We start from the raw sequence: 72,089 nt of genomic DNA on the forward strand, positions 1-72,089 counted from the left end.
TTTGATGGTAGGTAGTGTTATTACGAGCCACGTGTTACCAGCGTGGCATTTGTTCTTCGTAAACGTTTATCAACATTTTACACATAAAAAATGTTTGCATGCAAAGACGATAATATATACTTACTCAATATCAATATCATTTGACAGAGAATTAGTAAAGGGCTTTGATTTTTCTATAGATTGAAGTAATATTACATTAAAGCATCATTGAATATGATGATAGCACACCATTCATAATCTTTTTTCTCTCATTTTTTCAAAAGAGACATTTGTCAAACCATAAAAGATAAATACTGCGCTGTACAATGTATTATGCCATTTCCAATATTCGTAATTACCAGCTGCCGGTTTATCTATAGTTTCTTTACCAGGTAGTGTTATTTAGAATGTCATAACTCACCCTACAGGTGGGCGTAATTAAGATATTTAAAGGAAATGAAATCTAAAGCAAGATATAGAACGACATAATTATGACAACAAACAAGATGCCCATCAATGTAATATATACGAAATATGGTAATTAAAGAAAATCGACAGCAATCTATTTACAAAATGCACAAGTCCCATAATAGCTGGCAACATCAGCAGTATACATACATAAATATATATGGATACATAATGGAAAACGGCGATATTACATTCTTCAAATCGAATGTGTACACCTTTCATAATAACCTGAACAAAACAAAACGAAATCATATCAAGAAAAATTATTATCCAGGTCATATACAAGTTTTATCTCTACATCAGTGTTGTTTGTGCCGTATGGAGGCTGTTAAAAGTACATTCAAAAGATATTATATTTTCCGATCTATAAAGTTCGTTCAGCACGACATTATTGTTGTTTGTGGTATTTTTAGTTTTAACTAATTGGCATTTTCTAGTTGGGTGGTTCCAATATTCCTTCTTGAATAATGTTGAATCACCATTAGGATACCTGGATATGATGTCTGCTTTTTAATTTTGTCTTTTGAGGTCTTATCAGTGATATCAAAACTTCATAACCTCTGATTCCCTTTCTCGTTTAGGGCACACGTACGCTTTCTATTACCTGGGGATCATACGCCACTTTTCATGGAATGGCACGGAAGTGTCACATTGAAGGTTTCATTATAACCGCCGTATGAACACATCTGCGAATGTTTCTTACTTCAAAATACAATAGCTGGACACAAATAGCAAAATAAGTGAAAATATGTGATTAAATTGTGGTCAAACAATTCGAGACGTTTAAATACGTTTCTTTTGTCTACTTTTGTGTCTGTTGGGAATATCCAACATCTAGAGCAATATTTATTTAACTTACATATAACTTTAAGGAAGTAGGTCAAAAAATCTTTTTCATGCCACGAATTCGCTAAAGTTGGTATAGCACCATGGTACAATTTGTCTGACAATACAAATGTTCTTTCCGTTTTCTAAAATAAAATAACTAACTTCACAATAGTTTTACTAACATGAAGTTTTTTTATATAAGCTTATTCATAATGAAAGCCCTCAATCTCGCCGTTTTGGGCTTTCTTTAGGGATTCTATTTTTTTCCCTATTGAATGTCAAGAGTAATTAACACCAAAGTATTTTTCTATACATGTAGTTGATATAAAAATGATGAAAGATGAAAAAGGGAATAGAAAAGGTTCATATTTGAATTTTGGATTTGCATGTAAGTAAAAGAAAATGTGGGCAATGTACTTATAAGATAAAGATCTCATTTCATTAAATACTTAGTGTAATAGTGTGAAATTATATAATTTTTTATATTTTATAGATAGCCGAAAAGACATATTATTTCATATGTTGTAAATATCTTAAGATCTTAGACTACTTTTCATAGTTCAACAGAAGTGATTACATGTGGCATAATTTCAACATTTTCCTGAAAGAGAAAGAGCTTTTGTGTACATATAAAATAGACACAGAATGCCTGAAATAATTCAAAGGCCAAAAAGTATTGTAAATATGCTTCAATCAATATATAATGATTTCTTTAAATGTTTCATTATTTACCTCTTTCGTGAAAAACAGGAAAAGGAAAATAATGTAATATACATGCAGCATAGAGAGCATATTTTTTAGTAATCTCAAATAAGAAGAATAGTAAATATTCTAAAATATCTAGAAATGAAGTATCTTCATGTTTCACAATTTGACGTGCAAGTTTCACTGACTCTTTCTTAATTAAACATCCTATGTGAAATATGTTAATATAGATGTTAGAATATACTGTTTTTCAACAGGAATCATTAATATCCTAAGATTTGTGTTTAATATGTATACATGGTGAATTAGTGTGTTGACATGTTTCATCTTTCAGTACATTAATTTACAATTTACAAAGCATAGCTAATATATGTAACATAGAGAAAAATCAAGAAAAAACAAAATATTGCATTATTTTATTACAACATACACTTAAATTTTCTATTTTGTTTTCATATTTCTAAATGTAAATAATTCTATAAATTTAAACATACTTGCTGTGTGCAGGTAAAAATCATGTATATGTTTTCTTCTTTCGTTTTCAAATATTGGACATTTAAAAACATAATGGAATTCATCTCCTATATCTATACAAAGCCTGCATAATGATTTACGATCGTTTACGGGGTATGTTTTGCCAACGTCCCGTTTCAGTTCCTTGTTAAAACACAAAAATTTCTTTGCAAAGTACAGAGGTTACTTTTTCTATGTACACACTTCTAAAAAAGTTATCCTTTATATATTTATACAAATTCGAGTCTGATTTATTGTTGATTTCAGCTCTCCAGTTTTGATCATCTTTTAAATAACTTTTGAAAATTTTGCTTTAATAGGCCATTTACTTCTGCTAAAACATTGATCATACCATACTCCAGAAAAATCTGTCTCACATCAATATTGTTAATATTTTCTATCCAGAGTGGCTTAACTAAATTCTTATTTTGTAGTTCCCTTAAAACAATATACGACTTCGACGAGGGTCTTGTTGGTTCGTTACTATTTATATAATCGATAAGTCTTGTCCAATATGATACAACCCTACTTTTTATATGAATTTTAAAGGAAAAATTCATGTCTTCCGTACACCATATAAGACGACGAAGACTTTTTTTATATTAAAAAATTATTTGTAAAACTTCCATACAATAAAATTGGTTTAATTGTCTTCTCAAATAGTTCAATTTGTATATCAAATGGTAAAGCTATCAATTTAATTTTCCTTAAAAGTGCAAACATAGCTTTATTTGCTTGTTCTGCAAAAGCAATCTTTGATTTATAAAAGAGCCGCTTTTATTAAAGTATATTTGTATACGCGTATTTGTACTCACTTACAACTTCAAGAACGTTTTCTCGTATTGTAAACACTTTCTGACATTTAGGACGGTCTGTACTGAAAACCATAAATTTAGTTTTGTTTACATTAATGTTTATATTCCAATGATCGCAGTTATCTTTGAATATATTGAAGGCAATTTCAAGACATCTCCACTTTCATTGAATATGTCAGTGGCGTCAACGTAAAGTAAAATAAAATCAATATTGAAATATTGCATTGGACCAAGACATTAATTAACAAGTTGCTAGTGTTATCATATTATGTAACGTGTAGCCATTTATCATGACATACAACATATCTCTTTTTGTGTGTTGATTTGTTTTTGTTCTTTTTTCTTTTGTTGTTGTCCTTTTTCCCGAAGAGATAAAAAAAAATACGTTTAGAGGCACATATATATGTAAAAATGAACGTTTTATACTGAAAATTTATGCAACACTGTTATTTGTAAGAATATATATTCTTATATTATACAGCAAATACCGAATATTGTAAACTAGCCACAGCTGGTGGACTTTAAGGATAGTGATCAATCCAAGAAGAATACCTTCCAGACTGGCAGACGTGCTTAATGGAAGTATACACCAATCAAAGACAACAACGAGGTAACATTTTCTTAACTGGCTATTTTATTAAAATGACAGTTGAGGGAAAATGAATATTTGATTTGAAACTTGTGAACATACTTCGAGACTAGCTCGACTTGCATTATTCTGCAAAATAATCTAGCTTTGCAATATGGAAGCATTCTCATCTATTGTTCACAACTTACTGAAATGCATAAAGACACCATAGTAATTAAAATGGTGTTTTCATTTCCTTTTAATCAATATTATATACTCGCATCAATGTTCAAAATGACATTTTCTTTTTACTTTAAATCAAAACTTTTCAGTTATTTTCGGTACCCTTCAATTCATTATTTTTAATATATTTTTATTTCACGAGCAATAAGATTTCATTATCAGATGACTTACAAACTTGAGGGAAGAGACATAATGCTGGAATTATTACGCAATGACATATAACTTATCAGAAATATTTATTACGAAATTATAATACAGCAAGTATCTTTTTGAAGAGAAAAAATAGTGAGATTTCTTCATAGAATTATATAATTGCACGTTTGTAACGTCACTTTTGATTGGATAATGAATGTTATGAATGACGTTTATATACATGTTTAGTTTTATATATACGGCTGCTGTCAATTTTATAAGAATCAAAGAAAGGAAGCTTGCTGTATTAAAAAATTCGTTATAAATATTCCTGACAGGTTATATGACCGTATATAAACGGTTGTTTGCAATATATAGAAGTAGTTAGGCATTGAGCCACTTATGATGTTATAAACTGTAGATTTTTACCAATGCGTTTTTTCTTCTTCTGAATTTTACTAGGCAATGTGATACAAATATTTTACTCGTAAGTAATTCACTGTAAACATTGAATTATGTGCATTTATATATATTCTTAAAAAAAAATTTAAAAAAATGAATCGGGATTTCATAAAGTTCACTCAAACAACTTAATTTTGAGAAGAAATTGAAAAATGTTGAAACATGAACAATATAAAAAGCAAAATCTCAAAATCTCATACATGGTTATACTTTAGTTCCTTAGTTAAAATATAAAAAGCATTATAATACTGCACGTTTGTAACGTCGCTTTTCATTGGATAATTGTGACGTTTCTATAGTTTTATAAACTCGTACACGGCTGTTGTCGATTCATAAAGAAATCTTACTTTTTTCTCTAATAGATGATGCTTGCTGTATTATAAATTCGTTATAAAGATTGCTGACAGGTTATATATGGCCGTATATAAACGGCTGTTTGCAATATAACCCTCGCCTAGCGGCCCGGGTTATATTTACAAATAGCCGTTTATATAGGGCCATATAACCTGTCAACAATCTTTATAACTAATAATATATCAGGAATATGACATATCATTTTACATACATGATGCCAAAAACTAATAATTTGACAAGTCCATTAAAAAAATTCGTAATGTTACGGGTTAAAACTAATGTCTGAACTATAATTACATAATATATCAGGCAACATTTGTTATGATGATGTAATGGAGTTAATGATGATAATGATGATGATTTTGATGATCATGATGATGTTAATGAGATGATGGTTAGGTTTATAATAATGAGGGTGATTAAGTTGTTGATTGTGCTAATTATGATGAAGATGATGATATATAGTGGCCGATATGATGATGACGACGATGATGATGATAGTGACCGATATGATGATGATGATGATAACGATGATGATGATGATGATAGTGGCCGATATGATGATGATGATGATGACGACGATGACGATGGTGATGATGATAGTGGCCGATATGATGATGATGATGACGACGATGATGATGATGATGGTGGTGACGACAATGACAATGATGATAGTGGTCGGTATCAGGATGATAATGATGATGATAGTGGTCGATATGATGATTCTGAAGATGATTATAGAGGTTGACACGATGATAATGATGATGATATTGGTCGATATGATGATGATGATGATGATAATGTTTGTTATGATATTGTAAATGATGATTTTAATGATGATTTTGATGATGATGATTTTCAGTGCGGTATACTAATTTTTCCGGAAACACTATACAATTCTGCCAAGGGAGGTAATCACTGTGAGGAGTTTGCCATGTGATATGATAGTGTATCATGTGACACAACAATCAAAATGGCGACCGTACAGGATTTGATTTCGGCAATAAGTTTAGTTTATTTGATATATTTCGTTAAATCTGGAATGGCAGCTCATCCAAACTTTATAATAATGTTAATGGATGATGTAAGTACTTTTCTACAGTATGTATGTAGTTTGTTGTTTTTCTGTTCTGTATCTGTTACCCGTATCTATTTTTCGATAATTTACAGTGATGAGTCATTTTACAGCTGATACATCATTCGTTGTATGCTATATATATGAATAAACTAACTGCTTTGTTTTTTAATTAAATTGCAGTTAAATATGTCACAGAAAATTTCCCATGCACTTGATTGAACTAGCAAAATACGAGTGCACAATTTGTTAACGTTTGATGCACAATATCAGACGCCTATTCGGTTTGCAATTAGCTATTCATAATTAAAGATACTTCAGCGAACAGGTTTTATAGTACTGCTAGACCTGTGGCACAATGTTAAAATAAAACCGACATATTAAGTTATGAAAGCCAGAACTAGATTTGCATGAACACATTGCAGTGCACACTTTTTTTAATGTAAACAGTGCACAAATTTTTATGAGTGTATTTGTAACCTTCATATATAGTATCATATTTATCATGATATTGTGTAATAGAAAAACCTTCAACAGCTCCAGCACTAGCTGACTGGCAATTGAACCCAAGACCTGCTGATTACTAGGCAAACACTCAACCTAGTCTCTGTTATAAAATTATTGGTTAACATACACATGTAACAGCAAGGCAGAGTGTTGAAGTGGGCCTAAGGCTAAAACATGGAGCTTTTAGTTATCAAAAAAATTAATTTCTGTTAAAGTTAGTTAAAATACATTGCATGTAGTTTTTGGTTGTTTAATTTCCAGCTGTCCTCACTCTATGGGTGAATGCAGTTGTTTTAGCTAAGCTAGCCAGATCACAGTACATTTCATAAATTTTGTTGAATTACATTTCAGGCATTAAATGAACAACTGAGAAGACCTGAAAATCTATCTTTATATTTCAGATGGGATGGGGAGATCTTGGTGTTTATGGTGAACCAAATAAAGAGACACCAAATCTTGACAGAATGGCAGAAGAGGGAATGCTTTTTCCTGATTTTTATTCAGCAAATCCTCTATGTTCACCTTGTAAGTCAGTATTTTGTGGAGTCTTTTCTTGTCACATTAATTACAGTATAATGTATGATTGAATATAGAAATCAACTCAGAGTTTCAATTAAAAAGTATATTGTTTTATTTAAAAAAACAAAAAAACACAACAATTCCACTCAAAAGTATTCATCAGGTATACTTGTTTACAGGAAATACAGGAATTGTTTATTTTGACAACAGCAAAGGTTACATGTATTTAAATGAAATGTATAAAATGAGAATAATTCCGCTTTCAAATTATTGAATAAAATTAATTAATGCTATTATGAAGACTTGTTAAAAGACATCTCTTGATCTTATATGCCAGTTGATCAAAGGTTTAATATTGTAGGGGTAGTTGGAGTAAATGTTGTTTGAAAGAGATGTATTGTATATACATGTTACCTTAATTTTAGCTAGAGCAGCTTTAATGTCGGGGAGGTTACCTATCAGAAATGGATTCTACAGTGATAATGCTCATGCAAGAAATGGTAAGCTTATTTCATTAAATTTTGTTCTCTCTTTTCATGCAATGTAGTCCAGAACATGTCTTTTATAAAGAGCTGGGCTTTCATGGATAGGTACTTCACTTTTAATCATTTACAGCTTATAACTGCTGTTGTTTACTGTCCTTCCAAGGATTTTGGCTTTTTAGCCTGACTTTTTGACGAATAGAAAGGCTACCCTACTCACCTGGGCATCAGTGTCTTTTTTGGTGTAACACTGATTAAAGTTTTACATCTCCTCAACCTCCAATGATATTGACTTGTAACTTCACACACTTATTTGAAACCATAATAGAAGTCACTATTTAAGGCCCATAACTTTAGCTTGGATTTTGAGAGAATGATGGCCCGTTTTGAACTTAGAAATTTCTTGTTTAATGTTTTTTGTGCAGCATCAACCTTCATAACTATTGAGGCTATTCAGATGAAACTTAATAATATATGTCTTTAAAACCATAATCGGAGGCCCATAACACATAGACTTGATTGAATTTTGGCCCTTTGTGAAATTTAGAAAATGTTTGTTTAACTTTTCCTCGAAATATTAATCTTTCAAAAATCAGCTGATTGTATTCATCTAAAATTTATTTCATGCTTTTACAATTGAAGGTCAGTTTACAAGACCTTTAACTCTGGCATGGGTTTTGAATGAAATAAGACACTTTGTAAACATAACAAATGTCTTTTCTCAATATTCATCACTTTGTTAATTCTTATTACATTATCCAGGCTTTTGTTTTACTATCAAGCACTGAAGATAATCAAGTGTGCTGTCATTCTGACAGCTCTTGTTTTTTGTTTGCTTATTGAACTGTTGGTTTAACTCTGGGTATTTGCTTGCATATGTGTCCAGACTAACCAGACTTTATTTTTCACTGCTTAGTTTTATTGTGCTTATAGATTAATGGTGGACTGTTTCAAAGCAGGGTGTGTCCATTATAACAATTAAGTGTCATAAAGGCTTTAATATTTATATTTCAGCCTACACACCTCAAGATATTGTTGGAGGAATTCCTGATGATGAAATTCTTTTGCCAGAGATTCTGAAAAAAGCTGGTTATAGAAATAAAATCATAGGAAAATGGTATGTTATGATTTGGTTTATATAAACATGCATTTGTTCCGTATCTGCCATAAAAAAGGTCAATGAACTTAAAACTGTAATCAAAGCTCACAATTGTGTTTTACATGTGTTTGATTATATAATACCTGTGGGTTAGGAGAGAATGCAGAAATGTTTCTGTTAAGTCAGTAATGCTTTGCCTTACCCATGCCAAAAAACTTTTGAAACAAGTGTGTTTTTATCATTCTTAAAAGTTAAAACACACATTGCACTTATTCACCAAAACAATACTCAGCACTGAATATTTATGACTTGTGAAAACATTAAAAATGAATGTGTTGTTGAGTTTGTTTTTTTACAGTTATTTATGTAATGATATTTTTTACAGGCATTTAGGTCAACAGCCTCAGTATCATCCCCTCAAACATGGTTTTGATGAATGGTTTGGTGCACCAAATTGTCATTTTGGACCGTACGATAACAAGAAGACACCAAACATTCCAGTATATAAAGATAAACAAATGATTGGCAGGTAGGTATGCTATAAATGTCCATGAATGTATACAGTGTGAAATTTAAACCGTACGATGACATATTTTACTGCATTTATAAATTTCTGTGTACAAGTTTTTGACAAGAAAATATCTTGGAATAACAAACATGAATTTGATAATTAATAAAGGAAATATGTGCAGTTTTTACTGAACGAAAACTCCTTTTTATGGAAAAATCATACAATTTCAAAATTGAGGGAAACATGTATACTCATTTTCATTAAAATCAGATCATTTCGCTCCGTTACTTCTCTTGGCTACCTAGTGAAGGGTGGTGGAGTGATAATTAGTATATGATTTAATGAGATTGCATGTATACTGTGAATTCACTTAACTCCTTGACATTAAATTTAGTGATTTTGTCAAAAAGGACTATTTTGAGGGATTTTAAATTTATGGGTTTTCTGTTCTTGCAAAACCTCAAAAAACAGATAATGTAATATGAACATAATCTTACAGCCAACAAAATAAGATTTCATTGGATCTTGAATATGTGGATTGGCATATCCACAAAAACCATGGAAATTAGTGACCCATGAATATTTATGATTTTGAAGTAGCTTTTATTGTAGGCAACAAAAGACGTAGTTATCTCATTCATAATTCAGGAGAAATTTTAGTGATCTGGTCCCGTGAAAGCGGGAAACTTTGTGTAGTTGTTGAACATAGGGCATGGAAAATAAAACTTTATTTTGATGGAATTTCAGGTATTATCAAGATTTTCTGATAGACAGAGAGACAGGGGAATCCAATCTTACACAGATCTATATTCAGGTAGGGTTAGATTCTTCCATTATCTTCTATAGATATACTTTGCTCAAATTTGGTATTTGAATATACAAATGTATTGATAATTGGTACACAGTCTCTTTGTGAATATTTCATTAACATGTTTTGACTTCACACAAAGTAGATATGTTTTGTTTAAAATTCTACACACCATACATGGTCACACAATGAATGTATAGTGCCTTTAAAAAACTGGCAGTTATTTAAAGAAAAGGCAAATTTTACTTGACCTGTAATAAGGAACGCAGCTTCCCATACATAGTCCATTCATTCTTTTAGTCAAATTAGACATATTCAGTAAGAATTTCATAGATTTCAATAAATTTCTTTGATAAAAATATTTTACCCAAGGATGAGCATAGTATATCTTAAAGTTTTAGTGTCATTCTTAAAACTGCATGCTTCAGATTAGCCCACTGCTTAGCTCAATAGTAAGAATATCAGATTTGTGTTCCATGGGCCACATGTCCGATCCTTCTGCAAGCAATAATTTCTCTGAGATTAGTTCTGAGACTAGTTTTATGATCATTTGTTTCTCACTGCTGATTTAAAAACTGTGGGATTAGCAGTTTGTCACTTGCAGAGATATTGGTAATTACTAGTTAGTTAACCCATTACACACCTTTTAACACCTTTTTCACCCCCTCACTTATTGTTGTCTCAAATTGTGAAAAAATGCCTAATTTAGGCCCCCAACACTTGTTTTTGTTTGAGAAATATTGTTTAAAAAAGTGACCACTTTTTTGGCGCAGCCCCCAACCAAAAGATACATAATGGGGGTTGCCAGAAGGGGGATGTGCCCCCTTCTGTTTGGGGGGTTTGCAGGGGGCAGCAGTTCCCCTCATCACCAAGAAAATTTTGGACTTGTGAGAGGCTAAAATGACCCCAGATCGATCATAAGGTAACGTGTAACTAACGCTGAAAAGCATTTGACTCTATCTCAATCCTTTGAGAAGTTGTAGCACTTTGATGGAAAAAATCAACGCAAAATAGTGATTTTAGGCAAATTTGAGATGTCCCCTCGTTGCCATGGAAACAGGAAATTTAAGCCTGGGCATGTTGTTACAAAGGCAATGGTCAAGTCAACATTTGTGCCATGTTTGATTAGTATTGAAGCCTTTTTTTTAGTTTTAAAGCAATTTGAACTTGTTACAGATGACTTTTCAATGAAAACAGCCATTTTTCACAAAATGCTCATGAAGTAATGGGTTAACTAGAAATGCTGGCTTGGTGATTTGACCACCAAAATATGAGTAAAAAATGTGTTCAAAGTGGCATAAAAAAGAAAATTAAACAAGAGTGAGGGTTTCAAAACATTTAGTGTTGGAAAAATATATTAACTGTTTACAAAATGTATACAATATGTATTCTAATTGTATTTATAACATTTGCTAAATTGTCAAAGAATTAACCATTAAAGCACAATACATGTACAGTTTTTCTGGACTTTGTACCAGTACATGACTTTAATGGTATGAAGTTGTCAAAGTTTATGTATAGATCATTGAAACTATGCATGAAAAGTAAGAATAAGGCACATTGGCATTTAAAGGAAAAATCAAAGAAAATAAGGGTTTTTAATGTTTCTACATGTTATTACATATTGAAGGTTTATAGAGTAACCATCTTATAAAGGCTTGAATATTTATTTTCATTTTTTGCACATCTCAATTGCAATATAAAGAAGTCAATTTGTTTTGTGAATTAACATTGCTGACAGTTCACTTGGCTTAATACATGTAATGGTATCTGAAATATATCAAAGTATTATCAAATTTATCAATATTATTGTAACATCATTTTACATGCTGTTAGTTCAGTACAATAAAAACCAGTAAACAGTACAATGGAAAAACTTTTTTTTCTAGATACGTTGAAAAAAATGATTTATTTAAGAAAGTTTGTAGTTTATTTTAGCTCCTCTCAAGTCCACTTTCTGAAACTAACCATTGCTGTTGTTGTATAAGGAAGCATGGGGTTGTGACCCCAATAGGACTTGAAACCACAATCCTTGACTACTAGGTCATTGCTCTTGTTAAAAGTCCCCTACTGGTTTACCGGAGGGGACTTTAGGTTTACCCTCCGCCCGTCTGTCCGTCCGCACTCACAGGAGAGTAATTATGTGGCTAGAGGGACAATAGGTAACTGTTCTTTCTCTTTGATGTCATTCATTCCGTAATGCTTTTTATGTGGCTATTTTCTTTTGTGTGGCTAAAAAGAACAATAGAGAGAACAATAGAGTAGCCACATAATTACTGTCATGTGAGAACGGACGTCCGTCCGTCTGTCAGTCCGTCCGTCCACAAAACTGGATCCCGCGATAACTTGAAAAGTACTGAAAATATTTTAATGAAACTTAGTATATGGATAGATGGCAGTATGGAGATTATGCACGTCATTTTCTTTTCTTCCTATGTTGAAAATTCTGGTTGCTATGGCAACCAATAGGCTGAAAATATGGCAAATTTTACACATAAACTGGATCCAGTGATAACGCAAAAAGTACTGGAAATATTTTTATGAAACTTGACATATGGGTAGATGGCAGTCTTGAGATTATGCACGTCTTTTTCTTTCCTTCCTATGTTGAAAATTCTGGTTGCTATGGCAACACATAGACTGAAAATTTGGCAAATTTTACACATAAACTGAATCCAGTGATAACTCAAAAAGTACTGGAAATATTTTTATGAAACTTGACATATTGGTAGATAGCAGTTTTGAGATTATGCATGTCTTATCTGTTCTTCCGATTTTGATAAAATATCAGTTGCCTTGGCAAAAAATAGGCTTAAAACATGGCAAATATAACAATATTTGTGATTAGTCAAAAAGAGCTGAAATTTTTTATGAAATTGCATCTTTAATTCAAGAGTTATCTCCTCTTTAAGAATTTTGCTTTTAAAATGTTATATTTTGGTAACAGGGATGTTTCAATATTAATTTTAGAGTGTCCTCAGTCCGTCTGTCTGTCTGTCTGTTCATAAAAACTGTTTCCTGTGATCACTTTTAAAGAACTTTTCCAACAAATTTACTTAAAATAGAGAAAAATTGAAACATTACTGAATGGCCAATGGCCCTTCAGAATGTTGATGGGGTTCTAACCGGTAGAGGACTTATGGATTGCTTGCAATACTATGATAATTGCTTGTTTCTTATGTCATTAATATGGCCTTTATAAACAAGTTTTTCTGCACTGTTTGACCTTATGAAAACATTTTGATACACACATCATTTAAAATGAAATATATTTTCATATTTTCTTTTTTCTTAAGGAAGCACTGACGTTCATAGAATCACAGGTGTCAAGCCAGGAACCATTCTTCCTATATTGGGCTGTTGATGCCACACATGAACCATTGTATGCTTCTAAACCATTCCTGGGTACCAGCAGAAGAGGGTTGTATGTATAATTTACATTATTATGTGATGTTTTCATGGAATGTACCACAGCTTGTTCTGTAAATGGTTATATGATACATTTTTAAACAAAAACACTTTATGGTTTTTCAACAGGCAAGTGAAATATCTAAAATATTGTCATTATGTTGGATTGCTCATTTGGATATATTATTTCGCTTCTAACACGACATCAACAAATAAATGCTGCCGTACCTGATATTTAGCTAAATCGCGCCTATTTGTTCCGTACTAATTGTCAGCGTGTCATATTTTTAGTGGTTACGTCACGTGTAAAATGATTAAGTCACATGTCTAAATATAGAACGTCAAACAGTGATTTTATAGCATAATAACACACACTTTCGGTTCTTCTATGTTCAATAGGGAAAAATGCGAGTCGTGTTAGAATTCAAGTTATTATTCATCTATATTAATAATCACAGGTATGGTGATGTAGTCAGGGAGTTGGATTATGGTGTAGGTAAAATTCTCAACAAGCTGAGACAACTGGGAGTCCAAGAAAACACCTTCGTTTTCTTCTCGTCGGATAATGGTGCTGCCACCTATGCCAAAATTCACGGTAATTATACATTGAAGTTTAAAGTTTGAGTGCATATACATGCATTTATTTTAGGAACACATATCGTCACCTTAGTGCAAGAACTCAATATCTGCTTCTTTATCTATATGCAGTTATTGAGTTTTTGCACTAAGGTGACGATATACATGCCTTTCCCAAAAGAGACTTGGTTATTTTATCATTTGAAAGTTGGTGTGTGATACAATTATTGTCTATAACAATAGTTTTAACTGGTTCTTTACATATAAAAGTGTAAATCACCTCTCTGCTCATTACAACCAAGGTGATAAAGGTCGCTAGTTTAAACAACTTGCTTCTCATCACTGTGGGTTGGAATCCCAATAGGGACATTGGATTCTTCCATATGAGGAAACTTTCCAGTTAGCTTACAGAATGTCAGTGGTTTTACTCATGTACCCACTTGTGCCTGAAATAATGCACAGAAATGCACCTGGGGTCTTCCTCCACCACAAAAGTTGGAAAAAAAATGGCTCTATGACCTTAATTGTGTTGAAAATGTAATTAAGGCCCAACCAAAAATATAAAAACCCAAGGTTTGAAATTTAACTTTTTAACCTGGTACAGTTGAGTCTGAAATACCCTAAAAAAAATTTAGACTGAAAACTGTAACAATGTTTACAAAAGTCTACAGTATGGGTTAATTTAATATTTTTATTACATGCTTTTTGGTGGTTTATAGAAATATACCAGTGATATAAAATTGGTAATTTTACTGTTAAATTCACTGTTTTGAATTTAAGCCCCTTACGTTGTTTCAGTGAAATACCAGCGTGCACAGTACTGAGTACCAACTTAATAATGTGATGTCATAAATGACATCACATTATATTATTATTTGGCGCGCTTTTCATTAAGTATTAGGTTTAATGTCTTTTTAAAACGTTTCTTTGCATGTAATAAAAAGAAAATTTGTTTAGTTTAGTGTAAGATCGAAATATATTTCACCTTGTGAACACCAAAAGTTCATATTTCACTCGTGGCTGCGCCACTCGTTTAATATACCTTTTGGTGCTCACTCGGTGAAATATTTTCCAATCTTACATTAAACTAAACAAATATCCTCTATATCTATAGATGTCTATTATGCTAGAAAATTAGACTGAAATCACAATCAGTTATAGAGTTGAATCAGAAGGATACTATCAATTGATTGATTGAAACAATCATTTATTATTTTTATGCAACATGTTCTTATCAACTTAAAAAAACAAACTCATTAACCATAGTTTTAATGTAAAAACATCAAATATTCATATACATATGTACCATTCTCAAATTTTATATAGTTTATTAAAGTGCATTGACAAAAATGGACCCATTTGTGACATGATATTATCAATTAAATACCAATTTTAGAGAATTTTTTGTTTCATCATATTATTAAAAATCTACTATAATTGATTGTCTTGTCAATGTAAATATGTAGCAAGGATTTATAAATTTTCGCCCACTTTTAATTCAACTCTACTTCTGTGGTAACTGGGGCATTATTTTTTCCTGAATTATGAATGTACTTGTATTGTATGTTCTTGTGTAAAGTTTGAAAATTTCTATGAAAGGCGGTAGTAATGGTCCATTTTTATGTGGAAAGGAGACAACATTTGAAGGTGGAATGAGGGAGCCATCTATAGCATGGTGGCCATCACGGATAATACCTGGACAGGTAAACACTGTTTTATCTTTGTTTGTCTATATCATACATGTACAGTTTAGTTCACACTAAAGATTACACAAAATGCACTTGGTGTGCACTACATGTGCACTTCTAGTGTGCTTCAATATGCACCTCAAGACATGTGCACTTTGAAGTGCTCTTCTAGTGCACTAGACCATTTATCATTGTGCACTGGACAGTGTTTCAGTTAATTTGTATAGCAGTTACCTTTAATTTCAGCAAATATCTTTAGTTTATGACTTTCAAAAACTAGATTTTGCTCAGATTTTTACTTTAATGTCTGAATTCATAGCATCTTGTTTGAAAATAAATCAAATAGAATCCAAATTCTGTAATAAACTACATGTATGTGGAATGAGATATTTTCATGACTTTGTAATTTGAAAATTGATGATAAAGTTTCAGTATATTTTATCATCTTTTGAACATAATGCACGATAGAAAATATTTACACAATGATTAGGCTATCTACTGATGTACCTTTTTATTATTATGAGACTTAACAATAAATTAAAAGATAGGGAGGGGAGAACAACACATAAAAAAACCAGGTCGGTTTCTATATTTACTTAAACTACCGGTTTCGGGTACTATATACCCTTCTTCAGGTTATCCTGAGACTTGGCCAATATGTTTCGTCACTGGCACATATAGTTTCAAAGTAAAGCAAACTTTAAGGCAAATCAACACTTTCAATTTCACATTATCATTTTTACAAATGTAAACAAGAAAGTGAAATATAACACCACACACCAAGAGCATCAGTGTGGTATTAAAGGTACTTTAGTTTATATACCAGTTTGCTTCATCAGGATACGACTGCTATCTTTTAATTTAAGGTTTCCAACCAGCTTGGATCTCTCATGGATCTGTACTCTACCCTAGCTAGTCTGGCTGGCCAGGATATACCTACAGATAGAGTAGTGGATGGCCTTGACCTGACAAAAGTTCTGTTTGGAAATTATGAGATTAAAAGGTAGGACTGGATATTTGTGAAAATTTTGTCCATCATTCATTGGCTATTCTAGCATATAAGACAGGATTATCTACTGTTTACACCGCTGCTCGAAAAACCTGTCTTACACCTACCATGTAAGACAAGTCATGCGTTTTGCAAATGATGTCATTCCCACGCACCTTTTATGAATGAGTTGCATTCTTAGGATGATGTCAATGTGCCATTATGAATGAAGTTGTAAATTCATACGCTACTATTAGAAAAAAGTGCTGAATGAAAATATCAGTTTTGTAAATTCTATCTGTGATATCATTAATTTGTAATATGCAAGAAAAGGAATCAAACACTGGCTGTCATCACAGACAGAATATCTAGCTCTCACATAACTGTTTAATGGAAACTGAGCAGAGCCTTGTTACCACCATAAACAGTTATTCTTGAGCTAGGTACTCAGGTCTATACCGGCAGATAGTGTAAGATTCTTACAATCTGAACACAGTTTATAAACGCTTAAACTGCTGGAAAATGAAATGACTAGCCTTTGTCACCAGTATAGACCCAGGCCAGCCAGCACATCTTTGCAGTGTGACTGGGCTCTGTATAGTTGGTATCTCCAGCCATGCAGTCTGCTTGAGCTCTGTATAGTTGGTATCTCCAGCAGCAGTCTGCTTGAGCTCTGTATTAGTTGGTATCTCCAGCCATGCAGTCTGCTTGAGCTCTGTATAGTTGGTATCTCCAGCCATGCAGTCTGCTTGAGCTCTGTATAGTTGGTATCTCCAGCAGCAGTCTGACTGGGCTCTGTATAGTTGGTATCTCCAGCAGCAGTCTGCTTGAGCTCTGTATAGTTGGTATCTCCAGCCATGCAGTCTGCTTGAGCTCTGTATAGTTGGTATCTCCAGCCATGCAGTCTGCTTGAGCTCTGTATAGTTGGTATCTCCAGCAGCAGTCTGACTGGGCTCTGTATAGTTGGTATCTCCAGCAGCAGTCTGCTTGAGCTCTGTATAGTTGGTATCTCCAGCCATGCAGTCTGACTGGGCTCTGTATAGTTGGTATCTCCAGCCATGCAGTCTGCTTGAGCTCTGTATAGTTGGTATCTCCAGCCATGCAGTCTGCTTGAGCTCTGTATAGTTGGTATCTCCAGCAGCAGTCTGACTGGGGCTCTGTATAGTTGGTATCTCCAGCAGCAGTCTGACTGGGCTCTGTATAGTTGGTATCTCCAGCAGCAGTCTGCTTGAGCTCTGTATAGTTGGTATCTCCAGCAGCAGTCTGCTTGAGCTCTGTATAGTTGGTATCTCCAGCCATGCAGTCTGCTTGAGCTCTGTATAGTTGGTATCTCCAGCAGCAGTCTGCTTGAGCTCTGTATAGTTTGGTATCCAGCCATGCAGTCTGCTTGAGCTCTGTATAGTTGGTATCTCCAGCCATGCAGTCTGCTTGAGCTCTGTATAGTTGGTATCTCCAGCAGCAGTCTGCTTGAGCTCTATGTATAGTTGGTATCTCCAGCCATGCAGTCTGCTTGAGCTCTGTATAGTTGGTATCTCCAGCCATGCAGTCTGCTTGAGCTCTGTATAGTTGGTATCTCCAGCCATGCAGTCTGCTTGAGCTCTGTATAGTTGGTATCTCCAGCCATGCAGTCTGCTTGAGCTCTGTATAGTTGGTATCTCCAGCAGCAGTCTGACTAGGCTCTGTATAGTTGGTATCTCCAGCAGCAGTCTGACTGGGCTCTGTATAGTTGGTATCTCCAGCAGCAGTCTGCTTGAGCTCTGTATAGTTGGTATCTCCAGCAGCAGTCTGCTTGAGCTCTGTATAGTTGGTATCTCCAGCCATGCAGTCTGCTTGAGCTCTGTATAGTTGGTATCTCCAGCCATGCAGTCTGACTGGGCTCTGTATAGTTGGTATCTCCAGCCATGCAGTCTGCTTGAGCTCTGTATAGTTGGTAATCTCCAGCAGCAGTCTGACTGGGCTCTGTATAGTTGGTATCTCCAGCCATGCAGTCTGACTGGGCTCTGTATAGTTGGTATCTCCAGCAGCAGTCTGGCTTGAGCTCTGTATAGTTGGTATCTCCAGCAGCAGTCTGACTGGGCTCTGTATAGTTGGTATCTCCAGCCATGCAGTCTGCTTGAGCTCTGTATAGTTGGTATCTCCAGCCATGCAGTCTGACTGGGCTCTGTATAGTTGGTATCTCCAGCCATGCAGTCTGACTGGGCTCTGTATATAGTTGGTATCTCCAGCAGCAGTCTGCTTGAGCTCTGTATAGTTGTTGGTATCTCCAGCAGCAGTCTGACTGGGCTCTGTATAGTTGGTATCTCCAGCAGCAGTCTGCTTGAGCTCTGTATAGTTGGTATCTCCAGCCATGCAGTTCTTGCTTGAGCTCTGTATAGTTGGTATCTCCAGCCATGCAGTCTGACTGGGGCTCTGTATAGTTGGTATCTCCAGCCATGCAGTCTGCTTGAGCTCTGTATAGTTGTATCTCCAGCCATGCAGTCTGACTGGGGCTCTGTATAGTTGGTATCTCCAGCCATGCAGTCTGACTTGGGCTCTGTATAGTTGGTATCTCCAGCAGAAGTCTGCTTGAGCTCTGTATAGTTGGTATCTCCAGCAGCAGTCTGACTGGGCTCTGTATAGTTTGGTATCTCCAGCAGCAGTCTGCCCTTGAGCTCTGTATAGTTGGGTATCTCCAGCCATGCAGTCTGCTTGAGCTCTGTATAGTTGGTATCTCCAGCCATTGCAGTCTGCTTGAGCTCTGTATAGTTGGTATCTCCACCATGCAGTCTGACTTGGGCTCTGTATAGTTGGTATCTCCAGCAGCAAGTCTGACTGGGCTCTGTATAGTTGGTATCTCCAGCCATGCAGTCTGACTGGGCTCTGTATAGTTGGTATCTCCAGCAGCAGTCTGACTGGGCTCTGTATAGTTGGTATCTCCAGCCATGCAGTCTGGACTGGGCTCTGTATAGTTGGTATCTCCAGCCATGCAGTCTGACTGGGCTCTGTATAGTTGGTATCTCCAGCAGCAGTCTGACTGGGCTCTGTATAGTTGGTATCTCCAGCAGCAGTCTGACTGGGCTCTGTATAGTTGGTATCTCCAGCAGCAGTCTGACTGGGCTCTGTATAGTTGGTAATCTCCAGCAGCAGTCTGACTGGGCTCTGTATAGTTGGTATCCTCCAGCCATGCAGTCTGACTGGGCTCTGTATAGTTGGTATCTCCAGCCATGCAGTCTGACTGGGCTCTGTATAGTTGGTATCTCCAGCCATGCAGTCCTGACTGGGCTCTGTATAGTTGGATCTCCAGCAGCAGTCTGACTGGCTCTGTATAGTTGGTATCTCCAGCCATGCAGTCTGACTGGGCTCTGTATAGTTGGTATCTCCAGCCATGCAGTCTGACTGGGCTCTGTATAGTTGGTATCTCCAGCCATGCAGTCTGACTGGGCTCTGTATAGTTGGTATCTCCCAGCCATGCAGTCTGACTGGGCTCTGTATAGTTGGTATCTCCAGCCATGCAGTCTGCTTGAGCTCTGTATAGTTGGTATCTCCAGCCATGCAGTCTGACTGGGGCTCTGTATAGTTTGGTATCTCCAGCAGCAGTCTGACTGGGCTTCTGTATAGTTGGTATCTCCAGCAGCAGTCTGACTAGGCTCTGTATAGTTGGTATCTCCAGCCATGCAGTCTGACTGGGCTCTGTATAGTTGGTAAGCTCAGTTTTTAGCTCACCTGTCACAAAGTGAACAGGGTGAGCTTTTTGTGATCGCTTTTCGCTTCCGGCGTCCGTCCGTCGTCCCGTATCCGTAAACTTTTTACTTTAAATGACATCTCCTCATAACCACAAAGCCAATTTCATCCAAACTTCACAGGAATGTTCCTTTGGTGGTCACCTTTAAAAATTGTTCAAAGAATTTAATTCCATGCAGAAACTTGGTTGCCATGGCAACCGAAAGAAAAAACTTTAAATATCTTCTTTTAAAAAACCGTAAGAAGCTAGAGCTTTTAGATATTTTGGCATAAAACATCTTCTAGTGAGTTGTCTACCAAGTTTTGTTCAAATAAAAGCCCTGGGGTCAAATTGGCCCGCCCGGGGGGTCATGAATTTTCCCTATTCATTATAGTAAAAAACTTAAGAAATCTACTTTTAAAAGAACCAAAAGAGCTAGAGCTAAGATATTTTAGCATGAAACATGTTCTAATGGGTGTCTACCAAGTTTGTTCAAATAAAAGCCCTGGGGTCAAAATTAGCCCCGCCCCGGGGGGTCATTGATTTTCCCTATATGCATATAGTAAAAACTTAAAAAATCTTCTTTTAAAGAACTCAAAGAGCTATGGCTAAGATATTGAGCATCAAACATGTTCTAATAGGTGTATACCAAGTTTGTTCAAATTAAAGCCCTGTGGTCAAAATTGGCCCCACCCCAGGGGGTCATTGATTTTCCCTATATGCATACAGTAAAAACCCGCTTTACGACCACCCCGTTTTCGAGACCAACCCGCTAATACGAACGATTTTTTAAAGACCCGAATTTTTTATTCTTTATTTTAATGGTCGCTAAACCCCGATTTTGAGACCACCCCGTTATTCCGTAATGCGACCAGTAAATTCAGTCCCATTTCGTAAATTCTGTACATTTGGAAACCCATAAATACGACCGCCGGGCACTTTCTCACCTTGATATTGACATGCGTGTATATTGCTGAAATCTTTTTGACACGTGATGTAAACAACAGTTGTCCTAGTTTTACGACTTTAAAACGACATCCAGTTTAATGGCAGAGGTCAAGGTTACTTTGTATTATACCCGGAAATGATCAATAATATTGTCGATAATTTCTTAATTTTCACACCTTTAAATGTCATAACTGGGGGATTAAAACAACAAAGTATTGAACAGAAACTTTCAATAAGTTTTTTAGAGGTGTTGCTGCTATCATTATCTCGTTTCGTTCCATAATTTTAAACAAATACGATTAGGTTTTGAAGTTTGTTATTCGGCGATGAAAACTTTTGTGAAAATAATTAAAGGTTAATTGTTTTTTCCGGTCGTGCTTTGTAGTAAAATTGGTGATTTAATAGAGTAAGTCGTGTCATTCTTTTAACAAGAATTGTAAAAAATATGTTTGTGTTTAAAGAACATTCATAATACATTTTTGTCTCCTCTAAAGAAGTTTAAAATTTTAATAATGTTAAAAAGTAAAAGAAAATAAATGAAAATAAAAAAAAAATAGTGTACAGTATGCTTTATATCTTCTCATTTGAAATAGGGTTAGCCCAGAATTAAACATGTGTACAGTACATGGTATCCCTTAATATATTGCCTAGTTTTCTGTTTGGCCAAACTCATTAATGAGACCAACCCGCTATTAAGACCAGATTTGTAAAGTCCCTTCATTGGTCTCATTAGCGAGTTTTTACTGTATAGTAAAAACTTAAAAAATCTTCTTTTAAAGTACCAAAAGAGTTAAAGCTAAGATATTTAGCATGAAACATGTTCTAATATGTGTCTACCAAGTTTGTTCAAATAAAAGCCCTGGGGTCAAAATTAGCACCGCCCCCGGGGATCATTGATTTTCCCTATATGCATATAGTAAAAACTTAAAAAATCTTCTTTTAAAGAACTCAAAGAGCTATGGCTAAGATATTGAGCATCAAACATGTTCTAATAGGTGTCTACCAAGTTTGTTCAAATAAAAGCCCTGGGGTCAAAATTAGCACCGCCCCGGGGGTCATTGATTTTCCTTATATGTGTATAGCAAAAACTTAAAAAATCTTCTTTGGAAAAACCCAAATAGCTAGAGTTAAGATATTAAGCATGAAACATCTTTTAGTAAGTGTCTACAAAGTTTGTTCAAATAAAAGCCCTGGGGTCAAAACTGGCCCGGCCCCAGGGTGTCATTGTTTTTTAACTATATGCGTATAGTAAAAACTTAAAAAAAATCTTCTTTCAAAAAGCCCAATGAGCTAGAGCTTAGATGTTTAGCATGAAACATCTTCTTATGGGTGTCTAGCGAGTTTGTGCAAATAAAAGCCCTTGGGTTAAATTGGCCCTGCAACGTTGGGGGGGGGGGGGTTGGGGGCCTATATACAGGTGAGCGACCTCAGGGCCATCATGGCCCTCTTGTTTTGTGTTTTGATACTGAAATCCCTGAAACATTGAATGGACTGTTCCAAATTCAAAGAGGGCGAATCCATTACACAATTTCACACATCAACACAGTAAGGCTATATGATAATTTCCCATTTTTACTGAAAGAGTGATACCTGGGGTGCCCCTACATGTTCTTACATGAAAGAATGTTCCTGGCCAGATTTGAACTCAAAGTTTTAAGGGGCAAGTGATTGGAAGTCAGCAACCTTACCTACTCGGCCATTGTGGCAGCTGTGACTATAAGTCTCTATATATGATTTACCTTCAGGCCATTGTGGCATCTGTGACTTTAAGTCTCTATATATGATTTATCTTCAGACCATTGTTTTACTATCGGGGTAATGAACTTATGGCAGTAAGGCTAGGGGAGTATAAAGCACATCTGTGGACATGGACAAACTCTGTACAGGAATTTCAAAGGGTAAACTTTAGTCTTTTGTAATTTTCTAGAATATTATATATTACTCCTTTGCATTTTAAAAATTCATTATATTTAGGTTAGGGTTTCAGTGAATATTTTATAGAAGCTTTAATTGGAAGAATGTACATGTGTTTAGTTTTTATTATTCACCATAAAATTATCTTTGTTAAACTTACCATTGATGGTATCCATATAAAAACACAATTCAGTAACCCGAGGTGATCTCAAACCCATAACACGACCTGCATTTTCCCCTATTGAACATAAAAGGACAGAAAGTGTGTGTTATTTAAGAAATAATATATCCCAAACTGTGATTTTATTGCTCAATAACATCACTGTTTGGAGTTCGGATGCGAGAAATTATATCACGAGGGCGTAGCCCGAGTGATATAATGATGCGCATCCGAACTCCAAACAGTGATGTTATCAAGCAATAAAATCACCGATTTGGATATATTATTTCGATTCTAACAGGACATCAACAAATAAATGCTGCCGTACCTGATATTTAGGTAAATTGTGCCTTTTTTGTTTCCGTATTTATTGTCAGCGCGTCACATTTTTAGTGGTTACGTCATGTGTATAATGATTATGTCACATGTCTAAATATAGAACGTCAAACAGTGATTTTATAGCATAATAACACACACTTTTGGTTCTTCTATGTTCAATAGGGAAAAATGCGAGTCGTGTTAGAATATGCAATAAAATCACTGTTGACGTTCTATATTTAGACATATGACGTAATCATTATACATGTGACGTAACCACTAAAAATATAACACGCTGAAAATAAGTACGGAAACAAATCGGGCACAAATTTAGCTTAATATCAGGTACGGCAACATTTATTTATTGATGTCGTGTTAGAATCGGAATAATATATCCAAATCGGTGATTTTATCACTTCATAACATCACTGTTTGTCGTCTGGCTGCGCATCATTATATCACTCGGGCTACGCCCTCCTGATATAATTCCTCGCATCCAAACTCCAAACAGTGATGTTATTGAGCAGTAAAATCACTGTTTGGGATATATTATTTCTTAATTCTCATGGTTATAAGAAGAAGGCATCTTACCCACTATGTAATCTCCATCAACTATTGTTTTAAATTGTTTTCCTTACATCTTTTTCTTCTTAACTAACAACATGATTCTGTTAAGAGTTTCATGCTAAATTTTCATTGTTTAAGCATGACTCTTGGTGAACATTTTTGTGTTTTAGGGAGTCAATTTTTGCCCTGGCCAGTCAATAGAGAATGTGACAACACATGACCAAGTTAATCATACTACAGAACCATTGTTGTTTCACATAGGACGAGACCCTGGGGAAAAATATATCATCAAGTAAGTATCGTAGGAGATTTAGATAACTGACTTTGATTTTATTGCCACTCAAGGCTGCTTTCTCTTCACTTGGACTCTCAACCATATTTGGACATTCTTTTGTGGATTCGAATCCTACCAGAGACCACAGATTTATATTACATTTGTAATATAAATCCGTGCAGAGACTCTGAATTTTTTCATGAGGATTCTGTTGTCTTTACAAATGGAAGGAAGGTGGTTATTCTCAGGTGTCATTTTGTTCTTGAAATACAAATATAATACAAAATGCTTGAAAAATTTCAAGAAGGTTAAAATGAGTGTTTAAAAGAGTATAAATAAAGAAAAGACCAAAATGTTAAAATCAGCGGGGCTGGAAAACTAGGTTGATATAGTTAATATGTTCAATGTTAGATAAAAAGCTTCACATTAGTCATTGGTAATCCATCCAACCAGGAACAAAAGAAAAAAAAGATGATTATAGTTGGGGCTAGGACTCTGTTAAGATTGTCAACTTCTGGTGAAAACAGGAATTTATATTTATAAATAACTTCACCCCTACATAAAGACCGGAAGCATAACTGTACAGAGTAGAGGGAAGGTGAAATAGTAACAAAGATAGAAATATAAAAGAAATGAAAAAAAAGGTGTTTTTTTATTTACAGGCCAAATTCACAAGAATATAAAGATAACATAGGATCTATAAAACAAGCTGTGAAGCAACATAGGGCAAACCTTGTACCTGGTAAACCTCAGCTTAATTGGTGTGATAAATCTGTCATGGTGAGTAAAGATTGGCAAATATGATTTTATAATTAAATGCAATGTTTTATATTATTAGTTAAAAAGATTTTTGGCAGGTTATATGGTCAAGTATAAATATTTCTAGTAGGGGATTATATTGCAAAATACTGTTTTAGTCGGGGGGGGGGGGGGTTAAATTGCAAAATACTGTTTTAGTATCATGTAACCTGTCAAAAATCTTTAAAATAGATTTATAGTACAGTATGATAGTTATACATGTATATATGATGTTTATAAATTATAAAATTGTAAATGTTATCCAATGGAAAGCACCTTACAAAATTGCAGTATTAGAATTTACTATGTTTGGTCTTAAAACATAGTGTTCTTGTGACTTAAAACTTAAAATGAAATTTAAAAAATGTTTTTATTTCATTGTTTATTGAAATTTCTTTTTTTTCAGAACTGGTCTCCTCCTGGATGCGAGAAGTTAGGGCAGTGTTACAATGGACCATCATCTAACCCAAAGAAATGTGTTTGGCCACATTAAGCCTTGAAATAGGAGTAATACATGTATCTTGCATTCCAAAGGAAAAAAATCATATCCAAAGCTTTTATAAGATATCATTTAAGTGCAATTTTGCATAAACTGTTATCTTTTTAGTTGTTTTAAAGTATAACTTTCTACATCATGTGCACTGTGTATATCCAGTAGGTAACACAAGAATTTAAAAGTAATTTGGGACTTTTTTGCAATAGCAAAAACCCCCCTCATATCATATATGATAAAAGAGCACCACAAATTTTTTTTTTAGCAAAAAACCAATTTATTTTTTATAGTAAAAACAAATTTTATAGAAAAAAAATTTAAACAAAATTAAAGGGTGCTAAAACATTTTTATTTGGAAACCCAAAATTACAAAATTTTCAAAAAGTGTTTCCTTTTTTTTGGTCCCAAAAGTGATTTTTTTTTAAAATTTTCTTTTTGTCCCTGAAAAAAAACCCGTTTTTTTTATGGTTTTATAATACTCCATGAACAAAAATGGTAAAAAAATTGCTAATACCAACAAAATTCACGAGGGATTTGACTGTCCATTATAATTAATTGGAATATCGAGATGAAATTTAAAGTTGATCAGTCTACAGTTTAAAGCTTGTTCAGATTACACGAATGTGTAGGCTAGCCAGGTTATATACTCATGACAAAGGTTAATCACTTTTGGTTCCAGCAGGGTCAAAGTTAAGACTGAAGTTATTTTTTCATTGTTTATTTTTCTAGTCATAAAATTCATTCAATATTTTTCTGTGTTTATGTTGACTTTTATATACTTATACATTTTTTGCTCACATGAGCAGAAAGTTTTCAAATGTGAGTTTTTGTGATGATCAAATGTTTGCTGATGTGTATTGTCACAATTTCTTTCAACGATGTTTCCTTCCAAACCACCGGGTAGAATTTGGCTAAAATGCAGAAGAATTATCCTCAAATAGTTCTAACTGTTTTTAGTCTAATGCATAAAAAGGCCAAAGAAGTTAAAAAGTTTAGTTTGAAATACTTTAAAATCTATTTGTCAGAATCTAAAAGACCCTAAACTTTGGTATTTAGTATTTGCAAAAGTGTTCTGCAAAAATTGTAGAACTCATGCCTATATGGTCAAAATTGTCCATGTCTGGTAATCTTTTGGATGATAATAAAACTTTTAAAAATAATATATAATGGAATTTCATGCTCATAGTTTAGATATTTTGTATGTAGAGCTGTCTAGCGATCCTTTACAATTTACTGAAAGCTTTATAATTACTTTTGGGTCAAATATTGCACAGCTCTGACAATAAGATATATAATTCATAGGCTTGAGTATGACAGAAATATGTAAAAAATCTTCTTGACTGAAACCAGATCTACAGCAGGTGTATACATGTAAGTCATTGCAATGGGGTCAAAATAAAAACTGATGCCCTGAGAATATTTTGATTATCATTTACTAAGGTTAGCAATATATGCCCATTTTGGTGTCATGTTGTGTTGTTATAGAAGTGTTTTGAACAAAGAATCTTAGCTTATAGAATCTCACATAGTTATTTATCTTATAGAATCTCACATAGTTAATGTTTAGCTTATAGAATCTCACATAGTTAATGCATTTATCTTATAGAATAGAGATTATTTATGAAATTGAGTGCAAGAATGTCAAAGGGACATATATGTACATGTCCAGTTGGTTCAAAACCAAAGCACATAAATTAATTTGTGTATTTACAGGTAAATTGGTAGATTTTTTTAACCATTGTTAAACTAATGATGTTATTCAGAAGATCCTGCATTGGTTTGGGAACTGCTTATTTTTGCTTTAAGGGTATCAGGATTTAACTGTTTATTTTCTATGAATAAAAAAATAGTTGAGCATTTAACAGTAAATATAGTTTGTTAAAATTGTTGATTCAGAAGTGAAACCCTCCTACTTAATGTTAATTTTATGCATATATATGTACATGTATAAACGATATTATGATAATCAAGTAGAATATAGAAAGTGTAAATTTTGCGGGATTAATTTGGGAAACGGATATTACTGGTATCATGTCTTTTGTTAAGTAATTGTATCAAGATAACAATATACATATAGTAATTGCTTTACTTATTGTGTTATCAAATGTAAAATGTATATAAAGGTAAAAATATTTTATGATCTAACTGTTAAGTAAGAATGTAAAAGCTATTTGTTACCTTGAAGTGTATTCATATATAATAACAAAAGAAGTAAGGGATTTTTTTGTAGATAGGAAATATGTGAGCCGTGTCATGACAAAACCAATGTAATGTGTTTGCGACCAGCATGGATACAGACCAGCCTGCGCATCCGCGCAGTCTGATCAGGATCCATGCTGTTCGCTTCCAAACCCTATAACAAGTAGAGAAACTGATAGCGAACAGCATGGATCCTGATCAGACTGTGCGGATGCGCAGGCTGGTCTGGATCCATGCTGGTCGCAAACCCATTATGTTGGTTTTGTCGTGACGCGGCTCAATTATGTTTATGGGGTCTTAGTAACGGATAAGTTACGTATTATGACGACATGGCTGGGGGAAAGCTGATGCCATTACTGGGAACGTACCTTTCAACTATTGCTCAAACTGTTGTCTGTTGTTCTATATGTTATATATGTTAAATTACAAATCTTATGTCATGGTATTATCTCCAATAGACTCATTTACTACAGTAATATCTATAGTTCCGCCTTGACCAATTTGATATCTCCCATATTGTAAATTTCATTGTAAAGTATGAGTATAAAGAATGTGCAATGCATATTCAAATTATGTTATAACATGACCATAAATACAATGTGTGTGTGTGTGTAAGTAAAGTTTATTATTGTCAAATGAATATATAAGTTGGTCTCACTTTGATAATTAAGTACATAGAGTTACGCTAGCAGTACTTGTTTTTGAAAAAATACTCCCACCTAAAAAACTTTTTATCTTTCATTTTGCAACAATAAATATATTTATACAGCAGTTCATTATGATTGGTTGTATTACTTGCCTGATTTTTAAATGCCCTTTATTTTTCTTCTATTCTCTGTCAACTGCTTTTGAATAGTTAAACTTTATTTGATGTTTTTCGTGTCAATTTTAAAACTATACTGAGGTCAAGGGCTAATTACGTTCAACTCCTGCAGTATAAACGTTAACTACTTTCATTAAATTGGGTATATTAAGGTTGCTGTTTTGATTGTGATTTATCTTTGACCAATATCTTGTGGACAAAAATATCATTTGCTCATTTGGATTTTACGGAATTGTCATTTTTATTGTGTAAAATTACCCATAAATGAAAAGCAATTACACTTAAGCTGGGCCAATAATTGCACTAAAAATATTGTTTAATGTAATTGCAATTGTATTTCTTGATCATCTTTACAAATTTATCGTTTTTATTACCGCAGATAATCTATGTATGCCTAAGAATTTAAATGTTATGTCTACAGGGTTTTGGTCTGCTTTAACAGTTTTCCGTTATATGACTTTATTGTTTATTCTTTAAGATTTGTCTATTTGTTTCTGGTTTGACATTTCTTTATGTTTTATAGCATAAAAAACCATCAGAAGCATTTATTTTTTGAGCACAGAGTAACTAAACGTTTTTAGTGTATTGGATTAGGATTTTTTGGTGGGTGGGGTGTTGGATGGCGGTGGATGGGGCCAAATGTACGATTATCAATTACCATATATTTTCTGAGAAAGAGAAAAATTTCACAATGTCTTTTTGAAAGATTCTGGTGTTTTATTATATAAATTTGCAGTAAATTGACTTTATACACCAGTCTTTCACCATTAAACACTTTGATATTTTGACAATATATAAGTCGTGTGAATCTCATTGAAATGTAGGCTTATAGATATATATTTTCATATGTCAACGTTTATATATATATACACATGTATAAATATACATATAAACTGAGGGAAATACTGTTTAGTTTTGTAATAAATAAAACTTGAAACTTCATAAGTGCTTTATTGTTATTTTGTTTTCATCTATGTTTATGTATTTTTATTTTTAAGGCGCACACTTCATCATAAAGTACCTGTCTAACTCGTTTGATTTGGAAGGGAGCACACCCTCCTATTAATCACTATCATCTATTATCTAATTGTCTAATTTATCTAATCTGATTTTAACCATCTGTACAATTTTTCCCTTTGCATGTTTTACTGTTATGAATTAGGTATAAAAATAATTGGCATATCCAAAAATGGTCAAAAGCAATATACCCTGGCTTGCCCAATATTTGTGTAAAATAATCATGATTGCATTGATACAATTTTTAATGCCCGACTTTAGACAGCTGTTAGTTAATTATCATTGAAGCTCCAGTAGCTTTAATGCCACGTTTGCTATTTACTTCAAAAGTTGACTAGGCATAATCATAGGCACTTGGTTTCGGGATAAAATAACCCTTTAAGAGGTTTGTAGAACTCAAATATAATTGAATGTTCCATTTTTTTTAACGTAGATGTCTTTTCTAAAACCGTAATTTTTCCGATATTACTAAAAAAAAACAACTTTGTCTATGTCTGATTTAGAAAGGAAATCGACTGTTATCAATTTCACAATATCACTGTTATTCTTTCTTCCTCTGTATAAAAGAAACATATCTCTGTCACTTCTGCACATGGAACCTGCCATTGTACTATATGTCAGTAAAAGAAGTTGAAATATATCGCCTTATTACGATAAAGGTCTATTGCGAAGCATAATAGGTTGAGACATCAATGATAATTGTTTTGTTAAAAGTAAATATACAATTAAGGATTTTTAATACCTAAATAATGAAAACGAATTGTACTAATACTATCCGTACTGAGGTGCAGTACCATTTAGGTAAGGTATAATATAATTATAATATAAAGATAAACAGAACTTTCCTTAATTTTCTCTAAAAATACAAGCACATTCCATAAAAAGATTAACTCGGGTAAACATAACTGCGGGTGATTAACTTAATTCTGACCATTAAAATTATACACATTATATTTGAAGAAGTCCCAAACACCACCTTAAACCAAAACAAACAGTTTTGCGTTGACGAGGCGCATTTATTTGGTTAACGGGAACAATGTATGTAAATATACAATAGCTTTTACTTTTGTTTACCAAAATGCAAAGATAGTGTAATATATTAATACTAAATTCATTCATAATGATAATAAATTATCTTATCCGCTACTTATAATCTGGGACAGAAGCCAATCTTACAGTATAAACAATCTGGAAGTGAAACATTTCATTTACTTTTATAACTTAAAAACGGACTCTCCCATACTATTATTAGAAACTTCTGTTTATCAAAACATAATGCATGTATCCCTGACATTTCTTATTATTCCATCTAGTCAAAATCAAATTTATAAAAGTTCAGTAACGCTATCTATTGTTTTGGTTGGCTTTTGAATAGCATCAGTAATATAGTGTAATAATTTATCAGATTAGTGGATACAATAAGAATCTCATCACAAAATGTTCGTTAACAAAAAAGCACAATGTCAATGTTTGTGGTTAAATATATTGATAGTCAAATAAAAGGGTAGGGATCTTTCAATTATGATCGTAAAACGTTTATTGACATTACGAAACGCATCACATGATGAGATTAAATACGTGCGTTTTTTCTTCTTTTTTTTTGGCAAATCCTTCTTTAGAAATTAAAGTTATTAAAATGATACCTACGTCAAACATTAATCCGTTAGATATACTTGCTAATCCACACTCAAAATAAAAATCGTATGACAATGTAAGTCAATAGTGGAATGAACAGATTTGTAATGTGACAAAGTAGGGCGAATGAAATAAATTGAATGAATAAGTAAAATACATTAAGACAACCAGTTTACAACTTACAAGAGGATTTCTCGATTTCTTTTTCTTTCCCACTCTATATAATTCCTTGTGTCCATTATCTAACATTGTATTGTATAGGAAAGAAAGAAGAGTAAAAGATTGATAAACGTGTATGTAAAAATCATGTAGAATGATTCTTGTAATTAAACAGTACCAATCGTTGCGGTGTTCCGAATGAATGCAAGCGTATAGAAAGCTATTTATATTTCCTCTATTCTTGGGGAAAATATTATTTTTTTTTTGTCCCAGCTCTTTTAAGAAATATTCAATGAAATTAGCAATCTAACGTTCATAATCGTTGCAATTGATCATGAAATCATTTGTACGGTCATACTGCTCTGGCATGTACAGACGTGTAAGTGCAGGAAATTAGTACTAGTTGACAGCCTGTCCGGAAATGATGCGATGGTTGAACTGCGCTCGGGTGAATTCAAATTCAAAGAGTCTTACTACCGTGATGGTAAAATGCCAACACCATTAACAACAACGCGTTGCCATGCTTACGAGACAGCACATAATTTAAACACTTCCATCTATAATAACACATGTCCATGCTTACAAAAAATTAAATTTAAACACTTTTAGTTAGATCATGAATATGTTAAAAATATCCGCTTGAGGAAGAATTTAAAAAAAAAAATATGTTTGAGATACAAATAAAATTTCTTTCTCGTTTAGCAAAAATGCTTGAGAACTGGACTTTACAGTTGTCTACACAGGCCTTTGCACAGATGTTCGGTTTTGTTGTTGTTGTTGTTTTTTCTTTTTCTTTTTTTCTTTAATTACGACTTTGCAAGACCCACAAATATGATCACATTCAAAAGTGACATAAATATACTCGTAAAAAGGACAATCCAGTCAACCATATAGCTTATTTTCTTCCAAGTAATTAGATCGCCTTCGTCTTCTGACTTTTCCAGCTCGTGAATCGTTTCCTTTTCACTGTATCCAGATTTACTCTGCGGTCTAATTTGTTTACTTTTCTCTGAACTGATCACAATAACTGGCTCCACCTCAACATTTCCGATTCGGCTTATTTTGCTTATTTTTCTTCGGGTACACGTAAAAAATCTGTACATAGACTTGAGCCACGCAGGTACAATAAAGCTGTCGTCCCTACTATACAGGCGCATGTTAAGGATGGTGACACATACTATAAGTGCGCTTATAAACAAGTCTATAAATAACTTGTAAGATATAAGCGGTACTGGCTTCGAAGTTTGGGGCAACAAGTCATTGACAATGGTCATGTACACAGCAATAGCGAGCAGTGTTGTGATACAGTATCCAATACGTTCTCCCGATTCTGGCACCAAGAGAAACACAAGAACATTTAACATGCTTAGAATTGATATTGGCATTATAATGTTTATCACAGCAAAAGTTGAGTCCCTTTTCAACTTTATAGTGAACGTTATTTCAGACTCATTTCCAGGCGCTACCGTCTTAACGTTAACTTTTGATCCAGTAACATCCCATACAGAGTGAGGAGTATATACATCTAAAGAGACGTTGGGCATTCCAGCTAGAAGATTCACTTCATGGCTTTTGTAACCAAGGGAAGTAAAACTCGTGTCGCAACTCTGAGTGTCAAATGGAAATTTCCTAGCGTTAACACTACACGTGCTTTCAATGAGATCCGCTGGTATCCATTCCATTTGACCATATTGGTCAACACGTATTCTGTCTGTTGATTTCCCTATAGTTGACCCTTTTGAAGAAGGACTGGATAACGTCATTTCCGGAACCCATACATCACCGAACGCCACTGTAAGCTGTTCGATGCCACCATTAACACTTGGGTCCCATTGTAATTTTTCATCTGTCCATACTAGTACCAACGCTGCGACAAAAGAAAACCTTTCATCAACTTCATCAAATTCTCTAATTGACTTAATTGACATGTATATGTTAACGTTTATTGCCGTGTTTTGGTTCGTTATCGGACGCACATTTTTGTTATAACCAGTGAATAATGACGTATGCAGAGTCTCCATTTCCGTTATTGTAGCAGCGTTGATAAGAGCTATTACAAAATGTAATATTATCAAGAACAATAGTGTCCGGAACATAATAGTGTTTTCTTTGACCTCTATTTTTGCATATATTTAATTCAATAACTAATTTTAAGTTTTAATTTTATCAAGAAACTTTGTGTCCGAAACACAATATATTTCCCTTTGACCGTCTTTTTGTATCTTTTAAATTCAATAACTAATTTTATGTTTTAATTTCCACTGCCTTTTCAATAAAGAGCTTCGCCTAAACTGAAAAGATTATATTAGATCTAGCATTAGTTAAATGGCTAACGGTCGTTTATCTCTGCTATGGTATTGTTTAGAGTTCATTCATCGTTTAATTCTTTGCGTGATTTAAAAACGCAATTACTTGTTTCATTTTACTTGGTTAAGGTTCAAACAAGGCTTAAATAATATTTTTGATTTAAATCAAAAGATTTTACTGATCTTTAGCCGCTTAAAATGTTTAGAAGATTACAAAAGCAGTTGCAAAATCATAATAAAGGAATAAAATATTTCTGATAAGCAATGAAAATATGAGTATATCACAGATTAATTGAAAGCATTATAACAAATTATTATGCTAGGCATTTTAGCCAAAAGTTAGACCTATCCAAAACAAATACCTCCAGAAAAGATATTTGCATATTTGCTATCTACTACATATATGTTGCTACCGAACAAAAGTCCTAAAACAATCGAAGAATAAAGTGTTAAAATGCCATGCACCGATTTCATATGATTTTTTATTTAGGAAAATTATATGAAAATAAAAACAAGTAATATTTATTTATTATTTAGATATAATTCTGCTCTATATAATCGATAAATGTTTGTCAACGTGTGGTCTTTATTTTAAGGTGAAGCTTGATGACATAAATGAATATCAATATTTGTCTACACAATATCTTCTTCTCAGCCTTTTCCGTCAAACTTTGGATGATGAATTATAGTTGATGTGTACGGATTGTTTTGTTTTGTTGTTGTTTTTTTAATTTTCAGCAACATAGGTTGCCCATTTATTTCCCCCGTAATTGGTGCAGTGGGGTCGGAGAGCCATCCCCTACTGTACCTTACATTAATATTTCATAGGCTTAGAAATATATTTTCATATTTCAACCTTTTTATATATACACGTATATTTTTACATATAAACTGAGGGAAATACTGTTTAGTTTTGTAATAAATAAAACTTGAAACTTCATTAGTGTTCAACAGTTGATTTTTTCATATATGCTTATGTATTTTCATTTTTAAGGCACACACTTCATCATAAAGTAGATTTCTAAATCTTTGGATTAGAAAGGGAGCACACCTTCTTGTCAATCACTGTCGTCCATTATACAATTAGATTTTAAATGTCTGTACAATTTTTTCCCTTGGCGTCTTTTACTGTAATGAATGAGGTATAAAAATAATAAGCATATCCAAAAATGGAAAAAAGGTCAAAACAAACAAAAGCTTGTCCATTTTGCATAAAATAATCATAATTGCATTAATACAATTTTTTCTGCCCGACTTTAGAAAGTCGTTAGTTAATTACCATTGAAGCTCCAGTCCCTTTAATGACACCTTTGCTATTAACTTGAAAAAAATGACTGGGCTAAATCATGATTTTAAAACAATAACACTATAATCTCTGCATGCTATTAAGGAGAAAACATCAGCTCCTCTCATAGAACATGAATACACCTAGGCAATACACCTACGTTATAAGGCAATGTTCGTTCGCAAGAAATAACAAACTTTGTCTATTTGGATGATTTAGAAAGGAAATCGACTGTTATCAACTTCAAAATATCACTGTTATTCTTTCTTCCTCTGTATAAAAGAAACATATATCTGTGTCACTTCTGCCGTAAATGTAGCACATTGTACTATGTCAGTAAAAGAAGTTGAAATATATCGCCTTATTACGATAGAGGTCTATTGCGAAGCATAATAGTTTGAGACATCAATGATAATTGTTATGTTAAAACTTAAAAGTAAAAAATAATTAATGGGTTTTAATACATAAATAATGAAAACGAATTGTACTAAAACTGTCCATACTGAAGTGCAGTACCATTTATGTAAGGTATAATATAATTACATGTATGCTATAAAAGTTAAACAGAACTTTCCTTAGATTAGTTCTAAAAATACAAGCACAGTCACTAAAAAGATTAACGCGGGTTAACATAACTGCGAGTTATTAACTAAATTCTGACGATTAAACTTAATACACATTATATTTTAAGAAGTCCCAAACACCACCTTAATTCAAAACCATTACAAACAGTTTTGCGTTGACGAGGCGCATTTATTTGGTTGATGGGAACAGTGTATGCAATAATACAATAGCTTTTACTTTTGTTTACCAAAATGCATTGATAGTGTAATAAAATAATACTGAATTCATTCATAATGATTATAAATTATGTTTTCCGCTACTTATAATCTGGGACAAGCCAATCTTACAGTATTGTGGTGCCCAGACCACTGCTTTATGTTTCCAGGACAGTCTGCAGCCCCACATAAAACTCAGGGTTCGTTTTACACGGCCCAAGTACAAATTATAAAGATGACACAAAAGACATTTTGTAACTTAAAACTCTTTTAATTAAAATATAATAAAGATCTATTTATTTAAATATACATTAAGTCATGGATGCCTAAATCTATAATTATTATAAATAAAGCTGACCAGATTCAGTAAACAAGTACCAAGTTTGGTACGACATAATCGATGAGATACCAGATCTGATAGTAACCAGATTGGGTACTATACCAGATTGGGTATTATACCAGATTTGGTATGAATAATGAACAAAATATGGAACAACAGTTCTCTACACTGGCAATGTAAATTATAACTGTTTAACAATAACAACAATTGAAATTCACCTGTATCATATCCGTTTCTGGTCACATACTCGTCTACAATTGTCAACTCAAACGAAGAGTAGGCCTACTTATCTGCTAATATTTTTTGATGCGTTTATTTAAGGTCGCCGCCGGAAAGCCCATATGGGCGACCGTACACTCAAGTCGGGTCATCCTAGAGCGACCCGCCGAGATTTTTCGTCGATTTTTACCAGCTTTATTGGTGGAGGAAGACACCAGGTGCCCCTCCGTCATTATTTCAGGCACGAGCGGGCACCTGGGTAGAACCACCGACCTTCCGTAAGCCAGCTGGATGGCTTCCTCACATGAAAGATTTCGACCCGAGTGAGGATCGAACCTACAGTGGTGAGGGACCTGTGATCTCAAGTCAACGACTTTAACCACTCGGCCACGGAGGCCCCAAACTCTGCTTATATGAGATGACAGCGCAGTATTTATAGTACCCTGTGACGTCATCACATTAATATTCAAAATGGCCGACCAGTGGCAAATTCAGAAATGTGACCAAATATTAAGCAAGATTACATGAAAAAAAATGTATGTCAGCATTTATGAATGGATAATAAACATTTATATATACAAATGGCATCTGAAAATCATAATAATATAAGATAAAAGCAGTTACATAGATAGAAATCATCAAAACAATGCGATGGTTCGTACTCAGAAATATTCGTACCCAAAGTCGGAAAATGAATAAATGTTAAAGAACATTGATCATATAGCCTGAGCATCACAGTATAACCAATCTGGAAGTGAAACATTTCATTTACTTTTATAACTGTAAAACGGACTCTCCCATACTATTATTAGAAACTTCTGTTTATCAAAACATAATGCATGTATCCCTGACATTTCTTATTATTCCATCTAGTCAAAATCAAATTTATAAAAGTTCAGTAACGCTATCTATTGTTTTGGTTGGCTTTTGAATAGCATCAGTAATATAGTGTATTAATTTATCAGATTAGTGGAAACAATAAGAATCTCATCACAACATATTTGTTTACAAAAGAGCATATGTCCATGTTTGTGGTTAAATATATTGATAGTCAAATAAAAGGTTAGAGTAGGTATGTATCAATTATGATCGTTTATTGACATTACGACACGCATCACATGATGAGATTAAATACGTGCGTAATCTTTTTCACAAATCCTTTTTAAGAAATTATAGTTATAAAATGATACCTACGTCAGACATTAATCCGTTAGAAAAACTTGCTAATCCACACTGAAAATAAAAAATCTTATTACAATGTAAGTCAATAGTGGAATGAACAGATTTTTAATGTGACAAAGTAGGGCGAATGAAATAAATTGAATGAATAAGTAAACACATTAAGACAACCAAATAACAACTTACAGGAGGTTCTCACGATTCCTTTTCATTTCCCACTTTATATGATTTATAACCATTCAGACTTGTGTCCATTATTTAACATGTCATTGTATAGGAAAAGAAGAAAAAAAAACAACGTATTGTAAAAGATTGATGAATGTGTATGTAAAAGAGCATGTAGAATGATAGTTCTTTAAAATTCTTGTTATAAAACAGTACTAATCGTTTCGGTGTTCCGAATGAATGTAAGCGTATATAGGAAGCTTCATACTTTTCCTCTATTCTTGGGGAAAATATTATTTTTTGTCCCAGCTCTTTTAAGAAATATTCAATGAAATTGGCAACCTAACGTTCAAAATTGTGCTATCTTTTCTACAGTCATACTACTCTGGCATGTACAGACGTATACAAGTGCAGGAAATTAGTACTACTTGACAGCCTGTTCAGAAACGATGCGATGGTTGAATTGCGCTCAGGTGAATTCAAATTCAAAGAGTCTTACTACCGTGATGGTAAACTGCCAACACCACCAATTACAACGCATTCCCATGCTTACAAAACAGCACATAATTTTAACACTTCCATCTATAATAACACATTTACATGCTTACAAATTGAAACACTTCTAGTTAGATTATGAATATGTCAAAATTATCCGCTTGAGGAAGGATAAAAAAAATATTGTTGAGATACAAATAAAATTCCTTTCTCGTTTAGCAAACATGCTTGAGAACTGCAATTTACAGTTAGTTATATACACATGCCTTTGCAAAGATGTTTGTTTTTTGTCTTTTTTATTTTTCTTTAATTATGATTTTGCAAGACCCACAAATATGATTACATTCAAAAGTGACATAAATATACTCGTAAATAGGACAATCCAGTCAACCATATAGCTTATTTTCTTCCAAGTAATTAGATTGCCTTCGCCTTCTGACTTTTCCAGCTCGTGAATCTTTTCCTTTTCACTGTATCCAGATTTACTGTCCGGTATAATTTGTTTACTGTTCTTTGAACTGATCACAATTACAGGCTCCACCTCACCATTTCCAATTCGGCTAATTTTGCTTCGGGTACAGGTTAAAAATCTGTACACAGACTTGAGCCACGCAGGTACAATATAGCTGTCGTCCCTACTATACAGACGCATGTTAAGGATGGTGACACATACTATAAGTGCGCTTATAAACAAGTCTATAAATAACTTGTAAGTTATAAGCGGTACTGGCTTCGAAGTTTGGGGCAACAAGTCATTGACAATGGTCATGTATACAGCAATAGCGAGCAGTGTTGTGATACAGTATCCAATGCGTTCCCCCGATTCTGGCACCAAGAGAAACACAAGAACATTTAACATGCTTAGAATTGATATTGGCATTATAATGTTTATCACAGCAAAAGTTGAGTCCCTTTTCAACTTTATAGTGAACGTTATTTCAGACTCATTTCCAGTCGCTACCGTAATAACGTTAACTTTTGATCCAGTAACATCCCATAAAGTGTGAGGAGCATATGCATCAAAAGAGATGTCGGGCATTCCAGCTAGAAGATTCACTTCATGGCTTTTGTAACCAAGGGAAGTAAAACTCGTGTCGCAACTCTGAGTGTCAAACGGAAATTTCTTAGCGTTAACACTACACGTGCTTTCAATGAGACCCGCTGGTATCCATTCCATTTGACCAAATTGGTCAACACGTATTCTGTCAGTTGATTTCCCTATAGTTGACCCTTTTGAAGAAGGACTGGATAACGTCATTTCCGGAACCCATACATCGCCGAACGAAACTGTAAGCTGTTCGATGCCACCATTAACACTTGGGTCCCATTGTAACTTTTCGTCTGTCCATACTAGTAACAACGCTGCGACAAAAGAAAACCTTTCATCAACTTCATCAAATTCTCTAATTGACTTAATTGTCATATATATATTAACGTTTATTGCTGAGTTTTGGTTCGTTATTGGACGCACATTTTTGTTATAACCAGTAAATAATGACGTATGCAGAGTCTCCATTTCCGTTATTGTAGCAGCGTTGATTAGTGCTATTACAAAATGTAATATTATCAAGAAACATAGTGTCCGGAACACAACAGTGTTTCCTTTGACCGCCATTTTTGTATCTTTATAATTCAATAACTAATTTTAAGTTTTAGTTTTATCAAGAAACTTGTGTCCGAAACACAATATATTTCCCTTTGACCGTCTTTTTGTATCTTTTTAATTTAATTTAATAACTAATTTCAAGTTTTAATTTTATCAAGAAATTTTGTGTCCGAAACACAATAATTTCCCTTTGGCCGTCTTTTTGTATCTTTTAAATTCATTAAATTAAAACTAATTTTTAGTTTTAATTTCCACCGCCTTTTCATTAAAGAGCTTCGCCTAAACTGAAAAGATTATATTAGATCTAGCATTAGTTAAATAGCTAACGGTCGTTTATCTCTGCTATGGTATTCTTCTTCATTCATGGATTAATTCTTTGCGTGATTGAAAGAACACAATTACTTGTTTTATTTTACATGGTTCAGGTTCAAACAAGACTTTAATAATATTTTTGATTTAAATCGAAATATTTTACTGATCTTTAGCCGTTTAAAATGTTTAGAAGATTACAAAAGCAGTTGCATAATCATAATTAAGGAATCAAAAATATTTCTGATAAGCAATGGAAATATGAATATATCACATATTAATTGAAAGTATTATAACATATTATTTTGCTAGGCATTTTAGCCAAAAGTTAGACCTTAACAAAACAAATACCTTTAGAATAGATATTTGCACATTTGCTATAGATCTACTGTTCATATGTGTTGCTACAGAACAAAAGTCATAAAAACAATCGAAGAATAAAGTGCTTAAATGCCATGCACCGATTTAATATGATTTTTCATTTAGAAAAATTCTATAAAAAATAAAAACAAGTAATATTTATTTATTATTTAGATATAATTCTGCTCTATTTAACCGATAAATGTTTGTCAACGTGTGGTCTTTATTTCCAGCCTAATCTTTAATGTGACGCTTGATGACATAAATGAATATCGATATTTCTCTACAGTGTAAAATGTACACAATCTCTTCTTCTCGGCCTTTTCCGTCAAACTTTTGATGATGAATTATAGTTGTTGTGTACGGATTGTTTGTTTTTTTGTTATTGTTGTTTTTAATTTTCAGCAATATAGGTTGCCCATTTATTTCCCCCGTTATTGGTTCTTTATTCATGAAAGCCAAACTTGAAGGAATGTGGATATTGAATGATTTCTTAGGCACGTGTAAAATTCACCTTCTTTATTGATAAGGTCCCCAAAAATATTACTCCCCTAGATACCCATCTGTAGAAACAAACACTAGATCCCGCTACTTTAATGCCGGTGTTGTACGTGCCATAATTGACAAGAATTAACTTCTACATTTGAAGAAATTAAATAAAAACTGTAAAGCACATATTTCCAAAAAGGATTAAAATCTTGATGTAATTGTATTCTTGTATAATCTGTACCATACTTATATATATTATTTAAAACAGGGCATGAACTTTTAACACAATGTAAAAAAATACAATTAAATGTCAACAATCTTCTTAGCTATGTTGCTTTTCAACTACATGTATACATAAAACACTTTAGGTTAAGCATCTTAAGCCCTCCAAACTTGTTTTCTTGAGATATAATATTTCTTTTTACCTTATCTCTTGAATCACTCCATAGAAAATTGAAAAAACATTTGCTGGATAATATTTATTTTTGCTAGTGCTGGATTAGGAATACTCAAATTTAAATGATTTTATTTTGAAAAAGCAAGGGTTTTCATAACCACCAATTTGCCAAGTGGCGTTAATACTCTTTTTGACCAGCAATCAATCAACAAATCAGCAAACAAATGTTTACATAAAATTTTAAAGTTTACATTGTGTTTTAATGATTCTGAAGTGCCATTTAGGAATAAACTAGTATTATAGGCATATTATGAGAGTTGATACCCTAAGCTATTAACACTAATTCCTTTTATATTATGATTACCTATTAACAATATTGAAAGGATTTCTGCGCAAAGAATGATGAAAAGGTAGGTAGACAGAGCATCACCTTGACGGCAGCCTCTTTATCGCAAGAAACAGTATGACATGGTACCATTAACAATAAAACCATTCTCCTTCTTGTATCCATTTAGCTCTTGATCTGATAAATACACCATACATTTTCTTCTTCCGTAAGTCTAAAATTTCCTCTCTTTTTTTGTTTTCTAAAAGTTCATAATTAGTGTTCGGCTGGGATTCAATACCCTTTATTTCTTTTAAAAGTTTATCTTCATTATTGATTTTGTGTACGGATTGTTGTCGTATGTAATGCAACATAAATTGTAATTGTGCAATGTGCGTAAAAGCTGAGGCAAACAACCAAATGATTTTTATTTATTTAGCCAAATACCATTTAAAATCATTTTGACTTGCTGTATAATTTACATAAAAAAACTGAATTTAAGATCAATTTTCATTGGTCATTTAAAAAAACAAACTGAAATATGGGAATCTTATTGGACAATCTGTAGTTCTAAAATAATATGTACAGGATAGATTTATTTTAACTTTCAACTTTTTTACAGTGTTGGTGCAACGCTGTACCCACGGATTAACTGGGAAAAAGCACCAAAATATTCACAATTCCGGAGTAAGACTATTGTACTCAGCTTGACACACTGCGAGTTTGCAGTTACATCGAGGTCCTAAGCAAAAAAAAGTAACACATCAATGTAAGGTATAATTTGTTATTTATTCCTATCATAAAGCCTTTTTTGACATGATGATCGCAATTGATTGAGACACATCACATGATTAAGGTATGACCATCCTAATGTTCATTACATGTATAAGAACTGAAAAAGCTTAAAGGACACCTACATGCAAAATTTAACAAACTTTGTCTTGCGGTTATGGCCATTTTCTGATCTTAAGCTTAGATGTTCGAAGGGCCCTTTTTTCAAAAATATCAATATCATCCTTATGGAAAAAAATCCCAATAAGTATTCTTAAGAATTAACAACAACAACAAAATGATAACAATCAGCATCCACAAACGCATAATTATTGTTTCTTCTCAACATCTATGAAATATGTATAAAATATTTCCTACCACACCCATTTTTAACACGTTTTTGACAATTTTCCTACTTAGCCTAATTAAGAAAGTCCCTAAATACCAACATGAGGGTTTGTTTACAAAGTTTCCTTACTTTTCTCAAATTTGTATTGCTAATATTAAATACTTTTACCGTGTAGTTCTTATATCATACATGTACTTTGAAAATATCAGATTAATTTGTTATCATATTTAGCATTATTTAGCCTAAATTTATTATGAAATTAAAATTGAACAATTGTTTCTTTCCAAAAGGGCTATGTTAGATAGATAAATAATGTTAAAGGGAAAAAAGAAAGAAGAAAAAGTTCACTCTTCTTGGTTTTGTCCCACGGCCCCAAGTTTCAATGCAGCTAAAGTAGTTTCGCCTATTTAAATGGGTAATGCATAAAGATGGTCATTTTCACTAATCCTTCTTTAGAAATGATAATTATAAAATGATACCTACGTCAAACATTAATCCGTTAGAAAAACTTATCAACGCTCTAAAAGTAAAAATCAAATACAATCATTGTGAAAAGGTAGAGGGAATGAAATTATTTGAATAAATAATTTAAAAACATTTAGAGATTTAGATACAATTGCAACTTACAGGGGGTTCTTTCACTTTCTTTTCCTTTCACAATTTCAATAACGCTTTTTACTAGTGTCAATTGTTATACATGTCATAGAATAGGAAAAGAAAAAAAATGCTTTGCTGAAGAAATAAAGTAATGATCTGAACACGATTTTTAAAATCACAGACCTGACATATTTCACAATTACGCACTGTCACTGCCATGCACTTACCAGTGGTAAGGAAACAAACAACTGTGTGGAAAGTATTTTTACTCGCCTTGTATTAATATATTTAAAAGCAAGCTAACGTTTGTATCAACAGATTTTTGATCCATGCTTACTAGATAGCACATCATTTAATCACTGACAGAATATCCGTTTAAGGAAGAATTAAGGAAAACGAAATTCATATCTCTTTTATCTAACATGCTAAAATTACTTTTACAGCTAAATAACACAGGCCCTTGCAGATATGCTAATGCATTGTTTTCTTTGCTTTAAAGATCCTGTAAACACATTTATTTATGGTTTTATATAAAATATGATGCTCAAATTAAGATTTATCAATATTGTAAGTTAAAAAAACAACATTATTTATAAAACTATTACCGAATTTACTATTTCATGTAAATAAAGGATATAGGTAATTAGAAATTTGTTTTCTATAAATTCGAAGTCTAATTTTCCAATAGCAAATGAATGCATATAATTTTTAATTGATTCAAAATATGTGAAAATATTTGCTGTACAAATTTAAAAAATTTAAAAAAACCCCCTTTTTTTAATTATCTTTCGATTGGCTTAAACCTTTGTATTAGCATGATTAATTATACATATATAAAATTTCACACAAGTGTGGGATACCAACAACAATCTTTCAAAAACATACAGGATTTTTAATTACGACGTTGCCATTCCCAAACAATTGATCACACTCAAGAAAGTGACATAAATATACTTGTGCAAAGGCAAATCCAGTTCAACCATATTAGGCTTTAATTTTTTTTTTTCTTCCCCAAGTAAATTTTAGATTGCCCTTCATCCTCTGACTTTTCCGGACTCCGTGCATATTTTCCTTTTTCAGGTGTATCCCAGATTCATTTTTTCCAGTTATTTCCTTACTTTTTTTGTTTGAATTGGGTCTGAATTACTGGCTCAATTTCACCGTTTTCGACTCGTTGATTTTTTGCGGCAGATACAGGTTAAAACTCGATACACAGCCTTGAGCCACGCAGGGACAAGATAACTGTTGTCCCTGCTATACAAACGCATGTTAAGGATGGTGACAAAATACTATCAGTGCGCTTATAAACAAGTCTATCATTAACTTGTAAGATATAAGCGGTACTGGCTTCGAAGTTTGGGGCAACAAGTCATTGACAATGGTCATGTACACAGCAATAGCGAGAAGTGTTGTGATACAGTATCCAATGCGTTCTCCCGATTCTGGCACGAGAAGAAACACGAGAACATTTAACATGCTCAGAATTAATATTGGCATTATAATGTTTATCACAGCAAAGGTTGCATCTCTTTTCAAATTTATAGTGAACGTTATTTCAGATTCATTACCAGATGGTAATAGCATCGCGTTAACTTTTGATCCGGTGACAGCCCATAAGGTGTGAGGAGTATAAACATCAAAAAAGACGTACGGCGATTCAGATTGAAAGATTCACTTCATGGCTCTTGTAACCTAAGGAAGTAAAACTGGTTTCGCAACTCTGAGTGTCGAACGGAAAGTTTTTAGCGTTAACACTACACGTGCTTTCAATGAGACCCCCAGGCATCCATTCCATTTGACCAAATTGATCACCGCGAATTATGTCAGATGATTTTCCTAATGTTGATCCTTTTGAAGAAGGACTCGACAATGTCAGTTCAGGAACCCATACATCATTGAACGACACTGTAATCTGTTCGATGCCACCATTGACACTTGGGTCCCATTGTAACTTTTCATCTGTCCATGAAAGTACCATCGCTGCGACAAAGGAAAACTTTTCATTCACTTCATCAAAATCCCTAATTGACTTAACTGACATGTCAATTTTAACTTCAATTGCCGTGTTTTGGTTCGTTATTGGTCGCACATTTTTGTTATAACCAGTGAATAATGACGTATGTAGAGTTTCCATTTCCGTAATTGTTGCAGCGTTGATTAGTACTATTACAAAATGTAATATTATCAAAAAATTTAGTGTCCGGAACATAATAGTGTTTCCTTTGACCGCAATTTTTTATTAAACTTTTTTATTATTATTCAAGAACTTAAAAAAAATATAATCTAATTTCAACTTTTAATTTGTGCTGATTTTCATCTAAGAGCTCCGCCGTGACAGAAATGATTGACGTAGTATAATTTTCATGGCTAATGGTCATTTATTTGAATAACGGTATAGTTGAGAGTTCAAATAGGTTTAATTAAAGAGACGCAATTACCCGTTTATTTTAATAGATTCCCCGGGTTTTAAAAAGATCAGGGTTTAAATAAAGGGTTTTAAAAAAAAAATTTTTGATTTTAATCGAAAAATTTTATTTATTTTAGCAGCTTTTTTAAAAATGAGTCCATTTTTCATAAAAGGGAAACAATTTTTTTTATAGGCCAAAAAAAAAATTTATTAATCAAACGGGTAAGAATTTTAAAAAACCAGGGGATTTTTTCTGAATTTAAACCTTTTATAGTCAAACATCAATAAAGTTTCCAAAAAAGGGAAAACAAAAAATTCTTACTTTTAAAAGATGAATTTTTGTCAAAGGGATCTTATTTTCAGTTTTATTCGGGAAATCTTTTAATTTTTTCCCTTTCAAAAAAACATTTTGGCCCAAATACGATTGTATCGTAGAAAAGGGGAAACAATTTGCAAAAGAATTTTCATTTTTTGTTTTATTTATAAAATATACAATTTGCATTTTTTTCCCCCCTTTCCTTTGAATATCGGATAATGACCTCGGACACCAATCTTTCCGGCAAACTTCGCATTATGAAGGATTGTCGATGTGAAAAAAACTAACATGATTTGTTTTTGTGTTATTTGCGGATAAAATGTAGAAAATAACCAGATGTGTTTTTATTTAGTTTTCTTACAATGATATGGAATATAAAATCAGGGGTATTTATATCTGCAATAAAATGCATAGCTGTCATGGCTCGTTGGCGCGGTTTGGAACTGTTATTTTAAAGTGTAAAAAATATATAAATACTATCAGTGCTCTTATAAACAAAAAACTGGAAACAACGTGATCCCTCGGAAGCATTAGTCAAAACAAAAATTACATGGAAAATGCAGACTCGGTTTGATTGAGTCTTTACTTGGGGATAATGAATAGGTGCAACAATGAATAAGTGAATAAGTTTATCATTAACTTGTAAGACATAAGCGGTACTGGGCAACAATTCATTGACAATAGTTATGTACAAGGCAATGGCAAGAAGCGTTATGATCCAAAACCCAATACGTTCTCCAAATTCTAGTACCAGAAGGGACACATGAACATTTCACATAATGACATTACAATATCACATCACAAATTGCATGCCTTTTCAACTTTATTGTGAACGTTATGTTACAGGAACTTAAATCGCTATAGATCAGATAAATAAAATCCTGAAACAGTATGTTGACTTGTATTTAATTATTTTTCCCTTAAATATTCTACCACTTGCCCCTCACCGCTGTAGGCTCGAATCCCGATGCAAGTTTGTCGGTAATTTTAGTTAATCGTTTATTAAATATATGTGGTCAGGAACGAGAAAAATATCACATGAAAAAATAAAACTTGAGGAAACAAGTTTGCTTCTTTGAAAAGAATAATGCGAGAGGTCTTTTTTGCTGCCGTAGCAGATTTGTTTAATTTGAAAATATTTGGGGATGAATGGTTATAAATTACAATTATTTAGCAAAATAGAATTTATTATATATATTTATTATAGTATCATACTAAAAGTTTGTTTTACACTTCATTTTTTTAAAAATGTTTTGAATGATTATATGCGGAAGAAATGCGGAATAAACAGTATATAAAGCTGCATGCCTCCAACCACATTATTTGAGCAAAATCTTGAGTAAATTTTGTGCCAATTGCGCCAAAAAATTTCCGTTGCGTTATTTAGTAATACCGATTCAAAGGAGCATCACTATTTTGGTTCACGGTTCACTCGGTCATATAATAGTGCATGGTGATATTGTACCTGTAATGTTCACTGTTACTATTCATCGGAACATGAAATAGTAAAACGCTTTTCAGAAAACAATATGGTAATCGATTTATACAATATAAAAGATTAAAACGGAATTAAACATCCACGAAACGTAAATGATATTTTCCGATTTTTCTATGTACCGATTCGTTCATTTCGATGTTAATCTTTCGTTTAAGTTAAGTCGCAATTTGAAACGGAACATGCGCGAATCAATTTTTGTAGACTGCTCCTAATGATTTTACGCTTTAAATGAGATTCGTTCACTACAAAATACTGTGGAGAGGTCTGATGACCTCTCCAATTTTTGAATATCGATATTTGTCTATTGTAATATTATGCAACAAAGGGCAACTAAGGTTGTATTTATACAATTTGCGCTTTCTAGAAAATAACCAGATGGTTTTTTCTTTATAACGATATCGGATATAAAATGAGAGATATCTATGTCTTCGATAAAATGTGTCTTTACCATCAAAAATGGTGCTTAATGATAATAAAACAAGTGTAGAACACATTCAAATGTTTCTTTTGTTAAAAAAACATCACTGTAGATCTTGTAAGAGGACTTCTGCTAGAGTTTATACATTTGTATATGTGGTTATTCGCAATGTGGTTGACATGCTAAAGATGAAACCGTAGATAACTGCATTCTGGGTGTCACATTGTCAACTTTTGCCGTTTAATGCATTTCTTAAGGGATTCCGTTTCCTCTTTTTATAGCCAGGCTAGAACGCATAGCTGGAAGCATGAATTTGAAATAAAAAAAGACTGAATGAGCCATCAAGAATTCCACATCTAATTGATTGAAAAAAGGCATTGCTACAAAAAGAATGAACTGTACTTAACTACTTAAAAGAATATGACAACCATGAACATGTACAAATTATTATTTGCTTTACTATTCGATTTAAACGAAAAAATTGCCCGAATCTTTCTGCGATTGAAAATGTTTTCATATACATCGATACTGTTGAAATCTGTCCAATGCCCTCGGTAACCGAAGCTATTTACCTTATGTCAGAATCAGTTTGTTCCGACGATGCTGGCCGAAGGACTAGAATAAGAAAAAATCGCTTAATAATTTGATAATCACAAGCTCTCTGTAAAATATTCATCAACGTGAATTTGCTAATGTATATTTCATCACAATACCCGCTGTGCAACATAATATTAGCACGTTGCTAAGTATGCTGCGATATTTGGTAAAACTTTAAAACTTAAGGATGATCGTAAAAGATCTGTTTACATCTACGAGGTTGTCATTCCAATAAATATGATCATATTGATCACTGAGAAAAGCAAACAAGTGAAAAGAGCAATCCAGTCGATCATATAACTTATTCTTTTCCATGTTATATGACCATCTTCCTTCTCTGAATTTTCAAGGTCGTTGGAACTTTTATTTCCTTTATGTTTAGATTGATTTTCCTGCATTGCACTTCTTTCATTTAAATTGTTTTCACTTTCTGCTTTGATTCCCGCGGTGTCGTCTGGATAAATTTTTCTGCCGGTACAAAATAAAAATCTGTATACGACTTTTAGCAGTTTTGGTACACTATTGTTATCGTCTTTACTATATAGTCGCATGTTAACGATGGTAACAAAAACTATCAGCGCGCTTGTGAGCAAATCAATCATCAACTTGTAGGAAATAAGCGGTACTGGCTGTGAAGTTTGGGGCAGTGAAGTCATTGACAATGGTCATGTAGACAGCAATTGCGAGAAGTGTCGTAATGCAGTACCCTATACGTTCGCCCGATTTTGGCTTCAAAATAAATACAAGAACATTTAATTAGCTAAGTACAGATATGGGCATTAAAATGTTTATCACAGCAAAAGTTGCATCCCTTTTCAACTATATAGTGAACGTTATTTCAACCTCATGATCAGATCCTAAAAGCGTCGTTTTTACTGCTGATCCAGTGACATCCCATAATGCATGAGGAGAATATACAATGTATTGAACTCCAGCTACAAGATTCACTTCATTGCTCTTGTACCCTAGGGACATAAATTTGATATCGCAACTCTGAGTATCAAAGGGAAATTTATTAGCGTTAACGTTGCACGTGCTTTCAATGAGCCCCGCTGGCATCCACTCAGTTTCACCCCAATCATTAACACGGATTCTGTCTGAAGATTTACCTATTGTTGTTCCTTTTGAAGAAGGACTTGACAAAGTCAGTTCTGGTACCCATACGTCATCGTAAGATACTGTTATTTGCTCGATTCCACCATTTAGCTTTTTGTCCCAACGTAACTTTTCATCCATCCAGTGAAGTTGCAAGGCTGCAACAAAAGCAAATTTTTCATCCACTTCGTCGAATTCTTTTATTGACTTTATAAACATAAATACTTTTACGTCAATGGTCAAGCTTTGATCCGTTATTGGACGCACATTTTTGTTATAGCCAGTGAATAACGACATATGAAGATTCTCCATTTCCGTGATATTAGCTGCGTTTATAAGCGATAATAACAAAATATAATACTTTCAAGTATCTGAAGGCTTGGAAAACACCAGTATATCCTTCAAAAGCCATTCTGGTAATATTTGTAAATAATGTATCTAAACAAAATAAGTTCGTGTTTAAAATCTCTTTTTTCTCACAATAGCGCTACTGTAAGTTGCTGAAGATGGATCTCTATTTAAACGTAAAGGAATTTCATTGTATTTTTATTGATATCTTCAAGTGAGGCTTAATGTATTTATCTATTTAATGATTTATTTTCCCGATGGTGTCGAATGATGAATTGTTTTTAAAAATCTAACTTAACAAATGTCATTCATCCGTATTAATACGTCAATAGCATAAAAAAGTCATTATTGATTTTAGCTGTTAGAGTAAATGATGAGGTCAAACCCCTTTGTATAGAAACCAACATTTTTATCTTTGAATTGATTTCTCTTTTTGATCTGTATTATGTTTACTAATTATACCGTTCATAATATATTAATGGCAAATCTATTTTTTTGGTCACGTTTTGGCTTTCATTATGCTCAAAACAAAGCCTTTCATAGCGACTTTAAACATTAAACAACTAAACATTTGCTTATTCCCCCTTTAAAACCATTAAATTTAAACAAAAATTTTTTATCTTAGAATTTTAACAGCAACAGTAAAACATGTTAATAGGACTAATTTTAGTTTGGTAAAAAAGGTGTTATAGACTTTTTTGGGGAAAATTTAGAAAGGCTTGTATGCATGGAACCGTCATCGATTTAACATGAAGGAATATATTCAATACTATACATTAGCCACATCTTCCATGAATCATAGTCTTGTTAATAACATTTAAATTATGTTGTAATTAAATAAACGATTTTGTAACTCATTCTGTTGCAACATTTTCAAAGAAAGGTAAATATAGTCATGCTGTTCATAACATTATTCTGTCTTGTCAATTAGTTATGAAAATAATAAAGACTTCATTAATTAACTCTGTATTTCATGTTTATATAAATAGAGTGTTTTATAAACATAGTTCTCAATTATCCATTGCTGATCGGAAAATATAGCTTAAATGGATTTTGGGTATTCTTTAGAAATTCTGTTTTTTCCTCTATCTCTATGTTAAAATAATAATGACAAAAGTGTGATTTGTTTTGTAGTTTAATATTTATCTCTTATAAATATTACATTCACATAAAAAAATGATTTTAAAAAAGTTAAACGACATAGGTTTTACTTTATAGCTTATATGTATCATAAACGTCCCATACAAAATGAGATTATTGATTATAATACAAGATCCAAACAGTGTTCAATGAGTGCATGAAACCCGACTCAAAATGCATTTTTTTTTAATTTCCATCATTTTTTATTTAGTAGTGAGCCATTGGTTATGATGTGATATTCACCGGAAGAATTGTCAACTGACTGAGGCGATAGCTACCCGCAGTGATTATGCTGAGCAAGCGTTCGCTTAACAACCGTTTGGACCATTTACATCATATAATAATGGTCAATTTGTATCAACACTTGACTATAAATGAAACCATATTCTGTTAAATACATGTTTAAAATTGATAGTTTTACGAGATAGATGGAATCAAAAACCTTATTATGAGAAAATCAAAATTAGCCAGTTGAACATCTTTGAAAATATGCTAGAATATGCATTCATTGACCGTGCTGTTGCTTTACGACGCTGCCATTCCTAAAAATAAGATCATATTCATCACTGTCAAAAATATACATGTAAACAGGGCGATCCAGTCAACCATATAACTTATTTGTTTCCATGTTATGGGATCGTCTTTTCTCTCTTGTTTATTTTTCAGCTCGCCAGAACAGTCCTTTGTTTTACTATTAGATGCGTTTTCTTGCATTACAGTACTATCGGTACCCTTAAATTTGATTTCACGTCTTTGTTTCATTTCTTCTGTGTCGTCTGGATGAGTCTTTCTGCCAGTACAGGTTAAAAACCTATATATAGACTTCAGCCAATTTGGTACACTATTGTTATCGTCTTTACAATATAGTCGCATGTCTATGATGGTGACAAAAACTATTAGGGCGCTGATAAGCAAATCAATCATCAACTTGTAGGAAATAAGCGGTACCGGCTGTGAAGTTTGGGGCAGTAAATCATTGACAATGGTCATGTAGACAGCAATAACGAGAAGTGTCGTAATGCAGTATCCTATACGTTCTCCCGATTCTGGCACAAGAAGAAACACAAGAACATTTAATAAGCTTAGTATTAATATGGGCATTATTATGTTAATCACAGCAAATGTTGCATTCCTTTCTAAGTGTATAGTGAACGTTATTTCAGCCTCATTTCCAGATCCTAATATCACCGTTTTAACTTCTGATGCAGTAATATCCCATAAGGCATGAGGAGAGTAAACATTTAACATGACGTTCGGAAATCCGGCTTGAAGATTCACTTCATTACTCTTGTAACCGAGAGAAGTAAAGCTAGTGTCACAGCTCTGAGAATCAAAGGGACATTTCTTAGCGTTTACGCTGCACGTGCTTTCAATGAGACCCGCTGGCATCCACTCCATTTCACCCCATTCATTAACACGGAATCTGTCAGAAGATTTGTCTATGGTTGTCCCTTTTAGGAAGGGCTCGACAAAGTCATTTCTGGTACCCATAAGTCATCGTGGGACACAGTTATCTGCTCGATACCTCCATTGACATGTGTTGCGGCGTTTATAACCCCTATTATAAAATATCTATGACACCAAACATAGTAATCTCCTCTAAATTCCATTTTGGTAGAAGTCATCTGGAGGAAAAAATCGTAAACAAAATTTATAAACTGAAAATATCAGATAAGGTGGTTTGGTTTTTTTTCCAATATATTTCAGGGTCACTTATTCATAATAAGACATTACATAGATTTCGATGAATGGTTTAACGCTGCGATACAATGATGCGTATCAGTTTACAAATATAGAGTCTAAAATGCGCTCAAATATATAATTGATTTAGATCGAAAATATACAAAATGTATATGAAAAGCGAGAAGATTGAAAAGCTACAATAGATAACAAATGATGTAAATTTCTTCCAATTTTTTTTATGATACTTTATAGATTATTTTCTATTTTCGTGTTCTTCGTTCGACAAAGTAGTCGAGCTGATACAAAATTATCGGAGAGGGAACCGTGAAGGTGAAGGCATCAATGCAAACAAGTTACATATTCTTATCTTTTTCGACACGTGATAGTACATTGGGGTTTTAAAATACAGAAATAATAAGCTTCATTCGTAAGCAATTTCGATGTTTCTACGTTTGATGCAACACTATCGCATTAACTAATTAATGATATCAAACTAATTTCCCTGGTTTGGAAAACTTTTACTCAGGAGTTGAGTTATAACATAAGGGTAAAGTTGTCTTTCTGGCGTGTAATGCTCAAAAGGTATTCTTTATAAACTGTATTATAAACCATTTTTTCGTTGGCGATATGTGATGAAGTTCAATGAGCACTCACATTTCTTTTGTCAGGTCTGGTAATACCTTTTTCAAATAGACAATATGAATTTCTTAAATTATTGTACTAATTGTATACCCATTACCGCATAAAAGTTTTTATATTGCTACGAAAGAGATTTCTTGTTGAGCCTCTTTCCAGATACACAATAAGATGTAATAGTAGCATTAAAAATCACTTCCAGATACTTTGATGATATTTTTACTTAGATGAAACTTCTCAAATATCTAAAATATTCCCAATTCACTTAACTGAATAAAATTTATTTTACTACATCATTTTTTAATCTTCATATTAAAATCGGTAACGATACTATTCACACAAAATCTGTGCTAAGAGAATTGTCTTTGATTTTGGTAAATTGAATTAACCGCATTTACATATAGATGTACCGCATGCATCATCTAAGCATGGGCTATATATGTAAATTTATTTTTTTCTACAGGACTTGTAAGCCATTGTAAACTTTTTAAATTTGAAATATTTTTACTTAATTTTAAAATGGTAACTTCTAAAAATTCATAGCGATTTGTAAAACTTTTGCGGCAAGGAGTAAAGGACGTCTGATTTTATAGAGATGTTACCTAGAAACGATGTTCTTGGGTAATGGTAATTTGTCTTCTATCTTTTCTAAAACTTTTATTTAAAAAGGATGTTAAGTTGCGGCATGGCCGAGTGCTATTAGCGGCATGGTCAAGTGGTTAATGCGTCGGACTAGTAATCCAATGATTGCTAGACACATAGGTTCAAACCCGTCAGGTGCAAGTCGTTGTTTCCTAAAGCAAGAAACTTTACAACTTTCGAAAACAAATTCTGTATAAAAAGGTTACTACACTACTCTTTAATTTACAGCATATTTTAATGTTCAACCCCTTTACAGCTGCACACAACGCTTTCTCCTTTTGATTCCATCTGCCAGACTAAGTTAGACAGTTCTTGAAACTTATTGATGTTAAATTTGTCGTAATTTCACTCTTCCTCCTCCCTTCGTCGGGCCCTTATGTGTGATTTTCTAGCTGCTCTGTCGTTCTTTAAACATTAAATACTTTGGTTATTTCTGTGTTTTGCTTATTTCACCTCATAACCATAACATATGCCAAATTTCGCTTGTTGGGGATCCATCTTATTTACACTGTCGCGTTAACCAGGAACATGTTGTGGCTAAGAGGGGCCAAGAATGGGGTTTGGTGCATCATTACCCTGTTTAAACTCAAAATAATTGCCAGCCTATGTTCCTGAAATGTATTTCTTGTTTATTTCTACACCATTTTTTGATAACACTGTTGTGTCCTTTGTGTCATTTCCTATCACCAACGGTTAATATCCCTTTCCTCTAGTTATTTTTTCAAATGTGACTCCTCTCCCCAGTCCTGGTCCTTGTTCCCTACACCCTATCACTGTGTATGCCTTCTTGTGTCTTAATGATTTCCTTTAACATTGTATGATAAATAATAAGGCCCCGTCCGTGATTTGCCCTTTTGAAATCTTCCGTGTATTGTTTGTACCCTGCTGGTCTACTTGTCGGTTCTCCTCTTGTGTTGCTGGGAATTTTTGGTTGATGCTGACCTTCTTTGTGGCTCAAAATTTGTGCAACTCGGGATTCACACAAATAATAACATATTTTTTTTACCAAACGCTACCGCATTGCTGTCAATACCTAACATCGCTAAGTCTTCAATTTCAGTGAGGGTGGATGAGTTTTTATTAGGTTCCAATTATGCTTCTTTTCCGAGGTCAAGTCGAGCGGAAAAATAGTATGTATTTGTAAAGATTGTCTATTATATTAGTGATAAATATATGGAACAACTGTCTAAAATCGTTATGGATAATGTCCCTAACTGGAAATTTTAGTATCTTTCACAAATAATATTGTGCGATTTTACATTTTTTCTAAATGAACATTACAAATCAAAGGAATTATCTTTGAATTCAAAAGTCTTTGAAAGGAAAACAAACGGATGACTCTAGACTTCTGAACGACGGGTGAATCTAAAATTCTGAAGCCTATATTCGATTTCCTATATAATACAGTAGGAAACAATTTTGTTTAAATAATTTTATAGTTTATACATACGCAATCATGTAATTACAATAGGTTTTATAAAAATGATCCAGACAACAAGTGTTCTAAAGACTTCATGCTGATAATCCTGCAACAAAATCAATTTACAATTACCTCCACTGAAATTAGTACATGTAATTATCAAATTTTAATAAGCTAATATAAAAATAAAAACTGTACAACAAAGCACAAATTATAACAAAGTCCATTGCCTACTATGACAAATTGTTTAAACAATCAGGTTAATTATTAATTTAATTAATAAGAAATTAAAACAATGAGCTACTTAGACATCATTATATTTATTTATTTATTTACTATAGTCTCATCTGTGTACAATTACATACATTTCAACATAAAATATAAATGTTACATTGTACATAGCTATTATTACAAGAGACATAGGATACATTATGTTTTATATATTTTACAATTAAAAAATCTGTTATGTTATTGGCATATATATGTGTATATATTAAATACATACATATATACATGTACATGCAAATACATTACACATATAAAAAAAATGCATATTAAAACAGCACATGATATCAACTGTAAAACCTGCCAACAGCAAAACCTTTAATAAACTTCACTACATGTATTAAAAGGTAAAAAAATATGGGTTTTCAATAAAACGTCCATCTTGATAATATTATTTGTCTAGCCGCTATCTATGATTAAGTTGTGGACTAATTAGCAGAATGTACCTTGTTTATACAGAATTTAACTCCAATATAGTTTACAAGAAAAGCATTGATGCAAAGCATCAAAGGGCGTCCAAGCAAGAAATGCAGAAAGTGAAGATAAACTAGTAGACATATGATGACAAGATATTCTTATAAACTTTTCAATGGTTAATTGGTTTTTACCAGAATGAACGGCCGAAAGACATTGTTCATTATGAACTTTGATTGGCATGCTAGAGATTAGAATATTACTTGTTATTTCTTTATGATCGTGATTATTAATACGGGGAAGTCAAAGACCGGGCCCGCGAAGCGGGTCCGGGCTTTGGCTTGCCCGGCTATAGACTACACGTGTATATTTAAAAGATAATGAAATAAAAAAAGAATTAAAAAATATATAGAATTCTATACCTACCAATGAAATTTTCAGTGTCAGTTCTAGTCGGGCGCCGCCATTTACAATGTAACTCAATGATAATAAGCGGGGTATTCCGATAACGGAACAAATCTCAACTTTTCAGATAAATAATAAACGCCGAGTGTCCGAGTGAAAACGGAAGCGGTGCATGTAATACCGAATGACACTTTTAAAACGGAAAGAATGAAAGGAATTTTTAACGACTTCCCCGTTCATAGGCTTTGCCTAATTTCATATTAGCAACGGATATACATGTATACAATCATTTATAATCCATATGTGTAACGCATGGTCAACACCACACTTGTGGCAATGTCTCTTATTATGTTATCGCTATTAGCGAAGACCCCCTCTTAAGGTATCTGTTCATATGACACTGGTTATATTACCATGTTGATCATGTTGAGCATAATTGTTTATTATACAATAATTGTAATATCTATTCTGGGACATAAGATAACTTATCTTAAGTTATCTTATGTCCCAGATCTATTTTAATATAAAAATTACAGATTATATGAATATTGTTTTTCTCTCTTTTTTGTCTTTTACCGGTATGTGCTATTTTAATACTGAGTTTTTACGTTTACTACTCTTTCTTCATTAAAATTGTAAAATAAATTTTAAGAATTCAATTGTCACATTGACCGACGATTATAAGTCAAAACTTAACTGGAAAAAGTCAGTAAATTATGCGTAATCTTTTAATATATAATATTGTTTATTCTTAAACCATATACATGTACATTTGTATTTTTCTTTATCATTTTTTAAATTATCAATCAATTAAATAATTCATAAAATCTAATTTGTAACTTTGAATAATTCCTCGGCACCTTTACTAAACACGAATAACAAATTAAATAAAAATGTTTCAAAGTTGATAGTATCATATTAATACCATAAAAATGTACCTTTGTCTCAATTATTGTACATATTTATTGTTTTAACGGGGAAGTCAAAGTCTAGGCCCGCAAAGCGGGCCCGGGCTTTGGCTTCTACACGTGTATATTTAAAAGAAAATCAAATTTAAAAAAAATATATAGAATTCTATACCTATCAATGAAATTTTCAGTGTCAGTTCTAGTTAGGCGCCGCCATTTACAATGTAACTCAATGATAAAAGGCGGTGTATTCCGATAACGGAACAAATCTCAACTTTTCGGATTAATAATAATCGTCGAGTGTTCCGAGTGTAAACGGAAGCGGGTATATATAATACCGAATGACACATTTAAAACGGAAAAAATGAAAGGATTTTTTTACCGACTTCCCCGTTCATAGGCTTTGCCTAATTTCATATTATCTCATATAGATAAAATGAAACATGCTATTGTTGTTGTTTTTGGTTTTTTTTCGAATTGTATGTTTATTTATAATAAAAATCAATAAATTTGAGAGTTGATCTATGTTTATTAATTATTGTTACCAAACTAAGTGACAAACATTCATTTTGGAAAAAAAGCTTATTTATCTGTAAAATATTTGTTCTGTTCTGTAACGATATCAAACATTTACTCCAAAACCGTGAGAGACCGGACAATAAACGTGTGATACTATTCGCCGGTCACTAGTAAATCCCGGTCAAAATAGACCGGGAGAGACCGGGAATTACCGATAGCAGTACATCCCTCTATAAATAGATTTTCGGAATGTTTAGGTCATCAACTCATCGTTCTATTTTAACATACCAAAATAACCCACTGTGTACTACAAAATGATAAATTAAAAAAAAAACCGAAGAGACGGAAAAGGTTATTTCATGCATTGCGAAATTCTCCAGTTCGCTATTCATTGTACATATCGAGACATTTTTTTAATCAAGCACCCTCATACCGATCGGAATGTTCGGCTTTTATTGTGACCGACCAAAAGGCTCGAGAAGTTGCTGTCGCCCTTTCACAAAATCTGATTTTATTTCATAAGAGCGCTGCGCTTCGGCGCGGACGCCAAAAACATGATAGGTCTTATTCAAACTGATATAAAATACAGTCCAATTTTGTTTAAAGATAGAATATGTCATAATAAGTCGATTTGTAAAGACACTTATTTCATGCTTTATAGTGTTTACTATAATATATCAGATGATAATATCTGATTAACCACTAGTGAAATTTATAAAATAATTTTTACTGTAGCCGAACTATATCTGAATGCGGATGAAAGGAATATCATAACTAAATGGAATAACAAAAATAAATGCCGTCATACGCAAACTTTGTTTTTTAAGAAAAGAAAGTCGATGTCATCGATCATACATCATGTGAAAAATGTAACAAAATTAGAGAAATTAATCGAAACTATATTTCAAAATTGATGCCGTCATACGCAAATTTTGTTTTTTAAGAAAAAAAAGTCGATGTCATCATACATCATGTTAAAAATGTAACAAATTAGAGAAATTAATCGGAACTATATTTCAAAATTGATGTGATGACGTCAGAGAGGAGAATGCACGATGTTACGCGGCAAAAACAGTTAAAAAATACTTAAAATCACTTAAAAAGCATGAAATAAAAAGGAAACTTATTTATTTTACATATAAGATTGAAATATATTTCATTCGTGAACACCAGCTATTATATATTCACTCGTGGCTATGCATCTGGTGTTCACTCAGTGAAATATATTTCAATCTTACATGAAAAACAAACAAATATTCTCTATTTATTACAATATTTATGTATGCAAACATCAGACTTTCACTAAAAGTTTTAAAAAATTAAGACTTAATTAAAATATTATTTGAAATTTTACTGAAGACATAACAATAATTTTAAGTCTATATTGGGTTTACATTGCTATTATATAGACTGTTATTTCGAAGTTTCAATATATTATAGCAGGTTTTTGCTATTGTACGTATCATTTCTGGGCGGGAAAACAAAAATTGAAACTTATCAATATCATTAAGTAATTTGAAATTTGTATTTAATATAACTGCCTTTTCTAAAAGTAAATTCCTATCAACAGAGTAAGTTGGACATTTCAATGACACATGGATTTCGTTTTCCACCGAGTCTTTGCAAAATGGGCACACTCTTCCAGATTCAGGTACTCTTTTATAACGCCAAGTTTCTAGTCGAAGTTGCGCTACGCACATCTAAACTTTGCTAACGCAGATCTATGTGCATATGGTAATTGTAATTTAGAATACGTTGCAACTTCATAATAAGTTTTTTAAAAGTTTGTGTGTCCTTAATTTATTACGACCTGTGCCACTATCACTTGACACTCGATCAATATCGGTTCTCCATTGCAGAATATGAGCATCAATAAGAGCATTTGTCATATTAGACACTAGATTTTTACGATGAAAAGGTAATTGAATAAATGATGCTATATTATAAGAAACTTATCCTTTACCAAAAATGGCAAAATCTTCACACCAGTACTACTTTTAGATAAAGCCCAATCAAATATTCTCTTTTTGATTCTACAAGTGTCATAATTATGACAGCGGTACCAGTGATTACAAGTTGCTTTCCACTGGTCAACAATAATTGGATTCCAACCCATATCTCCTTGTACAGCTGCATTTGGTGTATTTTTACCAGTGCTAAGGTAGAATCTCTTTGCTCTATGCTGCAATACAAGAGAAATACTTGATCCCCCATATAGCTGCCCCATAAGAAATAACAGGAACAACACATGAATAATAAAATTTGGTATAAATTTCGTAATAGGGTAGACCACCTTGACTTTTGTATTTAGCAATGAGAAGCCCCAAGGCACGACCAGCACTTTGTGTTACTGTTTTTGCAGTGATATTATAAACAAGATGTTCTGTAAATAAAATACCAAGATACATATACTTATTAAAATACTATATATAACAGAAGTACCACACTTAAAAACACTTTTGACATCAAATCAGTCTGTAAAATATCCATTTATACGTACACATGATGATATATTTTGATACAAGGATTTTACAGCAGTTAATATTTTTGTAGACAATCGAATATCAATGAGCTTCTGCCAAAGAAAATTTCTGTTAATGGAATCAAAAGCTTTTCTGAAGTCGATGAAAGCACAAAATGTAGATTGTTTGTTTTTCTTACGAGTATCGATAATATTTGTAAGGCTGGACAAATGGTCTATTGTGCTACGTTTTTTTTTCGAAAACCGTTCTGTTCATCAACAATTATTTTTTTTGCATCTGTCCATTTTACAATACGTTCATTCAGAATACTTGTATACATATTATACATTGTTGAAGCTAATGAAATACCTCTATATGACATAGGATCTCTAAGATCATTTGAACTAGATTTTGGTATTGGGTTAATAATACTCTTTGACCACAATGACGGAATTCTTCCGGTTTGGAAACAGACATTAAACAAGTTGTGAAAAACAAACAATGAAACTTCATTTTTTAACAAATCTTGGTATTGCAGTTCCAGTACTTTTTGGGGGGAAGTAATTAAGTATCAGTCTCATTGCTTTTAAATATTCATCAATGTTTGATTATATACACAGTGTCAAACAAAATAAACATTATTCAGTAAAGAAATCAAATCATTAGTAACTTTAAAGGTAACATTACATTTTTACAACTTTAATGATTTAACATAAAGTTTATAAATAATATTTACAACATATATTCATGTCATATCTTATTGTTTAGTAAACCAGTCAACTGTAATACAATGCAATTATCTTTCACTTACTTTTTCCCAAAAATAAAATAATACATGGAATTTACTGCTTTACTTTTTGAGAAAAATTGATGACATTTTATCAAAACCAAAAGTACTGCCTTGTAATGCAGTAACAGTACCACTTTTTCAGACAGTAATGCAGTACCAGTACCAGAAGTAGCAACTTTTTGTAAGAGTTATTCAGTATCAGTACCAGTACTTGCAAAACCACTGCAGTACGTACTGCAGTACTAGTACTAGTACAGTAATGCAGCTCTGAATATAATACACTATGAATGTGTGATAAACAGCATTAATACACTTGTTACTATATACAGTAACAAAATCGCCTATGATTTCAACTGATTATGAGTATCACGTGACCTATTATGAGTTTGCGGCCCCGGGCCGAGAACTAGTTATCAGCCCGCCGAACATGTACACGTGCACAAACTGAAACAATGACGTCATATTTTACGTCATCAAACAGTTGACTGTAAAAGTGCATGAATCGCTTGATTTTATTATGAGAGCTTAAGCGTATTTCGTACAAATACAGTTTTATTACTATTGAAATTTAAAGAAATAATACGACAAATTCATTCCGGAAAAAATGAAAATAAAACTTGCTTCTAGATCCTAGAAAACACAAAAAGTAAACAACTCTGTAGAAGTTAATGAACTTTATAGTAGAGCCTACAGTACAGTAGGCCTACAGTAGAAATACAGACATGAATTTTTACGAAAGAAATTTCAAAGTATTTATTAATAGAAGAAAAATGCTACTATAAATTCTATAAAGTGTATTAAAGACATTAATTTTTTAAATACACGTCATAGTTGTGCCAGAAGGTGATAATCGGCCCTGAAATGAATAATGCCCTCGGGCTGAAGCCCTCGGGGCCATTATTCATTTTGCGGGCCGATTATCACCTTCCGGCCCTACTCTGCCGTGTATTAATCTCTTATTACATTTAATACAACAAAATGAGGGATGCCACCTAACTAGTTGTGTGCAGAAGGCTATTTCTGTAGAACTAATGTACTAAGATTAGTCTTTTAAGTCATTAAGGTATCACTTTAGGAAACATCATGGAAACAAGATTGTTCAAAAGTATATGACGCAATATTCATCCTATAAACAGGGGGCAGAATAAAGCTTCATGCTTTATCCTAAACAAACTCTTTTTTCTCAATTTCAAAAATAAATAATATTCCCAAAAGCAACCACAAAAATCAAACTCTTTGAATTTCTGAGGAAATTTGAACTGTGAGGCTTTTTGTGGAAAGTGAGAACTTTTGTATACATATCACAATTTAAGTTTTATATTTTAGCGGCAGTAGATATGACATGGACAAAGTAAATGCTATGTTCAATGTATTACCTTTTGAAATACTTCCAATTTAATACAATATTTAAAAAAATAAAATGAAACCAATTCTAATTTAATTCATTTATGAATGTTGCGGACGATACTAATTTAATGCATATGATTTTCCAAATAAATTGCCTCATACTTGCTTGTCACTACCTTTTATAAACGAATAGTATAGACATTTACGCAAAGACCATTGTGAAGACAAACATGTCCTTCTAGATCTTTAATCTAGGATTTTGCAATGCCGATAAATATGATCATATTCATTACTGACATAAACAAGAAGGCAAAAAAGGCAATCCAGTCAATCATGTAACTTATCTTCTTCCACGTTATTGGGTTGTTCTCTTCATCTATTTTTCTCAGCTCATCAACACTTCCCTTTCTCTTATATTTAGCTGCGTTTTCCTCAATTTTCTTACTTTTAGTCGAGCCAATCGCGCCTTTTGGTTTTTCCTCAGCGGTTTTGTCTGGGTGAATTCTGCTGCGGGTACATATCAAAAACCGGTAAACTGACTTGAGCCATCCCGGGACGATAACCTTGTCGTCTCTTCTGTATAGACGCATGTTTACGATGGTGACACACACTATCAATGCACTCATAATCAAGTCAATCATTAACTTGTAGGAAATAAGAGGTACCGGTCGTGAAGTTTTAGGCAACAAATCATTGACAATTGTCATGTACACGGCAATAGCAAGAAGTGTCGTAATACAGTATCCAATACGTTCTCCCGATTCTGGCACAAGAAGAAACACAAGAACATTTAATAAGCTTAGAATGAATATGGGCACCATGATATTTATCACAGCAAACGTTGCGTCCCTTTTCAAATGCATTGTGAACTTTATTTCAGACACACTACCAGTTAATATTACCGGTTCAACTTCTGATCCCGTAACATCCCATAAAGAGTCACCAATATATTCAGTTAAATTGATTTTTTGAAATCCAGCATGAAAGGTCACCTCATAGCTTCTGTAACCTATGGACGTAAAATTTGTGTCGCAACTTTGAGTGTCAAATGGAAATTTCTTAGCGTTAACATTACACGTGCTTTCTATGAGACCCCCTGGTATCCATTCCATTGTACCATTTTGGTCAACACGAACTCTGTCAGATGATTTCCTAAATATTGACCCTGTTGAAGAGGGACTTGATAATTCAATTTCCGGTACCCATACATCATCGTGGGACACTGTAATCTCTTCGATGCCGCCATTGGTAGTTTTGTCCCAAAGTAACTTTTCATCTGTCCATCGAAGTGTCAACGCTGCAACAAAAGAAAACTTTCCAGCCGCTTCGTCGAACTCTCGGATTGACTTTACATACATATACACGTATACGTCTATAGTCGAGCTTTGATCAGTTACTGGTCGAACAGTTTTGTTATAGCCACCGAACAATGACTTATGTAGTTCCTTCATCTGAGCGATTGTTGCAGCGTCTATAAGCTGTATTATTATGAAGAACCTTAAGGCTCGGAAAACAGAAATATATCTTTTAAACACCATTCTCTAAAAGTAAGATTGACGAAATGAAACAGAATATTAAACTTTAAATTTCTTTTGCTCTATCACAATAATAGTACCATCACTGATGACAGAGTTCCATTTAAACTACAAAAAAGGTGTATTTCCTTTAATAGGCTAGTATTTTTTAGGGGCGCTCCAATCATTAGCACATGTAATGCATTGGTCGAAATTGCAGTGCGGTGTAACGTTTCATATTAGATCTAACCATACAAAAGAAAATATTCATTTTAATACACAATTGCTTTACAATCAACTGTCCATATTCAATAAATCATTTTGAAGATTAAAATATGGTTACATAATATGCTAATTTATTTGCAAATGATATGTAAATTAGACTACATTTGTATGGCTGCTATTTTTGCCAAAAGTTCATCCTTGTTGATCATAGTTGAGCAGTTTGTTTACGTACAAATTACAGTCGTATTTCTTGGTATGTAAACCCCAGTGTTGCAGCCTTGAATTGAGTTTGTCGATTAAACATTGTAAACATGTATTTCAACAAAATACATTTTATTAAACGACAAAATATTAACTAGATTTCTGAAAGTAGCAATACCAAGTGCTTACCATAACATACGTAATACTAATTGTTCGTGCATACGCCGACAAAACAATATTTACTTTCTTTGGTCTACATTGTCAAATTAACATGATTCGGATTAGCATAATCCAATTGAACACATTTGCAATAAACGATAAACAAGCTCCGCCAATTTTCCTACCACTACGTCATCGTAAATAAACGTATTAATCCGCTCATTTTAGTTTTAGGTATTTACCGTCAACAGCTGGTTCTCTTAATCACAAGGAAGCAAAGAAGCAACAACACGCACCGACGTAGTTTTCATTTCAGGAGCCTTTAAGGTGTTTGCAAATCATGACAGTTATTCACCAAACATAATTCACTTGCATTCTATGCCTTTATTCAATCAAGTCAACATCTGATAAAGATTTTGCTTCGACCAGATATTAATACAAACCAAATTCTGACTGTTGTCTTTCCCTGTTGTAGCATTTACTATTACATTAGTAACCTATATACTATAGCGCATGACTTGACAAGAAAATGATTTTAACAATTATAAAATTGAAATCAAAGTTGTATGTAGCAACTACCTCTTCGTGTTTAACATTTTATTTTTACCATACTGTATAGATATATATTTTCCTAATTTACATTATTTTTAATAATAATATTTAAATGACTCCCAAGGTAAGTATGTTGATTATCAATTTATGTATACCTTGGTTATCTTATCTCTAAGAAAGTCATCACTTACAAAAATTAATAAATATTCTATGTAGTATTACTTGTGCATAAAATAATTCAGAAAGTCTAGGTAACAGCTATTGACAGCATGTATACACAGATCTTAACGCTGTCATTGATTGAGGAAATTGCATAAAAAGGGGTTCGCTGATGAGCTTAAGCTACATCAGCTTGCATATAATAATTTTTTTTCATAATAAAAGCCATAATCTACGTTGGCACAGAGGCAGTTACTATGTCGTTGCCATAACTTAGTCAAAATTTGATGTCTGATTAATGGAGCTTGGACAGTGACCTTCTAATACGATCCGTAAGACATGTATCAAGTTTAAAGTGAATATCTCCAGTATTTTTTAAAGACTAATCTTTCTTGTGAAGCTTTAACAGCGCAGGAATAAGTTTAAACATTCATATTTATATAAAGTGAAATGTTTGGTTAATTAATTCGTGTGCATGACGAAATAGTATTTTGTGCGCACGAGATAAATAAAAACACATGTCACCTATGTGACACCGTATAAATCAGATCCCTTGACTCAAAATATTTCCTAATGGATGTTAACAGAGATGCTAGGATATACTGAATATGTAATTCAAAATCAAACTGTGACAAAAACACAAGTTTTTGGTTATACCACAGGATTATCAATAGTAAACTTTGTGTAATTCCACGTTATGCACTTTGTCAAAAATTTTGATTTTTTTTCTACAACCTAATATAGTCCTTCAAAGAAAGAAGGCACGGACTTACTGGTCTCATTATTTATGTTGACAAAAGATAAATCCATGTATTGCATTCTCGTATTGTCTGCTGAATGTAAAACAAAAGAATACGAATATTTCTGTGAACGAATTCAACAATTCCGTTATATTTTATCTTAACCACTTTTTTATTACATGAATATCTTTGCTAGAATACGTTTAAACAAAATAAGAAGACTTTTTTAAGGTCAACTATTATGGAGTTGATATATGTCTTGAGAAGGAAAAACTATATTTGATGAAACTCACTGAGACGTGACATTATTATCTCACCTAGAAATCCAAAACCTTCAGAATGTACATGGAACGCACCATTTTGTTTTATGGACATTTCCATATTGCTATCATGAAGTTTAACTTTTAGTTTAGAGTTAAACACAGTAATTGTGATCATTCATCAAAAGAAACAAGGTTTATAAAAAAGGGCAAATATGTTATTTCTCATCACACATTGTATCTGAACTACAATATTAATGTTGTGATGACTGACATTTAGTACACACCCACGAGGTGGAGCTATTTAGATAGTTGTTTTTAATATGTTATGTATATCATGTATTGTATAGAGAGTTACAGTGTATGTATGAATGTAAAACAATAAAGCTGTATTATAAGCTATGGTGTTGATTTTATCAATCCTCAAATAAACAGAATGTTACAAATGTCATTTTGCGTTTTAAATAATTTCTTCGTTTTCTGGAAATAGGTAGTGTTCCCCTTTCAAATTGGACGAGTCTACTTGTTTGTTGCATGAGAATCTATTTCAAGGTTTAATTGTCCAGTCAGTTATATAGCCCGTTTCAAGTAAAACGTATTTACATAGTGATCTAGCGTGAGTGAACGACATAGTTCGTCATTGTTCATGAATTTATCGGTTACGGCAATCAAGTCGGCATCATACATGTATGTACAAGTCACCAGCAGCATTGTTTTCCTACGATTTTGTTTCTGAGAACTATATAAAGCCTTTTTAAATAAACAAATTTTCTAGCTTCTTTATCTGGACTTTTTACCATTTTTATTAATTTAGTGCTGTCCTTGAAAGAATTCTGGTAAACAAACTTGTTTAATTTGAAATATTTTTTACTCATTAATACTGTAGAGTAAAAGTTGCCTGCTCTGGTAAAAAAAACCCCTTTTTTTTTTTTTCCCTTAAAATTTTTTTTGGGAAATTGAAAATTTTTTTCTTAAATGTAAAAAAGTTGTGTTGTCAATGAGAGTTTTATATTCATTTTTAATTCAAGGAAAAACTTAAAGTGTTTTTTTCTAATGATTTTGGGGGTTTTTGAAATTTAATTTTGGGGCGTAGTTTTTTTGGCCCTTCCCTTTTCCCAAAAACCCCCTTAATCCTGGTTTTCTTGAAAAATTTTAAAATTTTTTTCTTTTTTTTGTGGCCGGTTTTTCGTTTTTTTCCCATTTTTTGGTGCCCTTTTTTCTCTGGGTAAAAAATTGTTTTTTTTTCTGGTTTTTTTTTTCTCGTTTTTTTGGTTTTTTTTTGGGGTTCCGGTTTTTTTAAATTTTTGTAAATTCTGTTTTTAAAAATAAACTTTTTTCTTTTTTGCCCCACCGTTTGGGGGGGGTTTGGGTTTCCTCCCCCGGGGCTGTCTGTCTGTCTGTCAGTCTGTCTGTCTGTCTGTCAGTCCGGTCACAAAACCGTCCGATCCACAAAACTATCACCGCGATAACGTAAAAAGTACTGAAAATATTTTTATGAAACTTGATATATGGATAGATGGCAGTCTTTGGAGATTATGCAATTTTTTTTTTCTTCTTTATGTTTGAAAATTCTGGTTGCTATGGCAACAAATAGTCTGAAAATATGGCAAATTTAACACATAAACTGGATCCAGTGATAACTCAAAAAGTACTGAAAATATTTTTATGAAACTTAAAATATGGGTAGATGGCAGTCTGGAGATTATGCACATCTTTTTTTTCTTTTCTTCCTATGTTTTGAAAATTATGGTTTGCTATGGCAACAAATAGCCTGAAATTTCAAGATTTCTGATTAAAATTTTTCAGCTTTATCACTATATTTTCTTTATTTCTTAAGGTGTTTACTTCAAACTTTAAATATAAGTTTCTGGTCATCAACCACATCATATGTGACAAGGTTTATAACTCTAGCACAAAAATTATCAGTATTACCTCCCTTGTACTTAGATTTTTTAGGGGGAAAAAATGTTGTCTTTTTTAAATAACTTCTTTATTTCCTAATCTACTTCAAACTTCATATATATGTTTCTTATTATCACTCGACATTTTTGAGAAGGTTAAATACTCTAGCAAGACTATTTCCAGAATTATGTCCCCCTTGAACTTAGATTTTTTTCGAGAAATTGGTATTTTCACTCCAACTTCTTCATTCATTATAGGATTTACTTTAAAATCCCACATCGTAATAATATGACAAGGTTGTATAAACATAATTTCCTTACTAGGCATGGAAATTTAACACATTACTTTGATATAGACAAACTTAGAACTCAAAAGATTTAAGTTTATTCATGTCATTCATTCACTGGTAAAATTGAATGGCAAATGGCCCATCAGAATGTTGCTGGCGTTCTAACCGGTAGGGGACTTATGGATTGCTTGCAATACTATGATAATTGCTTGTTTCTTATCCTTTTCATTTGTTCTTTTTCTTTTCAACGTACACCATATGTCAGTATAAATGGTTGATCGAGTTATATATTTGTCTTACTTCTAGTCAATGGAAAAATTACGTAACGCACCAGTGAAAATCCATCATATTGTGTGTTTTTAATTCTTATAATATTTTTACCTCTAATGATTCGTTTAATATTTTATAAGTGTACCTATTCTTACACTGCATTTTAACATGTGAAGTGCAACCTTAGCATGGCTAAATATTATTCCATACCTTCTTATAATTGAAACCAATTATACGTTAATTAAAATTCTGTCCTTGTATCATGAATAAAAAATAAATAATCATAAATAGATTTTAATAAATTGTATATTCGAATTCCACGTACAAAATATTCGACTACGCAATTGGTTATTTTTTATATTAATTTGATATGAATTGTTCAACAACAGTTTAGATGAATTATATTGAATTCATGTAATTGTCAATGATTTAACTGGGTATCAGTTGTTCAACAATAAAATTAAAATAACTAGTGAGGGTTGTTTACAAAGATTTAAACACGTATATGTTACTTCTCTTGTCAATATTCTTTATTTAATTCACATTTAAATCTCTAATGATAGCATCGTTCTCGTTCTTTTTAGTTAAAGGGGAATGCTGAGGGACTGTTTTTTTATATAAATTATGACATGACGGGATATGACCAAAGACGTGTGAAATTGGCGTAAACAAGAACAAAAATGCACGGGAAGAGCTCATCAACTCGGTATGATAAAAATCTAAAAATTCGTTTTGTTGAAAGTACTGATAATGAAACTGATAAAACATCAAATAACCACTGATAAAACACCGAATAACCACAAAAAACTATTTTATATAATAATGTAGGAAATCAATTAAAACATTCCTACCCCCGCAAACACCCATGTCCTGACATAATATCACTTGTTATATTCAAAATGCTTCTAATAAGCTACGGAACAGGTAAAAGTCAGCCGAACATTTCTGATATTATAACACGCGTTTTTCAATCTATTTAGTCTAGATATAGGACAAAAGTTAATTACTGTCCAATTTTTTTGGAAAAGGAAGACCCAAGATTCCAACCCGTGCTTTATCATAGAAACATATGGAATATAAATCATAAAATAAACAGCAGATCATCGGTAATAAAATCTGGAAACAAAGTGATCCCTCGGAAGCATTAACCACAACAAAATTACAAGAGAATTGCATTGAGTATGTACATGAGGGATTATGAATACGTGCAACATCTCTCACGTCCCCTAGAACCGGCTTGAATGGTACTCAATTCTCAACACTTAATAGTGCTGGCATCAATGATCCCGAAGGACCAGAAAAATATAACAACACTGAAGTGAAGTACGGGGCAACTTTTTACAACTGCCACACAGCACTTGACACCTGCTGCTGTGAAGTATAAAATCTGGAAACAAAATGATCCCTCGGAAGCATTAACCACAACAAAATTACAAGAGAATTGCAGACTCGGTTTGATTGAGTCTGTACATGAAGGATAATGAATACGTGCAACATCCCTCACGCCCCCTAGCACCGGCTTGAGTGGTACTCAATTCTCAACACTTAATAGTGCTGGCATCAATGATCCCGAAGGACCAGAAAAATATAACAACACTGAAGTGAAGTACGGGGCAACTTTTTACAGCTGCCACACAACACTTGACATCTGCAGTTGTGAAGTTTAAAAATCTGGAAACAAAGTGATACAAGTCTTGTAAGTCTTGCTTGTATTGGAATTACTTTCCTTACCAGGTAGGCATCAGTGAAAGCATTATTTTTAATTAATATCTGACCCCTCTCTCATAGATAGTGCATATAATAAGTATAATTATGCGAATTTAAACGATCTACAAAACATCCGGAATGATTTACAATAGTACTTGACCTAAATAGAAAATGACCTGTGCGCAGTCCTGAATATTAGGTAAGGTGTCTGTAAACGAGTTTTTTTATTGCGCGGAGCTTCTCATTTGATGCATTGCAGCAACATTTATACTTGTAGACAAAAAGTCTTTATTTAGAATAGTTCTGTTCTATTTAATCGATAATGTTTGTCAATGTGTGCTTTTTTTAATTACAGTCTAATCTTTGTCCAGAATTGGTCTTTAAAAGAAGTGTATCTGTATTTGAGTTATTCGTTTCATAAAATATCTGGCCAGATTCTCTGCATTATCACAGAAAACATGAATCATATAAATAAATGAATTCAGGTACCCCCACTTGATGATATTCAATAAGTGTCTAATAGATTATATAATAATCGATGTGATTTCAATTGGTATAATTTTTATATTTTGCATATTTTGCATATTAATCAAGTATTTATAAATATAACAGTCTACCAACTGCGTAGATGTTCGTGTTAGAATATTGAGTTCACTTACCGAAACGACAGATTCATGTAGGAACACATATATTTCACAATGTTCCATTTTTTTTTGAATTACTAACCCCATTGTTTACTGTCAAATAAATAAAAAGGTTTCAAAAACTTAGAAATAACATAAATTAGTTAACGAGGTTTATTTCGGCCGAGTATCTTGTTTAAAAAAAAATTCTGGCAGTCATATGAGATATTTATGGCATCTATGATAAAATGCATTGCTGTCAAGGGTCTGTCGCGGCGTATTGGAACTGTCAGACAGTATTCTGATATATTCAGATTTTCATTTTTTTTTTGCGAAATCTGGTAGTTTATTATACTAATGTAGACTAATGATTGTGATTACAAAAGGTTTTGTCGACACTTGTCCGAAGGAAGAGATTAAGAAAATCCCCTTTTCATCTTGATATTTATAACGT

At 32.9% G+C, this 72,089-nt stretch overlaps 7 protein-coding genes across 7 annotated transcripts; 1 reads left to right on the forward strand and 6 right to left on the reverse strand.

Moving 5' to 3' along the window:
* The first annotated feature begins 6,024 nt into the window (after positions 1–6,024).
* Positions 6,025–26,078, forward strand: LOC132758538 (N-acetylgalactosamine-6-sulfatase-like). The gene is made up of 14 exons (XM_060750214.1): positions 6,025–6,151; positions 7,051–7,174; positions 7,594–7,668; positions 8,665–8,767; positions 9,135–9,278; positions 10,008–10,074; positions 13,365–13,492; positions 13,935–14,071; positions 15,652–15,755; positions 16,607–16,743; positions 23,172–23,274; positions 24,506–24,627; positions 25,272–25,389; positions 25,814–26,078. Exons 1-14 carry the CDS (start codon positions 6,041–6,043, stop codon positions 25,898–25,900), a joined length of 1,560 nt encoding a protein of 519 aa, XP_060606197.1. The 5' UTR covers positions 6,025–6,040; the 3' UTR covers positions 25,901–26,078.
* A 4,502-nt stretch (positions 26,079–30,580) lies between these two features.
* LOC132758550 (acetylcholine receptor subunit beta-type acr-3-like) lies at positions 30,581–34,003 on the reverse strand. Its single transcript, XM_060750227.1, has one exon. It carries the CDS (start codon positions 33,827–33,829, stop codon positions 32,540–32,542), a length of 1,290 nt encoding a protein of 429 aa, XP_060606210.1. The 5' UTR covers positions 33,830–34,003; the 3' UTR covers positions 30,581–32,539.
* Positions 34,004–37,758: 3,755 nt separating this feature from the next.
* LOC132758551 (acetylcholine receptor subunit beta-like) lies at positions 37,759–40,367 on the reverse strand. The gene has a single exon (XM_060750228.1). The coding sequence runs from the start codon at positions 40,114–40,116 to the stop codon at positions 38,812–38,814; it is 1,305 nt and encodes a 434-aa protein (XP_060606211.1). The 5' UTR covers positions 40,117–40,367; the 3' UTR covers positions 37,759–38,811.
* A 4,994-nt stretch (positions 40,368–45,361) lies between these two features.
* LOC132758534 (acetylcholine receptor subunit beta-like) lies at positions 45,362–45,838 on the reverse strand. Its single transcript, XM_060750207.1, has one exon. The coding sequence runs from the start codon at positions 45,836–45,838 to the stop codon at positions 45,362–45,364; it is 477 nt and encodes a 158-aa protein (XP_060606190.1).
* Positions 45,839–49,759: 3,921 nt separating this feature from the next.
* Positions 49,760–50,347, reverse strand: LOC132758544 (acetylcholine receptor subunit beta-like). Its single transcript, XM_060750220.1, has one exon. The coding sequence runs from the start codon at positions 50,345–50,347 to the stop codon at positions 49,760–49,762; it is 588 nt and encodes a 195-aa protein (XP_060606203.1).
* Positions 50,348–52,048: 1,701 nt separating this feature from the next.
* LOC132758545 (acetylcholine receptor subunit beta-type acr-3-like) lies at positions 52,049–53,014 on the reverse strand. Its single transcript, XM_060750221.1, has one exon. It carries the CDS (start codon positions 53,012–53,014, stop codon positions 52,049–52,051), a length of 966 nt encoding a protein of 321 aa, XP_060606204.1.
* Positions 53,015–62,506: 9,492 nt separating this feature from the next.
* Positions 62,507–64,648, reverse strand: LOC132758552 (acetylcholine receptor subunit beta-type acr-3-like). Its single transcript, XM_060750229.1, has one exon. The coding sequence runs from the start codon at positions 64,570–64,572 to the stop codon at positions 63,286–63,288; it is 1,287 nt and encodes a 428-aa protein (XP_060606212.1). The 5' UTR covers positions 64,573–64,648; the 3' UTR covers positions 62,507–63,285.
* Positions 64,649–72,089: the final 7,441 nt, after the last annotated feature.

The sequence above is a fragment of the Ruditapes philippinarum genome, unplaced genomic scaffold, assembly GCF_026571515.1.
Source record: "Ruditapes philippinarum isolate M1 unplaced genomic scaffold, ASM2657151v2 ctg199_1_1_1_1, whole genome shotgun sequence".
NCBI classification, from domain to species: domain Eukaryota; kingdom Metazoa; phylum Mollusca; class Bivalvia; order Venerida; family Veneridae; genus Ruditapes; species Ruditapes philippinarum.

What these genes read in the sequence shown, in the direction of transcription:
- LOC132758538 (XM_060750214.1), top strand. Translation starts at nt 6,041, where the DNA reads ATGGCGACCGTACAGGATTTGATTTCGGCAATAAGTTTAGTTTATTTG. An exon ending in TTACACAGATCTATATTCAG is followed by an intron (nt 10,075 to 13,364) that starts GTAGGGTTAGAT and finishes TTTTTTCTTAAG; the next exon opens with GAAGCACTGACGTTCATAGA. An exon ending in GGAAATTATGAGATTAAAAG is followed by an intron (nt 16,744 to 23,171) that starts GTAGGACTGGAT and finishes ATTTATCTTCAG; the next exon opens with ACCATTGTTTTACTATCGGG.
- LOC132758552 (XM_060750229.1), bottom strand. Translation starts at nt 64,572, where the DNA reads ATGGTGTTTAAAAGATATATTTCTGTTTTCCGAGCCTTAAGGTTCTTC.
- LOC132758534 (XM_060750207.1), bottom strand. Translation starts at nt 45,838, where the DNA reads ATGGAAACTCTACATACGTCATTATTCACTGGTTATAACAAAAATGTG.
- LOC132758544 (XM_060750220.1), bottom strand. Translation starts at nt 50,347, where the DNA reads ATGGAGAATCTTCATATGTCGTTATTCACTGGCTATAACAAAAATGTG.
- LOC132758545 (XM_060750221.1), bottom strand. Translation starts at nt 53,014, where the DNA reads ATGGGTACCAGAAATGACTTTGTCGAGCCCTTCCTAAAAGGGACAACC.
- LOC132758551 (XM_060750228.1), bottom strand. Translation starts at nt 40,116, where the DNA reads ATGGCGGTCAAAGGAAACACTGTTGTGTTCCGGACACTATGTTTCTTG.
- LOC132758550 (XM_060750227.1), bottom strand. Translation starts at nt 33,829, where the DNA reads ATGTTCCGGACACTATTGTTCTTGATAATATTACATTTTGTAATAGCT.